Source organism: Coregonus clupeaformis, unplaced genomic scaffold, assembly GCF_020615455.1.
Source record: "Coregonus clupeaformis isolate EN_2021a unplaced genomic scaffold, ASM2061545v1 scaf0043, whole genome shotgun sequence".
Classification (NCBI taxonomy): Eukaryota; Metazoa; Chordata; class Actinopteri; order Salmoniformes; family Salmonidae; genus Coregonus; species Coregonus clupeaformis.
This window is the reverse complement of record NW_025533498.1, coordinates 160,894-220,466: the sequence shown is the minus strand read 5'-3', so window position 1 is coordinate 220,466 and position 59,573 is coordinate 160,894. Positions and strand designations below refer to the sequence as shown.

General features: G+C 41.4%; 3 protein-coding genes, 1 long non-coding RNA gene and 1 pseudogene across 9 annotated transcripts; 1 reads left to right on the top strand and 4 right to left on the bottom strand.

The window, feature by feature from the left end:
- Positions 1–10,828: 10,828 nt before the first annotated feature.
- Positions 10,829–20,871, bottom strand: LOC121578797 (annotated as a pseudogene).
- LOC121578573 (diacylglycerol kinase alpha-like) lies at positions 14,348–17,127 on the bottom strand. 2 transcript variants are annotated; one of them, XM_041892941.2, is made up of 6 exons: positions 17,089–17,127; positions 15,856–15,966; positions 15,664–15,762; positions 15,379–15,459; positions 14,848–14,921; positions 14,348–14,740 (listed from the first exon to the last, which is right to left on the bottom strand). In XM_041892941.2, exons 2-6 carry the CDS (start codon positions 15,856–15,858, stop codon positions 14,719–14,721), a joined length of 279 nt encoding a protein of 92 aa, XP_041748875.1. In that variant the 5' UTR covers positions 15,859–15,966; positions 17,089–17,127; the 3' UTR covers positions 14,348–14,718. The 2 variants fall into 2 exon arrangements, 1 of the variants encoding a protein (XP_041748875.1); XR_006002779.2 differs by lacking the exons at positions 15,664–15,762; positions 17,089–17,127 and having other exon boundaries at positions 15,856–16,303.
- Positions 20,872–20,906: 35 nt separating the features above from the next.
- LOC121578574 lies at positions 20,907–24,895 on the bottom strand. Its single transcript, XR_006002780.2, has 3 exons — positions 24,810–24,895; positions 21,934–22,010; positions 20,907–20,979 (listed from the first exon to the last, which is right to left on the bottom strand). It is a non-coding gene; the product is annotated as an uncharacterized LOC121578574 (long non-coding RNA).
- Positions 24,896–29,083: 4,188 nt separating this feature from the next.
- On the bottom strand, positions 29,084–45,138 carry LOC121577801 (E3 ubiquitin-protein ligase NRDP1). Of its 4 annotated transcripts, XM_041891704.2 has the most exons (7): positions 45,010–45,138; positions 44,466–44,504; positions 41,386–41,501; positions 33,919–34,190; positions 33,445–33,580; positions 33,163–33,266; positions 29,084–32,627 (listed from the first exon to the last, which is right to left on the bottom strand). In XM_041891704.2, the coding sequence occupies exons 3-7, from the start codon at positions 41,473–41,475 to the stop codon at positions 32,273–32,275; spliced, it is 957 nt and encodes a 318-aa protein (XP_041747638.1). In that variant the 5' UTR covers positions 41,476–41,501; positions 44,466–44,504; positions 45,010–45,138; the 3' UTR covers positions 29,084–32,272. The 4 variants fall into 4 exon arrangements, with proteins under 4 accessions (XP_041747638.1, XP_041747639.1, XP_041747640.1 ...); XM_041891705.2 differs by lacking the exon at positions 44,466–44,504; XM_041891706.2 differs by lacking the exon at positions 44,466–44,504 and having other exon boundaries at positions 45,053–45,122.
- LOC121577802 (SOSS complex subunit B1-B) lies at positions 44,494–48,185 on the top strand. 2 transcript variants are annotated; one of them, XM_041891708.1, is made up of 7 exons: positions 44,494–44,573; positions 45,804–45,947; positions 46,367–46,505; positions 46,715–46,786; positions 46,922–47,006; positions 47,141–47,198; positions 47,558–48,185. In XM_041891708.1, the coding sequence occupies exons 2-7, from the start codon at positions 45,869–45,871 to the stop codon at positions 47,725–47,727; spliced, it is 603 nt and encodes a 200-aa protein (XP_041747642.1). In that variant the 5' UTR covers positions 44,494–44,573; positions 45,804–45,868; the 3' UTR covers positions 47,728–48,185. The 2 variants fall into 2 exon arrangements, with proteins under 2 accessions (XP_041747642.1, XP_041747641.1); XM_041891707.1 differs by lacking the exon at positions 44,494–44,573 and adding an exon at positions 45,339–45,498.
- The last annotated feature ends 11,388 nt before the right edge of the window (positions 48,186–59,573 follow it).

The following is a 59,573-nucleotide window of genomic DNA, read 5'->3' as shown; positions in this document are numbered from 1 at the left end:
CACAAATAGAGTTCTAAAACTATTCCGCAAGATACCAGTACCCAAAATGATAGCCTAATTGCAATGCCTACAAGTTGAAGGCCTATTTTTTATTTGGATAGGCCTAAATTAATTAAATAAATAAAAACATTTAATTATTAAAGTAATAGCTAAAGAACTTTGGAGAATTTAGATAATTTTGAATACAATTCAATAAACAAATGGATAAGACTGTTCTTTTCTCTTTGATGTAGTTCCTATTGCAACTCAGACAAATGACTTAGATGTTCAAATATGTTGGAATGACAAGTTGCACGCATCATGCATGCTCTGCACTTTATTTGACTAGTAGGCAAATAGGCCTACATTAGGGTATAATGACTCTATGGCTGCATGCCTCCAGAAGGGCATCTCCGAAGGCACATGGTGCTGTGGTGCTGCATGGCGATCACAAGCTCTTCAACTGGGCAGCAGTGTCGCGATGGAGGGAATAGCCTATACGGAGACTACCTAAGACCACTACAACAGAGTTATTGTAAAGTGTGGGAATAAACTTATGCCATATTTAGCCTATGTTTAACAGTATGTTCATGACCCGATTAATATAAATCATTTACAATTATTTTAAATTAATATTAACCCCTCCTACAGAATATGCTTTGGCAAGATTTTGAGTGATGGAAAAAATATTAAAATACTCTATTTCTTTTTTGCGTGGTGAAGACTCCAGTGGCCATACATAATTAATAGATTCACCAAACATCTATTATTATTCTATGTTTCATTATTCCTGGTAGATACTCCTGGTTATGATTGCAGACAGAGCCCAGAGAATGGGATGGTGCAATACTGAATTAGACATATTTTGATAAGTTACATGCATGGGGATGTCCATGTCACCCAGAGACATGCCCATGCTGTATAAATACCCCTAGCAGACTGAAACTTCACTGTTGTCGGCATAATACAGCTAGTGCTATCTAGACTTGCGCTGGCAAACAAATCCATTACATTAGCTACCTAAATGTGAAGTAAACTCAACTCAGGAGTAATAGAGAATGGAGACTTTTAACTTGAAAACATGTAGGATACCTCTTTCTGGTTTCCCGGACTTCCGTTTTTTTAATACTATGTTATGCTTGTTCGCGTAGCACTCCTCACAGGCCGTTTGGTGTACGTTTTTTTTTGTTGGTGAGATGAAACTGTCAAAACTCTGAAACGTATTATTGTACGTCAGAATTGCAACACAAGATTTGTTCAAGCCTAAAATGTTAGTCCGTAATCGTAACATGGTGTTTGTATGTTCACAGATGAAATTTCACGTTTACGTTTCATGTTTCACGGATGGCTTTTCTTACGATCATAACTATTTACGTATGAATTTTCTTACGATCCTAACGATACGTACGTTCAACCTTTTGGCAGGTATCTTGCTCCATAACAGGCTCCTGCTCCAATGAGCTTGCCTGACGACTCAAACTGAATTCTTTCCTCTGCTCATGTTCGTGGGCGTGGCGTAGCATTTGGTCGGAGCAAGGGTCATCAGTAGTTACCACAGCCACAAAGTCATAAACCCCGCCCATTTCTAAAAAATTATCTTCATAAAATATGATTTTAAACCTAACCTTAACCTTATGCTTAACCCTAACCTTAATTTAAGACCAAAAAGCAGATTTTTGTTGTAATAAAGTTTTATGATATAGCCAATTTAGACTTTGTGGGTGTGATAACTAGTGGAAAGCAGGAGCAAGGAGTTTGGATAGCTAGGCAACCTAAACTCAGCAAAAAAAGAAACGTCCTCTCACTGTCAACTGCGTTTATTTTCAGCAAACTTAACATGTGTAAATATTTGTATGAACATAACAAGATTCAACAACTGAGACATAAACTGAACAAGTTCCACAGACATGTGACTAACAGAAATGGAATAATGTGTCCATGAACAAAGGGGAGTTCAAAATCAGAAGTAACAGTCAGTATCTGGTGTGGCCACCAGGTGCATTAAGTACTGCAGTGCATCTCCTCCTCATGGACTGCACCAGATTTGCCTGTTCTTGCTGTGAGATGTTACCCCACTCTTCCACCAAGGCACCTGCAAGTTCACAGACATTTCTGGGGGGCATGGCCCTAGCCCTCACCCTCCGATCCAACAGGTCCCAGACGTGCTCAATGGGATTGAGATCCGGGCTCTTTGCTGGCCATGGCAGAACACTGACATTCCTGTCTTGCAGGAAATCACGCACAGAACAAGCAGTATGGCTGTTGGCATTGTCATGCTGGAGGGTCATGTCAGGATGAGCCTGCAAGAAGGGAACCATATGAGGGTGGAGGATGTCTTCCCAGTAATGCACAGCGTTGAGATTGCCTGCAATGACAACAAGCTCAATCCGATGATGTTGTGACACACCGCCCCAGACCATGACGGACCCTCCACCTCCAAATCGATCCCGCTCCAGAGTACAGGCCTCAATGTAACGCTCATTCCTTTGACGATAAACGCGAATCCGACCATCAAGTCTGGTGAGACAAAACCGCAACTCGTCAGTGAAGAGCACTTTTTGCCAGTCCTGTCTGGTCCAGTGACGGTGGGTTTGTGCCCATAGGCGACGTTGTTGCCGATAATGTCTGGTGAGGACCTGCCTTACAACAGGCCTACAATACCTCATTCCAGCCTCTCTCAGCCTATTGCGGACAGTCTGAGCACTGATGGAGGGATTGTGCATTCCTGGTGTACCTCGGGCAGTTGTTGTTGCCATCCTGTCCCTGTCCCGCAGGTGTGATGTTCGGATGTACCGATCCTGTGCAGGTGTTGTTACACATGGTCTGCCACTGCGAGGACGATCAGCTGTCCGTCCTGTCTCCCTGTAGCGCTGTCTTAGGCGTCTCACAGTACGGACATTGCAATTTATTGCCCTGGCCACATCTGCAGTCCTCATGCCTCCTTGCAGCATGCCTAAGGCACGTTCACGCAGATGAGCAGGGACCCTGGGCATCTTTCTTTTGGTGTTTTTCAGAGTCAGTAGAAAGGCCCCTGTAGTGTCCTAAGTTTTCATAACTGTGACCTTAATTGCCTACCGTCTGTAAGCTGTTAGTGTCTTAACGACCGTTCCACAGGTGCATGTTCATTAATTGTTTATGGTTCATTGAACAAGCATAGGAAACAGTGTTTAAACCCTTTACAATGAAGATCTGTGAAGTTATTCGGATTTTCACGAATGATCTTTGAAAGACAGGGTCCTGAAAAAGGGACGTTTCTTTTTTTGCTGAGTTTATATGAGCCATTCCAGCTCAATTATGTATATTGCCACGTTCACGTGGCAACTAGGAACTAGTCAGAACTAGGAAACTCGGAAATGTCAGACTTTCTAACTGGTTGTAGTTACAGTGGGGAAAAAAAGTATTTAGTCAGCCACCAATTGTGCAAGTTCTCCCACTTAAAAAGATGAGAGAGGCCTGTAATTTTCATCATAGGTACACGTCAACTATGACAGACAAAATGAGGAAAAAAAATCCAGAAAATCACATTGTAGGATTTTTAATGATTTTATTAGCAAATTATGGTGGAAAATAAGTATTTGGTCAATAACAAAAGTTTCTCAATACTTTGTTATATACCCTTTGTTGGCAATGACACAGGTCAAACGTTTTCTGTAAGTCTTCAAAAGGTTTTCACACACTGTTGCTGGTATTTTGGCCCATTCCTCCATGCAGATCTCCTCTAGAGCAGTGATGTTTTGGGGCTGTCGCTGGGCAACACGGACTTTCAACTCCCCTCCAAAGATTTTCTATGGGGTTGAGATCTGGAGACTGGCTAGGCCACTCCAGGACCTTGAAATGCTTCTTACGAAGCCACTGCTTCGTTGCCCGGCGGTGTGTTTGGGATCATTGTCATGCTGAAAGACCCAGCCACGCTTCATCTTCAATGCCCTTGCTGATGGAAGGAGGTTTTCACTCAAAATCTCACGATACATGGCCCCATTCATTCTTTCCTTTACACGGATCAGTCGTCCTGGTCCCTTTGCAGAAAAAACAGCCCCAAAGCATGATGTTTCCACCCCCATGCTTCACAGTAGGTATGGTGTTCTTTGGATGCAACTCAGCATTCTTTGTCCTCCAAACACGACGAGTTGAGTTTTTACCAAAAAGTTCTATTTTGGTTTCATCTGACCATATGACATTCTCCCAATCCTCTTCTGGATCATCCAAATGCACTCTATCAAACTTCAGACGGGCCTGGACATGTACTGGCTTAAGCAGGGGGACACGTCTGTCACTGCAGGATTTGAGTCCCTGGCGGCGTAGTGTGTTACTGATGGTAGGCTTCGTTACTTTGGTTCCAGCTCTCTGCAGGTCATTCACTAGGTCCCCCCGTGTGGTTCTGGGATTTTTGCTCACCGTTCTTGTGATCATTTTGACCCCACAGGGTGAGATCTTGCGTGGAGCCCCAGATCGAGGGAGATTATCAGTGGTCTTGTATGTCTTCCATTTCCTAATAATTGCTCCCACAGTTGATTTCTTCAAACCAAGCTGCTTACCTATTGCAGATTCAGTCTTCCCAGCCTGGTGAAGGTCTACAATTTTGTTTCTGGTGTCCTTTGACAGCTCTTTGGTCTTGGCCATAGTGGAGTTTGGAGTGTGACTGTTTGAGGTTGTGGACAGGTGTCTTTTATACTGATAACAAGTTCAAACAGGTGCCATTAATACAGGTAACGAGTGGAGGACAGAGGAGCCTCTTAAAGAAGAAGTTACAGGTCTGTGAGAGCCAGAAATCTTGCTTGTTTGTAGGTGACCAAATACTTATTTTCCACCATAATTTGCAAATAAATTCATAAAAAAATCCTACAATGTGATTTTCTGGAATTGTTTTTCTCAATTTGTCTGTCATAGTTGACGTGTACCTATGATGAAAATTACAGGCCTCTCTCATCTTTTTAAGTGGGAGAACTTGCACAATTGGTGGCTGACTGAATACTTTTTTTCCCCACTGTATACACGTTCCGTGTTCAACAAATCAGCAAGTCGGACATTTCTGAGTTTCCTAGTTCCGACTAGCATGTGAACGCAGCATATACACCCTGGATTGCTGATGCTACATGTATTGGCCATAGAGTACCACAGTACGAGTCATAATACCCATAAAACCTAGTGGTCAAACAGGGAAATGGTTCCAATCGTTTTTCCACCATTCATTTTTCCCATAGGGGATTTTAGAAACACATAAAATAAGGGCTGTGTTTCATGTAGGCTTATCCTGGCGTAACGTTTTGATAACCATGTAAATCTCTCTAGGACAAGGGGACTTTTATCAATATATTCGCCTGTATTTACCCCCACAAAATGAAACGCTAATTAGCTGCTAATGTGGTTATCGTAAAGAACTACAAATGCCATGATGATCTGGACGAGACTGCCGAATCGAGGCGAAGGTAAGAATCTCTGGATTAGCTAAATGTAGTAATGAATAAGTTGGCAACATTTCTTTAAATTGACAATTCTGTGAACTGTCTTGTGCAAGTTTTAAATTGACACAATACCTGTTAGCAAAGGTATCAGCTAGAGATGACGGCAGGAGCTTGCAGGGATTTCTAGTTTTGCATGATGTCTGCTTTGATGCTTATTAGCATTTTTGAATCTGAGAGTTAAGAGAGACTAATATATTAATAAAAGTCACCTTGTTCGACAGAGATTTACATGGTTATCAAAACATCACGCCAGGGTAATCCTACATGAAACACAGCCCTTATTTTAAGTGTTTCTGAAATGGTGAATGGTGGAAAAAACGACTGGGACCATTACCCTGTTTGACTGCTAGGTTTTATGGGTATTATTATGACACCGCCACTGTGGGGCTCTATTGAGAGGCTTTGAAGCCACCAGACGGCCATATTGGCACTCCTTAGTAGGAGCAGCCCTCCATAGGAATTAATGGAATTCTACAGTATTTCAATTAAATGTTAGGGTTAGCAGTGTGGTTAAGGTTAGGGTTAGGCTTAGGTTTAAAATCAGATTATAAATTGTAGAAATATACGGGGTTTATGACTTTGTGGCTGTGGTGGTGCTCATGCTTCCTATCACTCAGAAGTTGTATAGCAAGCTAAGGTGACAATGCCTGCCATGGACGTTTCCCAGTTGCTTTAAATGTTCAAAATCATAGCGTAAGAACACTTTTAAAGTCTCGAAGGATAAGATGATCCAACTTTCAAAACTAGCTAGGTATCTTTTTAGTTTTCTAGCACAATCATTAATTTGTTTGTAAACAATTAACAAGCTAGCTAGTTAGCTACCACATATTCTTGTCAAACTGTCAACAGACTAGCAAGCAACAAGATATGCCAAATACCGCGTCTAAAAACCACTTGAGGGCAAATAAATCAGATTTGACCATTCAGACACAAGTCGCATGGCCAGGAATTAGATTTGTACAAAGCCCGGGGAAGTAGGGGCGCTGAAAAATCAGAATAAAAAAACAATAAATAAATCACAAAAGTAGTGCACTTGGCCTGTATTAGCAGACCCCCCCACCTACGAAGGTGCTTTCAAATGTGGCTTGAAATATCAAATTACATGTGCTTTTTGGCTGTTCAGACTGCAGGAAAAAGAACAGATTCGTATTGGATATGCAAGAAAATAGGATCGAGTCACTTCAAACTGCCAATTTTTGACTACAGCTGGGACAAAGGTCTAAATGTGCTGAGTGGATGTTTTGCCCCTCCCTCATAATGTGTATGGGGTTTACTTCGATATCGGCGCATGGTTAACAACTGGTGCTCAACAGTCATGGCTGTATATCAGTCTGATTAGTCAACAAGTGGGGGAGTCCAACAAGTGCAGCATGTGATTGATGAGTGTGCCTGAACTCTGTGCCATTTGGGCACTACATAAAATACCTGGCCAGTCATGTCTGATGGCCAGACAGTATTCACACACTTTGATATGATATTTGCATTAAAGAGGGCATGAATCTAATGTGATAAATTATCGAAAATTAGATATATTTTCTGTATTAAGTGTTCCAAATGCAGGGGTAGCATGAATCGCTATACTGTAACTCATGTGTCTGAGTGTTTGAACATGTTCTTCACCTTGAGACATAGACGGGTTGTGTGTCTGGCCAACAACACCAAGGGGCCATATCAGTGTGTCTGTGGCTGTGAGTGGACATGTGAGATGAGGGACTTGAGTTACGGGGGCATTTCCCCTGTCTCTAGGCACCACTATGGGCAGAGAGGGAGAGAGAAAGAGAGATAGAGTGTGAGAGGGGGAGAGAAAGTCAGAGTGTGGGAGAAAGACAGAGAGACAGATAGAGAGAGAGAGAGATGGGGAAAGAGGGGGTGGGGGGACAGAAAGAATGAGAGAGATGGGGAAGGGGTGGGTCATGTTTCTAGTAGAAAACTTCTCTATAGGTTCCCATAAAAAAAGGCAGAGTAACATAAGCCTCGCCCCACCCCCTCACCCCACCCCAACGCCTCCTGTAAACCCCTACCATGCCCACCCCCCACCTGCCCCCTAGACTATATCAGCTTAACATAGGGTGTGAAGAGTTTCACTTATTTCAGTAAGTTGGGCAGATGTTAAAGAACTGATAGTGTTGTTGTTTATTCTGCAGGAACCTTTGAGAGAGCTCAATTCAGCCTTCCACCACCATCGCTATTCTGCCCCCTCGTGTGAAAAGCATTACTGCCTGGGTTATGGCAAGGTTAAAATCAGGGCTCTGCAATGAGTAATGGTATATTTGGATAAATAATTAATTACATTTAGTAAAAACAACAATTAACTATTGTTCCTTGACTAGAGCAATTAATCTGTATTTTAATCTGTAGAGCATTCACAAATGCCCTTAGAAAATCCTTTGTACACAATAAACTCATACAGTGTATCAATAAGTGAAGCTGACCAGGTGGGTACAGTAAATCAGCTTTAATACAACTGAATAGTATCCATTCCCCTTTAACTGTGACAGTAGATTACATTTTTTTGTAGTATTTTCTGACTGGATGTTTCTCTCACCTGTAGCGTTATTACATGCACCACCAGATGTCATCATAGGCAAATGAGAGATGGCTGTTCCATCTTGCTGTTCCATTGACTACCATCAGCAAATATTGCTTCCAAACAATATCATGGATAAGTGAGGGGAAAAAGCGTATTTGACCCATACCAATTAACTTGTATCCAATTATTTTACAGTTATTAGGTTCTATGATCTCTCTTGAGTCGTGACATATACTTGGCATTGAGGGAAATATTTTTGCTAGGACTTGACATGTTCTGCAGTATTTGTCTTGTCTTTGAAGAAGGAGCCCTCCAAACCATGACTTTTGAAGAGAAGCTTGTAGCAAGCCATGCACTTACACATAGAGAGAATCCCACAAATTGTCGTAGAAAGAGTTCTTCCCAAGATTACACAACATGATAATCCCAAGTGCCCAACACAAATCATGCTCCATCGGTATGATTGTAAAAATTCAGTGAGAGTTTGAGGAGTCAAGAGGCCCCAAAAGTGAGCTGAGGACCTTCATGTACAGATCACGTTACTCATCACATACTTCTCTTTTGATAAAGTATACCATGTAATGTACTGTATACATGTAGTCAGACACACATATAGGTACCCTACGCTACATATGGAGAGCATCCCCATTTCATGTGACCTTTAGAAGGGTGGAGTGTATATTTCTAGATTAATGGCCCAGGCTACATCAGGGATATCAGACTCCAGCTGGTTCTCGTTACAGCATCCCTCCGCCTCTAATGACTCAATTAGCACTCTCATTTGCTCGTTATGACTAAACAGTGTTGTGACTAAACAGTGCAACGTAAAGACGGGAAATCTCCAATTGGCGAGGCTATTTGGGTGACATGGGTAATAGAACTGTTCTATTTCAACCTATTTTGGCCTCTCACATGCAGCGTTACATTGGAACACTAACGTCTCCTAGCTAGTTCTAGTGTTGCTGTCATTTTAAAGGAACCCTATTCCCTATATAGTGAACTACTTTTGGGGAATAGGGTGCCACCTTGCCCTCCCGAACCTGGAATAGCAGGCCCTGCCCTTCATCCATGCTGACTCTGTGGAAAGACTCCCATGGTAAAGCCAACCCATGGCCAACAAACACCTTCCAGGATGACACAACACCTCTATGACAGCTGCTCAAACGCCATAGACACCCTTTATAAAACTACATTCAGTCACGTACAGCGATATCCCTCTGGTAAGTGACCTTGAGAAAGGCGGAGATAAAATTGCTGTCTGTTTTTCAATTACTTTTTTAAAAGATCTCTTACCATGGTGGATACATGAATACACATACTATTCTTCTTTTTTTTAATGAGAAAAGCCATGTCTCTTTTTCATGAGGACAGCATCTCAATAGTTGTGGTTTGGAAGCAGCCCACTAAGCAGAGAAAGATAAGGTCAGCGATAAAGAGGAAGTGAGCTTCTGAATGTCGGGCAATGCGAATGATACCCTCAGCTCTCTGATCTGTCGACTCTACAGGAAACTTGCTGAGGAAGTGAAACGTACTTAATTAGATTTATGACAGTGAACAACATTATACTGACACACAGACTATTGGCCTATTGCATTAATCAATATGGATACAAAAACATTTGTTCTGAAAATGCTATAGAAAGATGGTAAACATAAAGGAGGTCTATTACTGTACTGAGACAAAACAATAAGGCATAATAGTAATCAAACACATGGTATGGAATGATAAATTATAACTACTAACACAATTAGCAGATACACAATGTAATAACAATGTAATATCAATCTTAACATAAGGGACCTACTCAAATCACCAGGTCACAGTTGTAAATGAGAACTTGTTCTCAACTGGCTTACCTGGTTAAATAAAGGTGAAATAAAAAATAAAAAATATCAACACAAGCCTGGGTTAGTTAGAGTTCTTTGTCACTGAAATGAGTTGAGCTTCAATGTTAATCAATGGCTACTAGTGTTTCTGGAATCAATTCAGACATGAACATGATTCAGAATGTTTCCACTCAAATGTCTGTTTCTTTATGGCAATGGACCTTGAGCAGAGTCAGTGGACCTCTGTTCCTGGGTGAAGTTTCCCCTAGGTACAGATCTAGGATCAGCTTCCCCTCCCCCAATCCTAATCTTAACCATTAATGCAAAACTGACCCAAGACCCGCATCTAGGGGCAATTAACGCTACACCTGGACCTTTATTTGAGGTGGAAGAAGCCTGATGGTTTGGCAGGAGCAGACATCAGCATGTTAGCTTGGTTCTTGTGTGTGATGTGGATCTAAACACAGGGTGTAAAATAAAGAGGTTTTACGAAGTCATCACAGTCTACAACAGTGTTTCCCTTATCCCTTTACCCTCTGGTGGTAGGGAAACATTTTTGTCCTATCCCTGCACTGACACACCTGATTCAAGTAATGAAGTAATCACCAAGCCCTTGATTAGTTGTGTCTGGTGTCAGTGCATGGCTAGAACAAAAATGTGGTCTGTCTGGTGAGGGTTGGGAAACGCTGATCTCCAGTAAATCAAATTGTGTTTCTGAAACAATCTTGAGTCATGAGACTGGGCCTAATTGGGGCCACTGCTAAACCGAACAAGCCAACATCAACAATGTTTCTTAAGAATAAATGTGCCTTGAGTTTTGTCACACTCTGTCTAATTCTATTTGTCATAGAAATCCCAAGGCCAACCCAAAGCCAAACTCACTTAATATATTACATGTATTATATCAAGTATAAAAGTATATTAATATTAGCACTTAGAGTGCAAGGAGGCTGCATCTAGGGCTCACCATCAATCTGCATAGGCAATGCTTTATGTGTCCTGAGAAAGGCAACGAGACAGAGAGACAGGTCCATTTTAATTAACAAAAGGTAATATAAAGGCATAAAACCTTTAAGACTTGTGTATAGAGCCTGCATTAAAGTCTACCTGATAGTGATCTGTGAGGTTTGAGCCAGTCTGTGTCCAGCACTCTTCAGCCCAGAATAGATCTGACCCATTTCGATAGCCCCCTCCAACCCCACCACCTCAATCCGCTTGTCACTCAGGTCTGTGGGAGAGAACAGAACACATGAAAATACTGTACATTGTCATACGCTTGCTCGATAAGCAGACATTCATTCTCATACATAGTGACTTAATAACCAAGACAAATTCAGACCATATGGTCTGTGTAAGGAGAAAAGTGACAATATTACATATAATGCTACAGTACACATTCATATCATTAGTCAACAAAATAAACCTCCAACACTGTATGTGTGAGATAAGCAAACCCCACAGTACCTTGTGAGCTCATTTTGAAAACGTTGTGGTCAGTGACGACCTCAGGTGGCTCCTCCTCTGACATGATGTCTCTGTCTGCCTTCTTAGCCTCGCCCCACAGGTTGGATCCGCCGTGCATGCTGGGTATCTTGATGATGGCAAGACCCTCCAGAGAGTGACCACTCAGGTCCAGGGGTGTCCCACAACACTAAGAGACAGACGGACGGACAGAAGGATGGAGACGGAGGGACAGACAGACAGTCAGGGCCACAAACAGGTAAAGAGACATTTTCCTTTTTGCTAAGACTGTGTGTACACTTGAAAACTGTGGTAAAATCCATTAAACCACTGAACTGGAATATCTGGAATGTAAAACTCTTTAGTATTCACCTCAATGCTGAGACACTCATTCAGCTTCTTGCGCGAGGCAGAGATGGTCTCAGAGGTGGCAAACTCAAAATACCCCAGTTTGTTCTTCATCCTTGCAGACAACATAAAAACACATTGTTTTGGATCAGTGCTCAGAGAGATAAAATGAAAACACACCCAGCCATAACAGATTTTTCACTCAACACTCTTTGATCCTCAACCTTTATTCACTCTCACCTGCTGTTGAACTTCTGAGGGTGCTTCTCCCTCATGGAGTGAAAGCAGTGAGCAATGGATGCATCCTGTCAGTAGACACACTGTAGAATTTGCATGTATTCAATTCATTCAATGAATATATGATAAGGCTGTTAAAAGAGAAACACAGGTAATTGGATATTGTACAGACTCCAACAGCCACACAGCCAATCAGCCAAAGCAGGCCCTATGACCCTGAGGTCATCACTCACCACGCCTATAGAGAAGTTGTTGTTGATCATTTCATAGGGCACAGGGTCTCCTATCTCCTGGGTGTCCTCTGGAATCACCTGCCCATGCCAGCGGTCCATAGAAACCAATGAGCTCTCCTCAACCTCCTTCAGAATCTCTCCGAGATCCGTGCCCTCGTAACCTACAGGGGTTTCCATAGACACAGAGGGTTTATACAAGAGAAACACATGACGAGCGTTGATTTTGGGGTGCTTTCCTTTGAACCAAAGCACTGTATTCCCTATGGGCCTTGGTCAAAAGTAGTGCACTATATAGGGATTAGGGTGCAATTTGGGATGCACCCCATAATATTAAACAGGGCCCTTACCTCCTCGACAGCGGAGGCAGCGAGCCAGGTCGTTCCCTGTTCCGAGGGTCAGGACCACCACTGGGGGGCGCACCGGCAGGACAGCTCTGTCTGAGAACACACAAAGGCAGCCATTGTTCAGCTTTAGAGATACACAGAGACCTTAACTACTGGTCATGAACCTCTTTGAGGGGAGAAGAAGTAACTTGCACCTATAGCATCTAGAATCCAGCCGACCGTGCCTTCTCCGCCACACACCAGGATCCTGTAGTCATGGAGGTTCCGGAAGAAGTGGAGTCTGATGGGGATACACATACAGTGGCTTGCGAAAGTATTCACCCCCCTTTTTCCTATTTTGTTGCCTTACAACCTGGAATTAAAATAGATTTTTGGGGGGGTTTGTATAATTTGATTTACACAACATGCCTACCACTTTGAAGATGCAAAATATTTTTTGGGGTGAAACAAACAAGAAATAAGACAAAAAAACTGAAAACTTCAGCGTGCATAACTATTCCCCCCCCCCAAAGTCATACTTTGTAGAGCCACCTTTTGCAGCAATTACAGCTGCAAGTATCTTGGCGTATGTCTCTATAAGCTTGGCACATCTAGCCACTGGGATTTTTGCCCATTCTTCAAGGCAAAACTGCTCTAGCTCTTTCAAGTTGGATGGGTTCCGCTGGTGTACAGCAATCTTTAAGTCATACCACAGATTTTCAATTGGATTGAGGTCTGTGCTTTGACTTGGCCATTCCAAGACATTTAAATGTTTCCCCTTAAACCACTCAAGTGTTGTTTTAGCAGTATGCTTAGGGTTATTGTCCTGCTGGAAGGTGAACCTCCGTCCCAGTCTCAAATCTCTGGTAGACTGAAACAGGTTTCCCTCAAGAATTTCCCTGTATTTAGCGCCATCCATCATTCCTTCAATTCTGACCAGTTTCCCAGTCCCTGCCAATGAAAAACATCCCCACAGCATGATGCTGCCACCACCATGCTTCACTGTGGGGATGGTGTTCTCGGGGTGATGAGAGGTGTTGGGTTTGCGCCAAACATAGCATTTTCCTTGATGGCCAAAAAGCTCAATTTTAGTCTCATCTGACCAGAGTACCTTCTTCCATATGTTTGGGGAGTCTCCCACATGGCTTTTGGCAAACAGCAAACGTGTTTGCTTATTTGTTTCTTTAAGCAATGGCTTTTTTCTGGCCACTCTTCCGTAAAGCCCAGCTCTGTGGAGTGTACGGCTTAAAATGGTCCTATGGACAGATACTCAGGGTTATCTTTGGTGTCTTTGTTGCCTCTCTGATTAATGCCCTGCTTGCCTGGTCCGTGAGTTTTGGTGGGCGGCCCTCTCTTGGCAGGTTTGTTGTGGTGCCATATTCTTTCAATTTTTTAATAATGGATTTAATGGTTCTCCGTGGGATGTTCAACGTTTCTGATATTTTTTTATAACCCAATCCTGATATGTACTTCTCCACAACTTTGTCCCTGACCTGTTTGGAGAGCTCCTTGGTCTTCATGGTGCCGCTTGCTTGGTGGTGCCCCTTGCTTAGTGGTGTTGTAGACTCTGGGGCCTTTCAGAACAGGTGTATATATACTAAGATCATGTGACACTTATATTGCACACAGGTGGACTTTATTTAACTAATTATGTGACTTCTGGAGGTAATTGGTTGCACCAGACCTTATTTAGGGGCTTCATAGCAAAGTGGGTGAATACATATGCACGCACCACTTTTCTGTTATGTATTTTTTTGAATTTTATGAAACAAGTTCTTTTTTCCATTTCACTTCACCAACTTGGACTATTTTGTGTATGTCCATTACATGAAATCCAAATAAAAATCTATTTTAATTACAGGTTGTAATGCAACAAAATAGGAAAAACGCCAAGGGGAATGAATATTTTTGCAAGGCACTGTACACATCAATCAGTCAATCACATTTATTTATAAAGCCCCTTTTACATCAGCAGTTGTCACTAAGTGTTTTTACAGTCACCCGGCCCAAACTCCAAAGAGCAAGCCGAAGCAAGAGCACACAATGATACACATTCATAGTGGAAATAACAGATAATAAGAATTAAGATATAATTTAACTATGTCACACCGATCCCCAAATTGGAAATTGATTAAAAAAAGGTAGCACTTTACATTAACCCTTCAACATAAGACATACATAATACTGTCCTAACAATGACATAACATATGTAATAGTACAGTCCACTTCCCTCCCACCCTGATGGTCAAACTGCACTTGAAGTTACCCGGGTCCAGGTCCTCCATTGGAGAGATTGTAGACCTGGCGGGGGTTCAGTAACTACTGGAACTTCCTCAGCACTCTGAAACATATATGGCATGGCATGACATTCCCTCACAGTCACAGGAGTACATGCTACTAGTGCAGGCTAGGATATGTTTTATGATGTCTGTCCTGCTCTGTTCTTACCCCTCCCCTTGCTTCCCTTCGCTCTTTGGGTTCACAAACACCAGGAGAGGGTGGGTGTCTGGAATTGGAGCAATCTGCAAAGGGAGATGGGGAATAGAAAAGATTGATGTGTAAATTCCCCAAACAATGGCATGCATGCCATGCAGCAACCAGCACAATACAATTGCAGTAAATACGACTGACATTAGCAGATCCATATTAAATTAAAATGCAGTACTGGCACACATTGGTGCCCATGCTAATGGATAGGACTATTATTGTGTGTGAGGTTGATATGGTACGGTGTGTCCCTGTCATTGATAGTTAGGGAACCCTACACTGTTAGAAAAACGTGTTCCAAAAGGGTTATTTGGCTGTCTCTGTGGAAAAGGTTCCACAAGGTACCAAAAAGGGTTCTACCTGGAACCAAAAGGGTTCTACCTGGAACCAAAAAGAGTTTTACCTGGAACCAAAAAGGGTTCCTCAAAGGGTTTTCCTATGGGGACAGCCAAATAACCCTTTTAGGTAGCACCTTTTTTTCTAAGAGTGTACCTGCAGAATGTGCCCGTCTGGGGTGATGTCCTCTAGGCTAGTGTCCTCCATGGAATTCCTCCTTCCCTCTTCATCCTTCTCCTGAAACACAGGGACGGAGAGAGTTAGGAGCATGGCAAGGAATAAACACATTTGACACATACTGTAGTATTATTGGGTGACAAAATCTGCCTGCATTTATTGTTTTTAGCGGAAGAATAGTCTGTATGGCTATAAACAATGTGACTTCATTTGCAAACTGTTGTGGAACGGAGTCATGGGCTTGTCATGGGTTTAATGGCTGACCTTGGAGACTGAGTATATGGCCCACGGTGGCAGAATGTGGTCTCTTAGAGACCCGCAGTCGCACGATGATGACCCAAAGTTCACACAGTCGTCATGGCGCTAATACAAGACAGTCATTGTAAAGACTAGCGGCAGCCTGTGTGTACACATACATTCAAGCAAGCAAATATGCACGCACAAACACACACTCACCATCTGTTAGCACCACAAGCAATGCTTCCCTGCCAGGGTCTTGATCTTCTTGTTGCAGAAGTGACACTTACTGGAGTCACAGTCAGCAATGACCCAGCCGTGATCTGGCACCTGGAGCAGACAGACAGAGGGACAACATCCACAAACACCTATCAACACTATAGCCACCAGTGCAAGATGTGAAGACTTTTATGTTTTCAATTTTGCTGATTGAAAACACATTCTTGAAATTGACATAATACTGATCAGGTGTGCAGATGAATCACAATTAAATATGGAACTGACTCTTATCAGGTCTAAATCATAATTGAGCCTCACCCCAATCTGATTTTTGGATTTAACGAATGTGTGGGCGCATGGATCAGGGTTCTTGTTGGCACAGCGACCATTACATTTTACATTTTAGTCATTTAGCAGACGCTCTTATCCAGAGCGACTTACAGTTAGTGAGTGCATACATTTTCATACTTTTTTTCATACTGTCCCCCCGTGGGAAACGAACCCACAACCCTGGCATTGCAAGCGCCATTCTCTACCAACTGAGCTACGCGGGGCCATGGACGGTGTACTTGCATACTGATGGGGAGAGAAGAAAAAATTGTCCGGGTAGCCATGATTAGCTGTTCAGGAGTCTTATGGCTTGGGGTTAGAAGCTGTTGAGAAGCCTTTTGGATCTAGACTTACCCGCACTACCACTTGCCTTGCGGTAGCAGAGAGAACAGTCTATGACTAGGGTGGCTGGAGTCTTTGACAATTTTGAGGGCCTTCCTCTGACACCGCCTGGTATAGAGGTCCTGGATGGCAGGAAGCTTGGCCCCAGTGATGTACTGGGCCGTACGCACTACCCTCTGTAGTGCCTTGCAGTCGGAAGCCGAGCAGTTGCCATACCAGGCGGTGATGCAACCAGTCAAGATGCTCTCGATGGTGCAGCTGTAGAAAGTTTTGAGGATCTGAGGACCCATGCCAAATGTTTTCAGTCTCCTGAGGGGGAATAGGCTTTGTCATGCCCTCTTCACGACTGTCTTGGTGTGTTTGGACCATGATAGTTCGTTGGTGATGTGGACACCAAGGAACTTGAAGCTCTGTTGTGTCGTCAGTAAACTTAATGATGGTGTTGGAGTCGTGCCTGGCCATGCAGTCATGGGTGAACAGGGAGTACAGGAGGGGACTGAGCACGCACCCCTGAGGGGCCCCCGTGTTGAGGATCAGAGTGGCAGATGTGTTGTTACCTACCCTTACCACCTGGGGGCGGTCCGTCAGGAAGTCCAGGATCCAGTTGCAGAGGGAGGTGTTTAGTCCCAGGATCCTTAGCTTAGTGATGAGCTTTGAGGGCACTATGGTGTTGAACGCTGAGCTGTAGTCAATGAATAGCATTCTCACGTAGGTGTTCCTCTTGTCCAGGTGGGAAAGGGCAGTGTGGAGTGCAATAGAGATTGCATCATCTGTGGATCTGTTGGGGCGGTATGCAAATTGGAGTGGGTCTAGGGTTTCTGGGATAATGCTGTTGATGTGAGCCATGACCAGCCTTTCAAAGCACTTCATGGCTACAGACGTGAGTGCTACGGGTCGGTAGTCATTTAGGCAGGTTATCTTAGTGTCCTTGGGCACAGGGACTATGGTGGTCTGCTTAAAACATGTTGGTATTACAGACTCAGTCAGGGACATGTTGAAAATGTCAGTGAAGACACTTGCCAGTTGGTCAGCACATGCTCGGAGTACACGTCCTGGTAATCTGTCTGGCCCTGCGGCCTTGTGAATGTTGACCTGCTTAAAAACCCCAGCACTAGCACAGAACTTAGTTAGTTAAATCAGTCAGTTGCTGGGCTGGGACAAAACGTGCATGCCCTTAGGCCTGTACACTGGACCAGAGGTCAGTTAGTGACCACAGATCTACAGTCTACCAGGACACACAGAACTCCGGTCTATGAAAATGAGACACATAGAGATCGCCCCCTGGTGACGGGATAGAGCTCTTACAGATGCAGGAAAGGCCCTGTTTCTTGAGGCCCAGTAGCATGCTCCTACACATGCTGCAGAGAGAGAGAGAGAGAGAGAGAGAGAGAGAGAGAGAGAGAGAGAGAGAGAGAGAGAGAGAGAGAGAGAAAGAAAGGCAAGGTCTTTGTTAAAAACAGTCAAGTAAACAGCAGGGTAGTCTCGTTGCATGGTAGACTCATAGCGAAGGAGACACTGTGGCTGTGTGAAGAGACTAACAGCATGGTAAAGTAAACAGCACGTCAATCCAAACAAGTATCATTTGTATGTGTGCAGACTTATTTCTGATACAGTATTGTCAACAACGTATGAGGGCCATGAATAGATCGATTTTGGATAAGACAGGGACAAGATAAGACATAACTGGATAAGACATAACTTTGGGGTGACATTTAAAAGTATAATCTAAAACAGAATTGAATAAAGCTTTATCGAGATGTACAGTAGTTGAACCATACAGCACGTAGCAAATGTTATACGACATAAGGAGTCTATTGTCATATGCTGAATCATGTATACTGATTGAGTTAACCAGAGGAGCCAGAGACTGACTGTCAGTGCTTCTTGCCTTGAGTCCTAGCAGCACCAGTAGGGGCACATTGGATCCACTCCTGCAGGGTGACTGCTCCACTGCTGTCAGCATCGATGGCCTTCATCATGTCCTTCAGCACCTTAGGGACCAATCAGAGTAGTTAGGCTTCCACTGTTCCTGTTTCCTGACCAATCAGAGTAGTTAGACTTCCACCGTTCCTGGTTCCTGACCAATCACAATACATGCTAAGTCTCACTGCGCTGCTGCTGGGTGTTAGCCCTATACACCCAAAGAGTCTATTACCAGAATGTGCACAGCACACTTATTAGTTAACTTTGTACTATTGCTATACTATTGTGCTGCTGGTAATGTTGATCATTATATATTTACATTGATGGCTGTCAGCCCATGGCTGATATACTAGCCCACTGTATTCAGGATCATTGTGTTTTATTTTGATCCATGTGGATGTTTTTTTTATGTCTCATGCTCACCTGCTGCTAAGCAAATTGCCCTCTGGGATGAATAAAGTTCAACCTTGAAACTTCAACTTCAACCCATAACCCGTAAACCCTATTACAGTATATCTAATTTAGGATCCACTTAACTTAATTCATTGGGAGCTTCTTTCCCATGTATGGACATCACTTCAAATTTCATTTTGTAAATTAATTTATTGGAATTGAACTGGAATTAAACCCAACCCTGCTAAATACTGTTAACATTAGTCACTCATCGCTATTCATTACAACTCTCTAACCAGGAACTTGCACAAGGACTGTATAATTGAGTGCTGCTGGGTGGAGACTTTGTGCCCAATTCAATCAAGACCACTAACTAGATTACTGGGATGAAACAAAACAATTTGAGAAAGTGTATATTTAGATTAATGTGGTCAAATTCTTTCCATGAAAATAATTTCCCCCCCCGTCGATCAAAAAGAAAGGCATAATAACACTTACTTACTTGTCCCTGATCCCTGGGTAAACTACAAAGCAGAGTGATTAGATGTACTACGAATCTAGCGAGATGTACTCAGGCTTTTCTGAAGTTAGCTAGCTTCAGTTAGCTTCACATTTCAGCTCAGGCTTCATCCGTATTACGAAGGTGGATATTGAGTCTGCCTTCGCCGCTAACTCCAGCCAGGCTTGTAACTGCGTGTGCATGTCGTAATCAAAATGAAAGAAAAGTTATCCTGCAAATTCTACAGGCTATGGTGGAAAATAGGCTTTTAAAAGTGCCGTCTTTTTTAAATTACGTATCGTTAATGCCATCTTTGGTGTGCTTATCAATCAATGTACGAGCACCTTTGTTACTACTCCTATCCTTAAAATAATGTTATAAAGTCATACAAAAGTTTTACTGTGCAGGAAGTTTCAAATGCATCGAGTCATTAAACATGTGTAATGTAATACTTTTAACACAAATAAACAATTTGATTAATACAATATTTCATCAGTGGTGTTCCTCAAACGAAAGGGATGCTGACGCAATCTTTGCCAGAAGGAGGGAATCTGATTTCATTGGTCCTCAACTTGCGGCTGAGACACTTCATTCAAGATAAATGGAGTTAGCCCTGAGTTAGCCTGCCCCGGAGCAGGTTAGTTCTGAAGAAAATCGATGCCATAGAAATGTACCTGGCTAAAAGGTGAGCCCCTTTCCTGTCACCGGTTATCCCAAGTTGAACTCAGAGTTGAACAAAGTTAGCTCACTAATTCCTCTATCTCATGTCGTAGTACACCACTCAGGATCTATGAGTTAGCCAGCTAACTTTGATAAACAACCACAAGTAACTGTTGATTTTCTGATTCATTAAGAAAGCTAAACATAGATATGTGTTTTTGGTTGTTCAGCCAACTATGCCCATTTCAAGCTTATCTTTCTAAAACATTTAAAGTGATTTCAGAATATTTAAGCAAGTTATCCAGCTAACTCTTTGATCCTGCTTTGTAGAATACCCCTCAGGTGAAATGTTTTGATTGAATTTAGGACCCAGAGAGTATTCCCATAGGGATAGTTGACAGGTATGCAAGTGGATGTCTTACCAGTCTGAGTTCTGTCACGTCCCAACCCAGATAGTCTGCTGCACGCATCATCTGGGTGATGATCCGATCCATTTCCTGATTGAGAGTAAAAGCACGTATTATCATGGAGGCGTGTATTCTTTCACAACTCCTACTGTTCACTACAACACTGTACAGTGTACACTACATCCCTTTCATTTGATGTGAGAGTAGAATATATTCATAATACATCATATAGAAAGCACATTTCAGTCAATTTGCAGTCACTTACTGAGCTGTCCAGGAGTCCGTTGCCATCTTTGTCGTAAAGTTTGAAAGTAACTGAAAGCACAACAGGTCATGAAATGAGTAAATCAATAACAAATACTTTGTTTCCACTCTCTCCCCCTTGTCTCTCCTCACTGGTTCAATGAAAGCAGCTAAAATATAAACTTATCAGGGAATACAAACTATCACACAGAATTCCATTGGTGAAAAGACAGTAGGCTACTCAGTCCTCACATTCCAGTTTGTCTCGCGGCTGTCCCTCCTCCAACACAGATAAGTAACACGACACATCTTTGAGGTAGACTCCACCTGAAAGACAAAACCAGGAGTTTATTCAGATGTTAAGCAATTGGAATCTTATCCACTTCCTGCCCATACCAAGAAGGGAGCCATTTACAATACTCATCAAAGTATAACATATTGCTGGGCTATCGTAAACTCATGAATGTTCACATCAATGCTGTCACTTTTTAAGAGCAATTGATGGGCATTGACGGTATAAGTAAGACACAGTGCCTAGTGAAAGTCTACACACCCTAGAGTTAATACTTGGTGGAAGCACCTTTGGCAGCCATTACAGCTGTGAATAATTTTGAATAAGATTCTACCAACTTTGCACAACTTTTAGGGCATGCAACAATATCCATTGTTTTTGTCAAAATTGCTCAAGCTCAGCAAATTTAGTTGGGAATCATTGATGGACAGCAATATTCAAGGACTGAGACTGGACCACTTAGGAACACTCAACACCTCTTGGAAAGCCATTCTGATGTGTTTTTCCATTAAAATTGTCCCGCTGAAGAATAAAGCTCTATCCCAGGGTTAGTTATTCAGAAGACTGAGGCAGGTTTTCCTCTAACTTTGTACCTGGATTTTGCTCCACATGTTTTTATTGATCCTGACAAACTCCCCAGTCCCTGCTGGTGCCAAGCATACCCATAACATGATGCTGCTACCACAAAACTTGAAAACACAGAGGGTTTCATTCTGTGTTGTTCTATTGGATTTGACCCAAACCTTTAGATTTAAATTTAGGCCAAAAAGTGATTTTTTACAGTATTACTTAACGGCCTTGTTGCAAACAGAATGGATGATTTGGAGTGGCTTTTTTAACACAGGCTTCCTGCTTTTCACTTTCTCATAAAGGCCAGAAATGTGGAGTGAATGCAATGTTGTTGATCCTCTGTATTTTCAAGTATTGCAGTGAGAGCTTCATGCTGGGAGAAGGATGGGATGGAAGGAAAAGGCCCTCTTGAAGCTCACCTCTCCGAATCTGTGCTGGACCAACCGCCCGCCTGCATGAAACTCCTTCATCACATCTTTCACTCTCAGACTGCTATCTGCATAGAGGACAATACTGAAGGTCAACACAGCAAATGCAGGCATATAAAGAGAAGCCAGATATGGGACTGGTTAGAACAATCTTAATGATAAATACACATTTTGGCAGACAAACAACATAATGCCTTTGAAAATCAAATTTCAACGGGGCAAAAGATGCAGTTAGTAATCCACCAGCAGAAGATGTAAAATAAATCGAACAAATATACAGGACGTCTGACAGGTGAAATACATGCCCCTCAAAGAGTTAAAAACCTCTGCCTGTTGGGTTCTATTCCAGTGATACTGTTTGGGGTTTAGGCTGGGTATACTCCTGAATGGCATTGAGGAGTATACCACCTCAGTCACCGGCTTCATCAATAAGTGCATCGACGACGTTGTCCCCACAGTGACCGTACATACATATCCCAACCAGAAGCCATGGATTACAGGCAACATCCGCACCGAGCTAAAGGCTAGAGCTGCTGCTTTCAAGGAGCGGGACACAAATTCGGACGCTTATAAGAAATCCCGCTATGCCCTCAGACGAACCATCAAACAGGCAAAGCAGGACTAAGAATGAATCCTACTACACCGGCTCTGATGCTCGTCGGATGTGGCAGGGCTTGCAAACTATTACGGACTACAAAAGGAAACCCAGCCGCGAGCTGCCCAGTGACGCGAGCCTACCAGACGAGCTAAATGCCTTTTATGCTCGCTTCGAGGCAAGCAACACTGAAGCATGCATGAGAGCACTAGCTTTTCCGGATGACTGTGTGATCACACTCTCTGTAGCCGATGTGAGCAAGACCTTTAAACAGGTCAGCATTCACAAGGCTGCGGCGCCAGAAGGATTACCAGGACGTGTACTCAGAGCATGCACGGACCAACTGGCAAGTGTCTTCACTCACATTTTCAAACTCTCCCTGACCGAGTCTTTAATACCTACATGTTTCAAGCAGACCACCATAGTCCCTGTGCCCAAGAAAACAAAGGTAACCTGCCTAAATGACTACCACCTCGTAGCACTCACGTCTGTAGCCATGAAGTGCTTTGAAAAGCTGGTCAAGGATCACATCAACACCATCATCCCGGAAACCCTAGATCCACTCCAATTCGCAAACCGCCCCAACAGATCCACAGATGACGGAATCTCAATCGCACTACACACTGCCCTTTCCCACCTGGACAAAAGGAACACCTATGTGAGAATGCTGTTCATTGACTACAGCTCAGCGTTCAACACCATAGTGCCCACAAAGCTCATCACTAAGCTAAGGACCCTGGGACTAAACACCTCTGCAACTGGATCCTGGACTTCCTGACGGGCCGCCCCCAGGTGGTATGGGTAGGCAACAACACATCTGCCACGCTGATCCTCAACACTGGGGCCCCTCAGGGGTGCGTGCTTAGTCCCCTCCTGTACTCCCTGTTTACCCACGACTGCGTGGCCAAGCACGACTCCAACACCATTATTAAGTTTGCTGACGACACAGTGGTGGTAGGCCTGATCACCGACAACGATGAGACAGCCTATAGGGAAGAGGTCAGAGACCTGGCAGTGTGGTGCCAGGACAACAACCTCTCCCTCAATGTGAGCAAGACAAAGGAGCTGATCGTGGACTACAGGAAAAGGAGGGCCAAACAGGCCCCCATTAACATCGACGGTGCTGTAGTGGAGCGGGTCGAGAGTTTCATGTTCCTTGGTGTCCACATCACCAACAAACTATCATGGTCCAAACACACCAAGACAGTCGTGAAGAGGGCACGACAACACCTTTTCCCCCTCAGGAGACTGAAAAGATTTGGCATGGGTCCCCAGATCCTCAAAAGGTTCTACAACTGCACCATCGAGAACATCCTGACCGGTTGCATCACCGCCTGGTATGGCAACTGCTCGGCATCCGACCATAAGGTACTACAGAGTCATAGACTGTTCTCTCTGCTACCGCACGGCAAGTCTAGGTCCAAAAGGCTCCTTAACAGCTTCTACCCCCAAGCCATAAGACTGCTGAACAATTAATCAAATGGCCACCCGGACTATTTACATTGACCCCCCTTTGTTTTTACACTGCTGCTACTCGCTGTTTATTATCTATGCATAGTCACTTTACCCCTATCCCCTGTACATAGCCTCGTTATTGTTATTTTATTGTGTTACTTTTTAGTTTATTTTTTACTTTTGTTTATTTAGTGAATATTTTCTTAACTCTATTTCTTGAACTGCATTGTTGGTTAAGGGCATGTAAGTAAGCATTTCACGGTAAGGTCTACAGCTGTTGTATTCGGCACATGTGACAAATACAATTTGATTTGATTTGAGTGGTAACCTTTCATGCGGTCTCCCTGTTCACTCTCTGGGAACATTACCCCTAGATTTAGTTGAGTAGTATGAGAACATACATAAAAACACTGGTTCCAGATGCGCGCTGAAGAGGATAATGAGAGGATAATGTAGAACAAAAAGTACATCCACACACTGTCTGGTATAATGCTCCCCAAGTACTCAATAGGAGATCATTTTGACCCCAAACTGGGTCTTTGTCAAGTCCATTACGCCTAGAGGCACAGATGGACTGCAGAAGTTAATTCTAGAAGTACTGTATGTGTAACACACAAACACTACACGTTAATGTTTTTAAATGTATGTCAATTTTTAAGTATTTTGTCTTTAATGTATTTTTCGTTATGTGTCGGACCCCAGTAAGACTAGCTGTCGCCATTTGTGTCGGCTAATGAGGATCCTAATCAATCAAATCAAACCGTATTTGAATTGTATCTGACCCCACTCTCCTTTTAATAAAGAAAATGTCACTAACATTCCATGTACTGCTGCAGCTGGATGAAGTCCACAGGGCTCAAATCCCTCCCATCTGGGTCTGTAGCTGTGTCTGTAGTTAGGTCTGGAGCTGTATCTGTAGCTAGTTCTGGAGCTGTGTCTGGAGCCGCCATGGTCGCAAGTTTATTTCACACTAGCCAGAGGGGAGAGACAGACGTGTGGGAGAGAAAGTGAGAAAAATAGAGGACACAAAGGAGGAAGAAGGAGAGTTGAATACATCAGAGTGCTATTTCACCAAGTCGCACAAAATAGGTTTTTCCCCATTCCTTGTGCAGCATCACACATCCCAGTGGTTCCAGCTCCAGACTATTCACCTGTATGTCATTAGTTATCTCCTCTTACCCTAAATCTACCTTCAAAACCATGTTCAGATAAAATAGTTCCCCAGAGGGACACTTTCTAGTCTCAGATTATACAAGTCTGGCACAGTGTCATGGTTCAGCTCCAGCTAGCCCAGCCAGTGGAATCCTTCCTGTTTGGGGCACCCTTGAGCATGACTCTCATCATCACCCAAGGAAAGGGAGTATTTTCATTCTATGTCAGTACTTTGATCCAGTGCCTTGAAACCAGTTGTAGTCATGGATACTTTAGAGGAAAATCTAATTACTGTACTTAGAGGAGAATCAACAACAGACTAGACTGCACACTGCTGCTCATTTCATAGCTAGATTTGATCAATAACGAGGTAAATAAGGCTGTGTTTACACAGGCAGCCCAATTCTGATATTTTGCCAATAATTGTAAACACAGTTTTAGTGAATAGAAGTACCTATTTTTGGACGCATGTGATACCCAATAGATTAGATTACCCGAAGATGAGAAAGATAGAAAATACCAAGTATGAGAGAGGTATGTTCTTTAGGACATTGTTCAAAAGCTGCTCAGAGGCTTCAACAGATCTTTGATAACAATTTGCCTCATCAAAAATTATGATGAATTATTATTACATTTAGTGAGACAGGGTACATCCTGTAATAACCTGTACAGATTAAATATTTCAGAAGCCCTGGTTGAGAAAAGCTGCTGACATACAGCAGTAGGCTACAGTACACTGACATCATCTTGATGTCTGCTTTGATCTAGTCTGACAAGATGAAGGTGTGGCATTTATAATGCATGACTGACTCAAGGATCAAATACAATGAGTACTCAACCAGTCACCAACACACCTGACAGTCTACAATTGTGACATAAAGTAGGATCTCATGAGGAAATAGTGGGAAGGGAAACTGGTCTGCAGAAGGCATGAAAAGGACAAGCAGACCTTTTCCTCAAAATTGCTTTAAGATAGAACATATTATTTTAGATCCAAACTCTATTGTGTACTGTGTATGTACACAAATCCAACCAATATTTATAGAAACTTGAGTTGAGAAAATGACAATGGATGCATTCTTCAACTGAATTATAAGTGCATTGTATATACATTTAAATAAGCATAACACAGTAATTATAAAGGAACATTACTTACATAAGTGTATAAATCTGTTTACACTAGCCTTGGATGTGGTGTGGCCAAGCCACATTTCTGCTTCATGTGAGTGCAGTTAGCATACCGTAAATGCAATAGTATATAGACAAACAAAATAAGGATAGCAATTCAAACTAGATGGTAACTTTACAAGTAAAGATGTGGGGCTTGCTTTAGCTTTTTAAAAGTATTTTTTGTGGTAATGTTGTGGTTGTGGTCAGTAGTTGTGGTCAGTAGTTGTGTGGTTGTGGTAAGTAGTTGTGGTCAATATTTGTGGTCAGGAGTTGTGTTCAGTAGCTGTGTGGTTAGTAGTTGTGTGGTTGCGGTCAGTAATTGTGGTCAGTAGTTGGGGTCAGTGATTGTGGTCAGTAGTTGTGTGGTTGTGGTCAGTAGTTATGGTCAGTAGTTGTGTGGTCAGAAGTTGTGTGGCTGTGGTCAGTAGTTCTGTGGTTGTGGTCACTAGATATGGTCAGCAGTTGTGTGGTTCTGGTCAAAACGTGTGGTTGTGGTCAGTAGTTGTGTGGTCAGAAGTTGTGTGGTTGTGGTCACTAGTTGTGTGGTTGTGGTCAGAAGTTGTGTGGTTGTGGTCAGTAGTTGTGTGGTCAGTAGCTCTGTGGTTGTGGTCAGAAGTTGTGTGGTTGTGGTCAGTAGTTGTGGTCAGTAGTTGTGGTGGTCAGTAGTTGTGGTCAGTAGGTATGTCCATTAAATGTGTGGTCTGTAGTTGTGTGGTCAGAAGTTGTGTGGTTGTGGTCAGTAGTAGTGTGGTTGAGGGCAGTAGTTGTGTTCAGTAATTGAGTGGTCAGTAGTTGTGTGGTCAGTAATTGTGGTCAGTAGTTGTGGTTAGCAGTTGTGGTCAGTAGTCGTGGTCAGTAGTTGTGTCGTGGTCAGTAGTTGTGTCGTGGTCAGTCGTTTTGGTCAGTAGTCGAGTGGTTGTGGTCAGTGGTTTTGGTCAATAGTTGTGCTCAGTAGTTGTGGTCAGTAGTTGTGTCGTGGTCAGTAGTTTTGGGCAGTAGTTGAGTGGTTGTGGTCAATAGTTTTGGTCAGTAGTTCTGGTCAGTAGTTGTGCTCAGAATTTGTGTGGTTGTGGTCAGTAGTTGTGGCCAGTAGTTGTGGTCAGTCGTTTTGGTAAGTAGTTATGATCAGTAGCTTTGTGGTTGTGGTCAATAGTTGTGGTCTGTACTTTTGTTGTGGTCAGTAGTTGTGTGGTTGTGGTCAGTAATTGTGGTCATTAGTTGAATGTTGTCCCACTCCTCTTCAATGGCTGTGTGAAGTTGCTGGATATTGGCGGGAACTGGAACATGCGGTCGTACACGTCGATCCAGAGCATCCCAAACATGGTCAATGGGTGACATGTCTGGTGAGTATGCAGGCCATGGAAGAACTGGGACATTTTCAGATTTCAGGAATTGTGTACAGATGATGGCGGCGGATGAATGGCACAAAAATGGGCCTCTGGATCTCATCACAATATCTCTGTGCATTCAAATTGCCAACATTTGAGAGGAATAAGCTTTTTGTGCGTATGGAAACATTTATGGGATCTTTTATTTCAGCTCATGAAACATGAGATCAACACTTTACATGTTGTGTTTACACTTCTGTTCAGTGTAGATCCGTCTCTTTACACTACCATAAGTATCTCTCCTGGACCTAGTTTATGTCGTCAAAGTAGTGTAAAGAGGCCCTTAGATTCAGACTCTATTGTGTTCTATGTAAGCCATTCCATATGCACACAAATCCAACAAATATTCATACAAACTGAAGTTGAGAAAATGAATTATAGGTGAATTGTATATACATTTAAATAGGCATAACACAGTAATTGTAAGGGCATAATACTTATATAAGTGTATTAATAACAGATAACCTACCCATCACCATTATTAACTCGTTTTGGGACATCAAATTACACTGTAGGCTAAAGTGGCCAAAATCGGTTCCAACCTTGTTAGTCAAACAAGTCCAAGGCGTCGTGTTGGATAGGCGTAGAAAAATATTTTTACCTTTCAGGTGCCATAGTCTACACATTGCGTGTTATCGGCAGGTGGTCATAGCTCTTTCACTAGGCTACATTTGCTTACAGGTGGAGACGAAACAATTGTAAGGGAATGTAAGAACAGCTTACCTTGCATCAATACCTTGAAGTGTGTCCTAATAGATGGCTATGGTGATGAGGGACAAGTGGACCTGAAAGAAACCCGCTGTCCACAGCAGAATTCAGTCTAACATGGGTGAAGTTAGGCGACCATAGAAGTAGTGTAGCCGTCCTAAGTGAGTAGATGTTGTTAGTGTATTAGGGCATTACATAAAGGGATTTAGTGGGCGGGGAGGGGCTTGCCGCCAGCTTGCAACAAGTTACACTAGCACCACCTTGGTGACAATATAGGACAGCTCCTACTTAGATTTGTATGCGATAAGGGGTTAAAGTAATCCATTGGGACAGGAGGAGGCCCTTGCAGTTGAATTTGTCTTTTGACAATGGATAACTGACAGAATACTCCAGATTCAATATACAAGAGCCACAGAATCACTGTCATCAAGAAGTGGATAGGTGAGGAAGGATACAATGTAGCTTCTCAGTCTCAACTTTGTTACAATATGGGGACAATCAGTGCACAGCAGGTGGAATATTTCCTCATCAATATGACTTCAATACATGAACAAGTTGAGACATGGTTTAGGCCATTACAATGGAATGTTTTTCATGGGGGAAGATTTCCCCTTGTATTTGGAAATAAATAAAGTGAGTTTTTGTTGTTGCAATAAAACAAATTAACACAATACAACATTCCAAACCACCAGGAATTCTTATGTTTTTAATGAAACCATACATCTCACCAAATAAAAATATTGATATGGATAGATACTGAAATGGAAGTGCGTCGGTATGTGTATATTGATATATGATAGTGAACTATTTACAATCAATCTTAAATGTACAATAAATGTGTAATTCATCCCCAGTTCTGTGGTATTATTATCATCAAGTCAGTATGACATCATCACAGTAACACACAACCATTCACACTAGTGCACATGAATAAGCAAAAAAGGCAGAGACAGGTGCAGCCCAAAGCCAATTGAAAATATCAGGGGTACATTCAGTTCGATTAAACATTTGCTACGGTGCGTGACGGTTTGTACTGAACGACACGTTTCTCGAAAACATTCTTCAACGTTCTTGAACCGACTTGCTCCATTTGGTAGGGTGTGGCGTGAAGCAATGAGTGACATATTTAAAGGGCAGAGGACATGCTGACAGCGTTCCCCAACCCCTCCCCTTTTTTTCAACTGGTCGTTCAGAACAGCACCGTTTCCATTTAATTGAATGTTGCACACCATTCCCCCCCCCCCATACTGAACGCAGCCCAGTTCCTGACTACAGGGGTGTATTCATTAGTGCACACCATCGCAAACTGTAGCAAAACATTTTGCAACGAAAACAAGCATTTCTTATTGGACAAGTTCAGGTTAGTCCCTTCCGTTTGGTTCCTAGCGAATACATCCTAGATTGCAGTTTAACATCAAAATACATATTTGTCCTGTCTCTCAATGCCCTATACATTTCTGAATAGTAAAATTGAGGGTCTAGCCATTAATCCTTCATCAATTATTTGGAAGCTTCAACAACATTGACCTTTTTGTTTCAAGTACAGTATTGTAAATCCTCCATCACAACAGAACCCCTCTTTTCAAACTGAAGCTGCATAGACGACAAAGTCACACTATAAAGAACAAAAGCAAGAATCTGAAAATCAAGTCTTGGAATGCTGTGTTTGTACCTCTGCTCTTGACAAGCTACTTAGTGAGCTTATCTCACAAACCCCATTGCTTCAAATCACTTCACTAGCCTTTGATTTAGGTACCCAAAAGAAGTAAGAGTTCAATATATCTCTTAACCAATGAAGGAAATGGTTTGAGATTTATACTTGGTGCGACACAGCCTTTCAGGATGTGAGTTTAAGTCCCATACATGGAAGTATCATATCAAGGCACCTAACTGACAGAGCAATGAGAGACAGCCATACAGAAAGAGGCAGCAGATTAAGGCTAGGTTCCAGCTTCACCGCAGCTCTTAAGAGAATGTCTAGACATTGGTTTAGCTTCAACCGCTTCCTCTGAGTTAAATACAAGTGTATTCATGTTTGTGTGTGTGTGTGTGTGTGTCCATTTTGATTCAGTCACCCCAGGAATTGAATTAATTGAATTTAAACTAATTTAATGAATCAGCGGAGATAACATGTGTGTGAACTTGTTCATTATTTGGTGGATGGAAGTAAAACCAAACAATAGTTTTGTTCTCAAACTAACAAGTTACACAATAATCAATAAAAATGCTGAAATGAAAGAATGCCAGTAGACTATCACTATGCGGAAGATCTAAACCAGAATAGTCCAAATTGTTAGGAAAATAGTATCAGTAAAAGCTTTGCCAATTGTGGTGATGGATTCAGCAAAGCACTTAATGTATGACTGAACACAGAATATTAGGATAAGCTACATGATATACAATGATGTGTTAGTGATATGCTATTTGACAATGACTGAAATAAACAAAATCTAAATAAATTAACAAAAAACAGAACAGACTTCTGGTTGATGTTATTTTGTACACAATTTCTGTGGATAAATGCTTTGGTAGCCTCTGAGAAGTAGTATTTATTTTCACACAATTGGACCCACTTCTAACCAACTATATACACATAACATCATCAAAGAAAAAAAGTTCAACACAGGACTCTCAATAACTCAGACAAATCATACACACAACAATAACATTATAAAAAAACAAGGTGTGAAACTCAAACCAAAAGAAAGTTCCAAGTCCACAGTCTTCACCAGGGCTCTGTCCATCTACTACTCCTTTTATCAGAAGTGGCATTCCTGATTTGCTCTGCATCCCGAGGAGGAACAAGGTCTGTTGTTGACAAAGGGGAAGGTGATACCATGATATTAAATGTGATACTGTAATGATGGAAAATGTAATTGGTCCTTGCAAAAAAATGGCGATCCACGTGCTCTGTATTTACGTTCAGCGGTGAAATCACACACAGCTGGAGGCCATGGGGGGGTATGAGCTAGCTCATTACACATCTGAGCCAATGGGATATTTTGAGGGGGCAGGGAGAAGGCAGATTAGGCTACAATCTTGTTTCTCTTTTGAAATTAACATTTTAAATCTTCCTTCCTATGCACTTTATTGATAAATCCTTGTTAGTTTTCATTTCTCTAAATAATTGTTGTTTAAGGCAGAGAGCGGAGGAATGCTGACTGTGTCTCCTTCGGGATGTTTTCCTTCACTTCTATTTCCTCTACCCTCTTAGTTGGAGACCCCTGTTATATTTTTCCCTGTCCCTCCAACCCTCTTGATTTGTCATGGTATAGGCAACTAGATTCCGATTTTTGTCAGAGCGGATGGTCGGGGGGGCCAGAACATAATGATCATTTGTACACTGCAAATTGACCACAACTAAGCCCAAAAAGAGATTGCATTTGATCACTTGATTACAGTGAGACACGATCACAGCTCTCTTTATTTATTAGTGGGAATACTTTAACAGATTTCCTAAATTCAACAGATTTTTTGCTGAATTCCTGCTGATTTTAGTATTTTTTTGGACCCAAAAACTAAAATCCTAAAGAAATTGCTAAAAGCTTTAGGAGGCCAAAAATAAAAATCACTTGCGGCCTGGTTTTGGCTCGCGGGCCGCCTGTTGCCGACCCCCTGCCCTATACCCTTCTACTGGTGTCATATCTCCCCAATCCCTGCTTTGTCATTGGATCTTCCCCTACTCTTACTGTGTTATAGGCACCCTATTCCCTATATAGTGCACTACTTTTGACCAGGGCCCTTGGGGAACAAGGTACCATTTGGGATGCAGCCATAGTGTTATAGCATCCCCTGCCCCCTCTTCTCCTCAGTTCAGGTCAGTCAGAAGTCTCCCCTCTGCTCTCCACCACCATCAGCCGGGTCATAGTATCTCCTCCACCCCGTGGGCGAAGATCATGACCAGGCCTGGCTCCAGGATCATGTCCTCCCCCATATGCTGGTTCTCACAGGACATCACCACCACTGCCTGTTTCCCCGGGATACGCTTGGCCACGTAATTCTCATAGTAGCGCCGGTTCATCTGCCGCGTCTCCAGTGTGGCCAGGCCGGCGGGCCAGTTCCTCTCGTGGGCGTTCTCGATCAGGTCGTTGACGATGGAAGGCGGGCAGCCACTGTCGATGAGCGAGCGCTTAATGACCGCCTGGAGGACAGCGTCCGGTGTCGAGATCATGCCGCCCCAGCGCGTGACGCGCGCCGGCTGGAGGGAGTTCACCCACCTAGGAGGGGAGGTAGAGGGGAGGATGACAGGAGAGAGAGGATTGGGATATTAGGATGGATATTTTAAATCATGTAATAACAACTAGATGTGTCCTAACACAATCATATAGAAATGGGACGATAAACCGGAAATTATCGACACCGACCATACAGAACACTTATCACAGGCACTTTGCTGATATCGTTCATTACAATAAGTATCCTACACTTGAGAAATGTGAAGTTTGAAATGAAATAAGTTGATGGCTACAACAACCATCAAACTACTAGTGGTAATTTAAAGGGAAAAAATTGCTAAAACTGGTGCACATTAATGTTATAAACGTATCGTTCTATTTATCATTATCACATCAATTCTAGCAATTTATCACGATATGGATTTTTGTCCATAACGGCCAGCTCTATAATTATCACTTAAATTAATTAATATGCCTAAAAGGTGGAAAGTGACGCAGCGTAGTAAGTTAAACTGTCTGACTGTGAAGTGTTCTGTGCAATTGAGTATTGCACCACAGTGCTTGATAATCCACTCACTCTAGAATCTCATTGTACTCAATGGTCTCCTCCAGGTTCTGCAGGTTGGGGTTGGCACTGCGGATGGCCCTCATGTATGCCTTCAACAGCTGGATGTCCCGTTTCTGGAGGCAGAAAGGAGACATCACAGTGTGCTTGCAGACCATGCTGCCGCAACATCACACAGACAAACACTCAGATGTACAAGCACTGACACATACACACACGTGAATGCATAAATACACTTACTCAAGCACACCCTGACGCACACACACACGTATAACTGCAGACACACACACAGACCTGCTCTGCTAGCTGGTGCTTGTGTTCAGCAGCAGTCTTGTCCAGGTCGGTGATCTTGCCCTGCTGTTGCTGCACCACGCTGCGCAGGTGTTTGATGCAGTTGTGGCTGGACACCTCGTCTTTAGGCATCTCCAGTCTGAAGGGGCAGAGGGAGGACAAAACAGCTGATCAACAGCCTTATAGCTCAGCCAACTCACCTACAGCCCCAGTAAACTACAACCTTTAGTCGATACCCTACGCCCACAGCCCTGTTGACCCACTAACCCAGAGCTAGTAGCACCACTCGCCTATACCCGACAGCAGAGTTTCCCAATCAGATTCTTGCCCCACTCTTGTGGTTGTGCTCATGCTCCCTCATTTAGCTGAATTTTACAGTTTCACAGCTTTTCCTATATAATTTATATAAATGATTAACAAAACATGCTCTAAAATAGAGCCTTGAGGAACCCCTTTGTTGGAGCCAACCCCACTCACCCGCAGCCCTGCCTGCACTGGACGGGCCTCTTGGGGTTGTGCTGGCAGTCCCTGAGGTGCGACTGCAGCTGGTCGAGGCGCAGCACGGTGGTGCAGCCGAAGCCGGCATTGTCGCAGTTGATCTGCAGCTTGGACAGCATGTTGCGCATGATGCGGGGCACGGGGCGCAGGTGGGCCAGTGTCACCACACTGCGGTCCACGGGGCAGATCTGCTGCTGGGAGAACCACTGGGTGATGCAGGCATTGCAGAAGGCGTGCTCGCAGTGAGGGGCCTAAGGGTGGAAGAAGGGGGACACACACAGGAAGAAAGTGACAGCAAACAAAGATCGCTCCGGCGAAAAAGCATTCTATTGTTAAAAAAATATTTTTCAGTCGATAATATAAAACGTACAGTGGGGAGAACAAGTATTTGATACACTGCCGATTTTGCAGGTTTTCCTACTTACAAAGCATGTAGAGGTCTGTAATTTTTATCATAGGTACACTTCAACTGTGAGAGACGGACTCTAAAACAAAAATCCAGAAAATCACATTGTATGATTTGTAAGTAATTAATTTGCATTTTATTGCTTGACATAAGTATTTGATACATCAGAAAAGCAGAACTTAATATTTGGTACAGAAACCTTTGTTTGCAATTACAGAGATCATACGTTTCCTGTAGGTCTTGACCAGGTTTGCACACACTGCAGCAGGGATTTTGGCTCACTCCTCCATACAGACCTCCAGATCCTTCAGGTTTCGGGGCTGTCGCTGGGCAATACGGACTTTCAGCTCCCTCCAAAGATTTTCTATTGGGTTCAGGTCTGGAGACTGGCTAGGCCACTCCAGGACCTTGAGATGCTTCTTACGGAGCCACTCCATAGTTGCCCTGGCTGTGTGTTTCGGGTCGTTGTCATGCTGGAAGACCCAGCCACGACCCATCTTCAATGCTCTTACTGAGGGAAGGAGGTTGTTGGCCAAGATCTCGCGATACATGGCCCCATCCATCCTCCCCTCAATACGGTGCAGTCGTCCTGTCCCCTTTGCAGAAAAGCAGCCCCAAAGAATGATGTTTCCACCTCCATGCTTCACGGTTGGGATGGTGTTCTTGGGGTTGTACTCATCCTTCTTCCTCCAAACACAGCGAGTGGAGTTTAGACCAAAAAGCTCTATTTTTCTCTCATCAGACCACATGACCTTCTCCCATTCCTCCTCTGGATCATCCAGATGGTCATTGGCAAACTTCAGACGGGCCTGGCTTGAGCAGGGGGACATTGCGTGCGCTGCAGGATTTTAATCCATGACGGCGTAGTGTGTTACTAATGGTTTTCTTTGAGACTGTGGTCACAGCTCTCTTCAGGTCATTGACCAGGTCCTGCCGTGTAGTTCTGGGCTGATCCATCACCTTCCTCATGATCATTGATGCCCCACGAGGTGAGATCTTGCATGGAGCCCCAGACCGAGGGTGATTGACCGTCATCTTGAACTTCTTCCATTTTCTAATAATTGCGCCAACAGTTGTTGCCTTCTCACCAAGCTGCTTGCCTATTGTCCTGTAGCCCATCCTAGCCTTGTGCAGGTCTACAATTTTATCCCTGATGTCCTTACACAGCTCTCTGGTCTTGGCCATTGTGGAGAGGTTGGAGTCTGTTTGATTGAGTGTGTGGACAGGTGTCTTTTATACAGGTAACGAGTTCAAACGGGTGCTGTTAATACAGGTAATGAGTGGAGAACAGGAGGGCTTCTTAAAGAAAAACTAACAGGTTTGTGAGAGCCGGAATTCTTACTGGTTGGTAGGTGATCAAATACTTATGTCATGCAATAAAATGCAAATTAATTACTTACAAATCATACAATGTGATTTTCTGGATTGTTGTTTTAGATTCCGTCTCTCACAGTTGAAGTGTACCTATGATAAAAATTACAGACCTCTACATGCTTTGTAAGTAGGAAAACCTGCAAAATCGGCAGTGTATCAAATACTTGTTCTCCCCACTGTATAATATATGACCATTTTGTTGTTAAAAACATGTTGACAGCAAGAGACATTCGAATTCAAATATCAAATTATTGGAATGACTAGAGGTAGGGCTGGGCGATATGACCTAAAAATCATATCTCAATTTTTTCAATCTTATGGGCGATTCCGGATATACACTGAGTGTACAAAACATTTGGAACACCTATCGTTCCATGACAGACTGACCAGATGAATCAAGATAAAAGCTATGATCCCTTATTGATGTCACTTGTTAAATCCACTTCAATCAGTGTAGATGAAGGAGAGGAGACAGGTTAAAGGAGGATTTCTAAGCCTTGAGACAATTGAGACATGGATATTGAGACATGGATTGTGTATGTGTGCCATTCAGAGGGTGAATGGGCAAGACAAAAGATGTAAGTGTCTTTGCACGGGGTACAGTAGTAGGAGCCAGGCTCTCCGGTTTGTGTGTGTCAAGAACTGCAACGCTGCTGGGTTTTTCACACTCAACAGTTTCCCGTGTGGACTAAGAATGGTCCACCACCCAAAGGACATCCCGCCAACTTGACACAACTGTGGGAAGCATTGGAGTCAACATGGGCCAGCATCCCTGCAGAACGCTTTCGACACCTTGTAGAGTCCATGCCCCAATGAATTGTGGCTGTTCTGAGGGCAAAAGGGGGTGCAATTCAATATTAGGAAGGTGTTCCTAATGTTTTATACACTCAGTACAAGCTTTGTTGTACAATTAAAGGTAAAATACACTGCATTTAAAACAGTCAACAATAATTAATGAATTCAGGGCTTGTGAAATTATACCTTACGATTGTGGAAGGCTAAATGTAAGCCTTCCACAACCGTAAGACCCACATTTTATCCAAATAATTTAACCTGCTTTTTTGCAATAATCACTGATCTAAAAAGAATGCCCTTTTTGTTACAAATTTAACCAGAACCATGCATAATGCACATTCACCAATAATGTCTAACTTCTTGTAGTAGGCATTATATAAAATTAACACAGGTCTCATAAACAATCTCTCAAGCACAAGCCCATGTGCTAGTGAGTAGCCAGCTAATCTTTATATTTCAAGTTTAGCCAACTTGGATCTATTTTCTAGCTAACAAGGTAGAACAGTTGAATTGTTATGAACACACCCGCCTGTCCGTCTCCAACTGTTTGAACAGCATGCTAGCCTGTCCACTTTGTTCAGATGTTGAAATCAAGTGGCCTACCTTATTTCTCAGAATGAGAACGAGTTAAAATGCTGCTAGTGGTAAGTGGTACCGCAATGCACGCGCAACAAACTAAGCATTCCTTTTCCAGAATCAATGTTCATTGATACTCCTGTTTTAGTAGTGTCTGCGCTGGGTGCAATTTAAGGAGTTTAAACATAAAAAGGGTATCGGTAGAAAGGATAACTTCTCCTTTATTACAGTAAAATAATGTCTCAATGTGTTTCGGTGTCCATATGACCGATTCTGTTGGACCAAACCTCAAATGCAAATAGTGAGTTGAAACCGCTTGTCACAGAGGAAGAAGTGATCGCTCATCTTTGTTGTTGTAAGTGGCAGGGTGAGGGGCTTGGTGTGTGTGTGTAAATGGGAAGGTGCACACAGCACAGAAAGAGCGAAGGATACGAGACCAAAAAGGCCTTTGGAATATCGTGCAAAAACATACATTTGATATATTGCCCAGCCCTAACTAGAGGCAGAGATCATGATTAAAAAAAGCTAAAGCCATTAGCAGTGAAAGTGGGAGTTCAGGTTACATTGGTGTATAGCAGTTCTGCTGTGGGTGAAGTGCTCATCAACGCAGGGGTGACGGTACTGATGACATCAGTGTGTGATGCTAAGCTAGCGACGGGCCGGCTAGCTTCTGTTGGCTACAATTGCTGTTCCCACTACAGTTCCTGGGTGTGTCAGGAAGAAAGCTTTGAAGGCTACAGCTGCTACTGGTAGCAGTGAATCCCCCAGATATGGAACCTTATTGCCCCCTGTTCCCCATGCAGTCCCTGGGGGAGCTCGAAATGGCACCCTATTCCCTATATAGCGCGCTACTTTTGACCAAGGCCCTGGTCAAAAGTAGTGCATTATAGGGAATAGGGTGCCATTCCAGACACAGTCCTAGTTCCAATTCTTCCCACCCCAGTGGGGTTCTGTGCTGCAATGCTGCTGATTCACACTGGGGCCCCCACCCAGCCCAGCCCAGGGACACGTCACACAGCAGCACTGACTCCAGGAAGGTCGGGCAGAGCACACTGACTGGGACTAACACACTAATATGCACACCTAACCTCTTTTTCCTCCTCTCCCTCCCCTTCTCTCAGTCTGGAAAAGGTCACATACTCCTAGCAGGCTATTGGAATACAGCCTTCCCTCAGGTCCGTGATATCTATAGGCGATATGCTGCTACATCTGCATTGCTTGCTGTTTGGGGTTTTAGGCTGGGTTTCTGTATAAGTACTTTGTGACATGTGCTGATATAAAAGGGCTTGCGAAAGTATTCACCCCCCCTTAACATTTTTCCTATTTTGTTGCCTTACAACCTGGAATTAAAATTGATTTTTGGGGGGTTTGTATCATTTGATTTAAACAACATGCCTACCACTTTGAAGATGCAAAATATTTTTTGGTGTGAAACAAACAAGTAATAAGACAAAAAAACAGAAAACTTGAGCGTGCATAACTATTCACCCCCCCCAAAAGTCAATACTTTATAGAGCCACCTTTTGCAGCAATTGCAGCTGCAAGTATCTTGGGGTATGTCTCTATAAGCTTGGCACATCTAGCCACTGGGATTTTTGCCCATTCGTCAAGGCAAAACTGCTCCAGCTCCTTCAAGTTGGATGGGTTCCGCTGGTGTACAGCAATCTTTAAGTCATACCACAGATTCTCAATTGGATTGAGGTCTGGGCTTTGACTAGGCCATTCCAAGACATTTAAATGTTTCCCCTTAAACCACTAGGTGTTGCTTTAGCAGTATGCTTAGGGTCATTGTCCTGCTGGAAGCTGAACCTCCGTCCCAGACTCAAATCTCTGGAAGACTGAAACAGGTTTCCCTCAAGAATTTCCCTGTATTTAGCGACATCCATCATTCCTTCAATGCTGACCAGTTTCCCAGTTCCTGCCGATGAAAAACATCCCCACAGCATGATGCTGCCACCACCATGCTTCACTGTGGTGATGGAGTTCTCGGGGTGATGAGAGGTGTTGGGTTTGCGCCAGACATAGCGTTTTCCTTCATGGCCAAAAAGCTCAATTTTAGTCTCATCTGACCAGAGTACCTTCTTTCATATGTTTGGGGAGTCTCCCACATGGCTTTTGGCAAACACCAAACGTGTTTGCTTAAGCAATGGCTTTTTTCTGGCCACTCTTCCGTAAAGCCCAGCTCTGTGGAGTGTACTGCTTAAAGTGGTCCTATGGACAGATACTTCAATCTCCGCTGTGGAGCTTTGCAGCTCCTTCAGGGTTATCTTTGGTGTCTTTGTTGCCTCTCTGATTAATGCCCTCCTTGCCTGGTCCGTGAGTTTTGGTGGGCGGCCCTCTCTTGGCAGGTTTGTTGTGGTGCCATATTCTTTAAAAAATGTTATAATGGATTTAATGGTTCTCCGTGGGATGTTCAACGTTTCTGATATTTTTTTATAACCCAACCCTGATTTGTACTTCTCCACAACTTTGTCCCTGACCTGTTTGGAGATCTCCTTGGTCTTCATGGTGCCGCTTGCTTGGTGGTGCCCCTTGCTTAGTGGTGTTGCAGACTCTGGGGCCTTTCAGAACAGGTGTATATATACACTGAGATCATGTGATAGATCATGTGACACTTAGATTGCACACAGGTGGAGTTTATTTAACTAATTATGTGACCTGAAGCTCATTGGTTGCACCAGATCTTATTTAGGGGCTTCATAGCAAAGGGGCTGAATACATATGCACGCACAACTTTTCCGTTATTTACATTTTTAGAATTTTTTTCATTTCACTTCACCAATTTGGACTATTTTGTGTATGTCCATTACATTAAATCCAAATAAAAAACCATTTAAATTACAGGTTGTAAAGCAACAAAATAGGAAAAACGCCAAGGGGGATGAATACTTTTGCAAGGCACTGTAAATACATTTGATTTAGATTTGATACTGCTCTGGATATAATAGTGTACATACTATTTGTCCTGCCGATGCTGGGGAATGGGGATGCAAAGTAAGCGGCATCAGTAGTCACACAGCTGAGTGCAGATGCAAGCAAACTGAATTCCAATTCTTCCCTCTCTCTCGCTTTGTCCCCTCTCGCTCAGTAACTTTATTTCCACAGAAAACCCTACGCCAGTTATGTCCACATTCCTGTACTGCTGCCAGCATTCTCCTTGCTGAATTGACCCACCAATGAACACACGTGCCCACAGACACAGATGCAATCACACTCTCATAAAGACACTGCAAAACAAAGAACACTAGTAACACCAATTGACCAATCCCTAGGCTGGAAAAAGTGTTTTGTACTATATAAAGCACAATCCAGCAACCATTTGCTCCAAGGGCAAACATGTAGGAAAACAATGCCATCCTCTGCAGGTTGGTAGAATCAAAAGTGTGTCTATTTAAAGCTACTCACCTCATGGTTGGTCTCGGTTTGGGAGATCGGTTTGTTATGTTAGCATCCCTATGCTTTATTTACATTAACAGGACTAAGCATCCCCACTCACTTCTCCTATCCTGATTCCCTAAACCTCTGCCCCATCTTTATGTATCACTACAAACATTAGGCTCTTCTCATTCATCTAGAACAAGAACGGACAGACCTTCCTGCAGAGCTCATCTCTACATATTTCCTTCTTCCCTCTACCCTTGCTGTCATTGCATCCCTCTGAAAGTCGATCGTCCTGTAAGCTCTCCTCCCTCTCTCTGCCCATATCCTTCCGTGGTCCTCTGTAGCTCAATTGGTAGAGCATGGCGCTTGTAACGCCAGGGTAGAGGTTCGATCCCCGGGACCACCCATACACAAAAATGTATGTGCACATGACTGTAAGTCACTTTGGATAAAAGCGTCTGCTAAATGGCGTATTATTATTATTTAAGATGCGATAGGGCCATTCTCCTTATGTCCGTTATCGCTCTCACCCCCCATACAAGCTTCATCATAGAGAATTAAATTACAAGTCTAGTGATATAATGTATATAGAAATGCAAGAACACGATATCGGCAAGAGCACTGCGGACAAGATGATAATCACCTTTTTAGCATGACAAAATAAATGGCCTGCACAAGGCCTACAGGACTGAAATGTCTGCGTTTTTTCTCCTTTCTCTACAACAAATGGAACAGCAGGTGTGGCCAATGCGTTGACAAGAACTGGATCCTATTTGACTGAAACAGAACTGAATTTACAACACACTGACAATTCCTTCTTTTTCAGTGATTGAAGCAGCACTGATTTTTCAGAACACTGAAATGCACTGCTTCTCCAATGGCTGAAATGGTACAGAGATGTGTACGTCACTGACCTGCACGGGCTCCTCTAGGACTCCACTGCAGATGGGGCACAGCAGGTCCTCATCCACTTCCCCCTGGAACCGGGTGATGTCGTAGCCCATGGCACATCACCGGATCCAACTACAACCTGCAACACAGGTAGGGAAATGGTAAGCCTACAGTCCAGACAAACACGACAACCTATATATCATTCATGTGCAGGATTATAAATCGACATGGAACACCCTAACAGAAAAATATATAGTCCTCAATTTGCTAGAACATACCTACCCTACCGTTACGCTTGTTTACACTGAGCTGCACTGGGGTCAGAATGCAATCAAGGTTACATTAAGACACTGTGGAGCCGGCGTGAGATATGGGTCGGAAAACGTACGTCAGTGCAGGGATGTGATATGCCACTGTACTCCAAATGTTACCTTTATCCACACTGCTCCATCGAGAAGGTGTCTTAACATACCAATGATTGCCTTCCGACCTCAGTGCAGCTCAGTGTAAACAAGCGAAACGGTAGGGTCGGTATCTTCTCGCTTAGTTCTCAATCATGTTCAAAATAAACAACCTATATATACAGTGCATTGACTTATTCCACATTTTGTTGTGTTACAGCCTGAATTCAAAATAGAAGAAATAGGCTGTTTACCTGTGTTTTTGTGATGGTAGAGTTTGCTAAACAAATACCCACTGGATTGATGAAAATAATAATGATATCATTCTGCCAGGTAATCATAGTTTACTTAGTAGTTAACATTTAATTGAGAAAGTTTCCATCTACCAGAAGATTAGCATCATCCTTAATGGCTACACAACGTGGTAGACGCGCATCGCACACACACAGACAGGATACATTCTCGTTGCCTCTTCAGAAAGTTGAAGGAAATACTAATCACTGATGCCTTCTGTTAATGGCTTATGATACATTTGGACAGATTAATTCATTTTCAATACATTTAGTTGATTCCCTACTAAGGTCAATACATTTTTGAATATTGTTTAATTCCATTTTAATGCCTTGATTCCGTGAGGTCCCTAATTATCATATTTGGACCAGAATTAGGCTCTCCACTACCTATTGTCCCTGCATTGATGATTCACAATCTTCATCTAATGTTTTCATAATTTATCTGCAGATAAACGCCCAAAATTCCTAGGCCTACCAGTAGCCTATGCAAACTAGGGAGCCAAATGAACAGCTCTCTCACCAATGCGATTCGGTAGGCTACACTGACTGACAAGAGGAGAGTCAGTGACTTAAGCATCAAGCCCGACAAACTAGGAAAGGAAATCTAGGAAATCCTTTGGTTTAGAGACCATGGACATACAGTATAACCAGGTTGCATGATTTAGGAATGGCAAAGGGATTAGGGCTGTCCCCTACTAAAACATGTATTTTTCCATATATAGACACACCCTATGTTTAAATAAAATCAACTATATGTAGGCTACTGAGCTTGTCTGATGCTTTAAGCGCTGCGATTAAAAATGAAGACTCAAATTACTAAAGAGGGAGCCAGAGATCAATATAGCCTAACCAGAAGAAAAAAACCTGTTCCCGACCCGACCCTCCACCTCCCGCTGGCCTTCACAGATTCTGCCCGTTAAGATCCTGAAGTTGCCGGTAATAGGCTACACCAACGGTCGGCAACCTTTTCCATTTGGTGTGCCAAGTTATCGTACCATTTCTACCGATCTGCGCACCAGTTATGATTTTCATATGTACATTCTCGTGGAACAGTTTAATTTATAATAAAGTCTTCATCTCAAAATCAATGTCATGTTGTTAATCAAAATTCTATCTAAATGAAAATTATACAAATCTAAAAGTAACTTTATTGCCATTGCCAATATGTAAAAATAGCCTACATAAAGCTAACAAACAAAAACATTGCAAATCGCAGGTAGAAAATATCCTGATTAAAATAAATATCCTATAAATCACATTGGCTACACATGGCCTGTCTGCAAGGAACTTGAAACATTGTATCAACTATTAACTTGGTCTGAAGCTCTAGCTAACAAACTTGCAACATTGTATAAAATCTTCTGGGCCCTCAGAGTTTCCTGCCCCAGTGAGCTCCGGACAGACAGACACATTCACTCTCGGACCCTGCTCGGCGATGCAAATGACGACTTCCAAATCAGAACAGTCTATCGATTACGGATATAGGCTTGGACGTAGGAAAAGTTCCACTAGGATCTAGAAAATCTGGGCTAGACACTGAGATGAGAAGTCTTTCAGAATTAAAAGCAAAGGGCTTGTCATTAATTAACAGAATCTACTGCACACCAGAATGAGATGATTTCATTTTGAGATAGCCACTTGTTTACCAAGAGTCAAGACTAACTATAAAGACACTTACCCACTACAGTGCAAGTGGGTTTTATTTTTGTCTAAGACCAGGGGTAGTATGAACATTTATGGTGTGGATACTTCTTGGGTATCAGTGCACTTTGAAATAACTACCTGGAACTGTCAAATTGATTAAATCAACAAGTATAAAGCCCAACATTCTCAATGAATATGGATGTAATACAACTAAAACACTGACTTCATAGTAATCAATGATCAAAAGGTCAAATTAGGGGGTACTTATATTTGTGTGTAACCTGTACAAGTGTGTGGTTTGAAATGTAAATGTTTTTTTTTTTTGCATTTCCCACCCTCGGAGAGTGGGGTCACGCCCAGGGATCAGCCATTATTGACGGCGACCCTGGAGCAATCAGGATTAACATTTACATTTTACATTTATGTCATTTAGCAGACGCTCTTATCCAGAGCGACTTACATGAGCAATTAGGGTTAAGTGCCTTGCTCAAGGGCACATCGGCAGATTTTTCACCTAGTCGGCTCGGGGATTAGAACCAGTGACCTTTCGATTACTGGCACAACGCTTAGCCACTAAGCTACCTGCCGCCCCCTTAATGACAGGGATTCCTGTCATTAAGTGGATTGCTCAAGGGCAGATCGACAGATTTTTCACCTAGTCGGCTCGGGGATTCTAACTAGCAACCTTTCGATTATGGGCAATCAGGATTAACCTCTAGGCTACCAGCCGCCCCCAGTACCTATGCATGTTCAATGTCCACTCACCAGTGTCTTTCCTTCCTTGGGCCAGAATCCTCAGCCCTCCTATTCATTGAAAATATGGACCACAGGGGCAGAGTTTTGGGAAGGATAGAGGAGCAACCTGGGGCCTAGGTAAGGATGTCCTGGGAAAATGCGTCTGGGATAAAATAATAACGTTATGCAACGTTGTTGGGATGAATAACTTTATTGTCCCTTTAAATTTACTTTATAGCCAGTTTACGATATGATTAGCGCTATGTTTGCTACTCAAACACGGAAATCATCATTACTGTTCCAAATGGAATACCGTAACGTTAGCTATGTGGCTAACTAAATAGTAAACAGTAGCCAGCTGCAAACAGATGAAAGATTAGTGATGGATACCAATTAGAAAATCTGACGAGCCAGTGTGCACGCAAGTTAGCCACAGCTGACTAACGTTACGTGAGCTAACGTTAACTAGTTAGCTAGCTAACTTACAGCTTAGCTGGCGGTGGTGGAATCATACAGGAAAACAAACAGATAGCGCGCAACGCTAGTGATATTTCGTCGAATTGAGTAACGTTACCTGTTGATATAACAATAAATGGTTAGATGGTCTTTTAAATTACGTTTGCGTCAGTATTTGGGTTAGCATGCCAGCACGATATCCATTTTTTTTCTTGATTCCTGTCACATTTCGACGTCCAGCCCTCACTCCTGCCGCTAAGCAACCAAATTGTCAAATCATTGATTGACAGTTGACTCCACCTATCTTCGGTACGATCAGCGTCCCTTCTCAGATAAAGGGCCTATCACATGATTCTTTCTAAAGCACATCCCATATAGGCCATTGCCATTGGACACAATTTCGATTGACATTACATTTGACCAACATAATGCAGCAGGGGACAAGTCTCCGCCACTACTGTAGTGACATACTGATGCTCACGAAAAACAACTTGCTAGCCCTTTTACACACAGGAAAACAATACTTATATTTAAACTAACTTGTCCCATGGCTTAAAATCCCTTATATCGGACAACGCAGCTGTGAACGAAAATACACACCGTTGAGGTAACGTTAACGTCATTTGTAGCTAACGACCTGGCACCCAGTTAGCTAGCTATAACTATCGTCAGCTAGATTTCTGCTATAATGCTAATAGGTTATGGCAGTGAGTAACGTTACTGCAGCTTGGTAAGATAGCTACACCAGTTGCCAGACTGGTCCTTCTAGCTACTTTACTAGTCATTAGTCAACCTGGGTTGCATACTTGCATTGATCTGATCGTGCATTGCTGTGTACAAATGTAACGTTATGTATCATCATCAAGGCCATGTATTCCTGTAAGCTTGCTCACACTCACGTCAACGTTTCAGTGCTGCTTAGGACGGTCCAGAGTTGACTTAGCTACAGTTGTGGATGCATGACGAGAATCTGAAAGATGACGACTGAGACCCACGTCAAGGACATCAAGCCAGGACTCAAGAATCTCAACGTTATCTTCATCGTACTGGAAACAGGTGAGGGGGGCTGTTTCAATAGCTAACTAACGCCTCATAACAGTATTATTATGAATCATCAATTAATGAACAGAATCAAATGTTAATAATTATCTTGTAATGCACTGGAGTGGAAAAAAAGTAATGTGAAATCTTACACACAATATAATGTCACAAGAGGTTCAATAGTCAGAAACATCCTTCTTATATGCCACCATGTAGTCCTAATGAGAACAGTTCATGTTGGGTTTATTTGAATCATGCCAGCCATCAAATAACTTACCTGTGTTGGACCTTCCCTCTTCTTTTTTCCACAAGTGGATGTTTATTCTCCTCTCACAATGAGATATGACACTTTCCTTGTTCAACTAGCTTGCTCTCGTCTTTGTAAAACAATCAAAAGCCACTGATTTATTTGTCCCTCAACCCCTCTCACACAGGACGAGTGACAAAGACAAAGGATGGGCATGAGGTGCGGACCTGTAAGGTGGCCGACAAGACAGGCAGCATCAGCATCTCTGTTTGGGATGAGGTGGGGGGACTGATCCAAACCGGTGACATCATCAGACTCACTAAGGGGTGAGTTATTGAGTCACGTCACAGTCAAGTCAACACCTCACTGTATGGACAAAGCGCCAAACCTACTGCTGAGTATAAAATCGATACAGAAATAAGACCATCCAGTCATATCTACTGTACCTAATCACCAGAAGTTATTCGGATGAATACGTGCCATACGTTATTAGTAGTCTGCAATCTTGTATTGAAATTGCTGCCTTTTTCTCTAGATATGCATCTGTGTTCAAAGGTTGCCTGACTCTGTACACGGGCAGAGGTGGAGAGCTGTTGAAGATTGGAGAGTAAGTCCTGTAGTTTCTCTGTGCTTAATTACATTTCTTGCTACATAAATAAAAAGGAGCAGCCATGTAAATGTTGCTGAGAGATGCATGTAAGTTACTGGTCTAAACTAATGCCCACTTAAATGTTTTGTTCAGGTTCTGCATGGTGTACTCCGAGGTGCCAAACTTCAGTGAGCCTAACCCAGAGTACTCTAACATGGATCAGATGAAAAACAAGACGGTGAGGGGTGTTTTGAACATAGGGATGTCAGTGTGTAAGCATGTCTTACTACAGGATGCTTTACGGAAGGATAGGGAAAAAATATTAAGTACCTTTTTCTTGTACTGTATTTGAACAGATTATTTAATTCCCAGGTACTCAGTGACCAAGGAAACATACTGAACAATAACATCTCATCTGGAGGCTCAGCTGGTAAGTCCACTATCAAAGACCAACAAAAAAAGATTGACGTCAAATGGAAGTGTTTTGGCAAATGCCTTTGTTAGCGTTTTTCGACAAAAGTAATTTTGACCTCTGCTGCTTAAGGTACTATATGCAACAATTCAACCTGCATGTCTCCCTAAATGTCAATGGCATGTCAGTAGCAGTAAACTAAATAGCTGCTTGAAGCTGTAAAGTTGCTTATTTTACCAGTGAGTGGCAGGTTCAGTCACCTTCAGTGTATAAACAGCAGTCTTCATTTTAATTGTGAACACTATAACACTACTTCACTTTTCCCTTCTATCACTTTATGAAGATTCTAATTTGAGCATTACAATTTCTTATTGTAGGAAATGACACTACCAATGGGAACGGTGTAAATTCACAAGGTTCCGGGAGCTCGACTAACCCTCAGCAGGGAGGGCGGGCTGGAAGTGGTGTCAGCAGCAGAGCAACCAATCCAGGAGCAGGAGGGACCACTGTCAATGGAAAGGAGACCAGACGTTCTGCCAAAAGATGATAAGAGCAGAGGGAAGCAAAGTCCATCCCACGCCAGCAATTTCTAACTGAGACTACCACTGAAGACTCATGTTTCTTTTACAACAAACTGTGTAATCAGTCTTTATATTTTTATATTTGTGTATTTAGTTTTTTGTTGTTGAAATTACCATGACCATTACATTTCATTTACTTGTCTTTGTAAAGTGGGTTAAGAAATAGTATCTTAATTAGGTTTGTTTAAGGAACACTGTTCACAAAAGATTATGTAACAAGTTTCCCTTTAACAATTTTACAATTAAGCTGTTTAATGGGAAGCCATGTGTTTTTCAAAGTTAGACAGGCAGGGATGTTACCTTCCCTTTGTTTAAAATGTGATACTCTTTTTTTAAATAAATCAAATGTGTTTTGCTTTCATTTTGTGCACGCAATGTTAATGTTTTCCCATGAGATGTCTAAAATATAAAATTACTCAACTAATGTGCTGTGTAGGCTCTGTGTGCAAAATGTATCCCAAGGCTGATCATATAAAGTGAACAAAACACACAAAGTAGATATATTAAGCAATAGCACTTTATTTAAACAAAACCAATCCTAAGCCACAACACTGAATGACAAGACTCATAGGCTGCAGCATACATTGTATAAAATCGATCAGGTTTCAATGCCTTGGTTTGTTAAGTTTCTCCTGTAATGTCAGAAAGGTCAATGCAGATTACGTTCTTTGATTCACTCAAATCAGTCTTTTATACAAATTCTTGTAACAAATAACCATTCACTAGCACACTTAATGATATAACAAGGCAAAGTGCTTTCAAGGATTGCATTGTCACAAATTCATGAAAGAGTTGGATATTTGTTCAGGAGTGGGGTTTGTGTCTCTCTTTTAGGGCATCTCACATTCCTCTGCTTCAGTCAAAATGTCAGTTTGGGGGGTGGTGATGGTAGTATGACAATTATTCTTTTTTTTCTTTTGAATGCTTAAGGCTGGATACGATTAGATTTCCCTTCACACGTAAACACCACATGCATCATATATCCATCATCAGACTTCAGTAAGAGCCTTAGTTATTTGTTGCTTTTGTAATGAAGTTAGATGCACACATTCTCCCAATCTCTCGTAGTTGTACACATGGTTACAACTGTAAACTTGATGTTTAGACGTATGGCTCAACTTACACACGTACAGTAAAAACCCACCATACTATGAAAAAGTGGATGATTACTGGTGGATAAAGGATACTTTCAGAGGGTTAATAGAAAGCAATCATAAAGTACCTTGTTGCAACAAGTATCTGAAGGATAGCAAACATGTACCACAGACGAGGTTCACGTGTATGCTACAACAGACCTTAAAGAGATTTCATTCTGATCATAATACAGTTTGGCTTCACATTCCAGTGGCTGTTGTGATATATTATTTTTTCTTTCATTTTACATGCTCATACACACAAAATCAATCAAGATCACATTAGATTTGTCTTTTAGATTAAAAGTGATGAATATGCTTTCATATTTTTCAGACACTAGTATAGGTGGTTATGTGCTAAGATGACGACGATGAGCTGTGCATCAAGGAGGTAGGCAAAACATGATCATAGCAATTGCATTAGTAGCAAAAGTACCGGTAATGTTAACTTTCAAAATAGCATGGACTTTGTATCTTACCAATGAGTTTCCATTTTGGATGCGAGACCTTTTTTCTCTCATTTTAATTAATTAATTGTAACTGATATATTTCTGAGGTAATATGGATTTAATATCGCACAATCTATTTGACCACTATCTCATGCTAGTAAAACCTATATACGATTTTTTTTTTGCTGTAAGCAACTGAAGGCTCTAGAAAATACACAATACTGAACGCAGGCATGCTCAAACTCTCCACCAGGCAGCAGTTGCTGTAACTTACTTCAAAACAGAGCCTAAGGTGCAAGAGAAAAATAGTGAAAAGTTGACAAAAGGCCTGAAAAAGCATTTTATGCATTTTCACTTGCTCACATTGCACCACCTGAATTTATAATTAGGCCTAAATGAAGCACAATAACACTTTCATGATCACCTACAGTTCACACTGAAGTGACATGGGAGGTCAACATGCTGTCCTAAACATTGGCTTGGCATATCCTATCCATTCTAAGGACCACAACCAGATATACAATTTTTTAACCACTTGTCCCTAAAATGAAATTCTTGACCAACTCCTAACTTTAACCCGCAACTTCCAAGATGGTGAAAAAAATAGCAGCGAAACAAGGAGCCAATGAAATTATAGCAGAAGCAATATGGACAGGAGACTGCTAGCCAATCAAAGCACATAATTCAAGGTCATAGACATGACCTGTGTTATATTTCACCTGGCTGGTCTATGCAGTCAGTAAACAAAGCCTAGCATCATACAAAGCAATGTCCAATGCCTGAATCAAACCAAGATGCCTCTGCCCTCCTGAATAAGAGCTTAATATATCCAGAACCAAAATAAAAAGGAGGGCTGTTAAGAAAAAGGAAACGACCAACCTCAAGCTTTCAATTACACTAGTGTTTTACATTTTATTCAAAAGGTCAGTTAATGCATATTAGGCTACCACACATACTACGTAGGATACTGTACCAGAAACCAGTAGGCCTAACCTTACATATTATCATTTTCAAATATGCTCAAATTAAAATAATCAAATTTAAGGACTCAGCCAAAAACTATTACAGACCATAGCACCAGAATCTTCCAAACATCACTTGTGTTTCAAAGGGAATGTATTTTGCGTTACCAATTAGAAATAAAACCAATATTCTTTACGGTATTTGTAAACCAGGAAAGTATGTAAAGTAGTACAATAGACATGAACGAACACACTTTTTCTTTGCCCTTTTGCTGATAGCAGTTCATATTGCCATCGCACACTCACATTCTTGACATCATACTCACTAATGAAGACATGACAGCTAACTGGCCAAATCATCACACACAAACACACACGTAAATCACAGAACTCTATGCCTACTCACTGTACTATAAAAGTAATCACAACATCCTGAAGTTCTATGGCATAGCAATCCATTGTCTTTGTCCACAAAATACAATCTTCTACCACCACCTCAATAGAACCCAGTGCCTTGATGTTACCTTGAAGATTACATATATTATACTTAGAACATATCGCAATACAGAGAACAATTTATATAAAACACACAAACACATACTAGATGCCCAATTAAAGGGGTTGCATACAAACTAGCTATTAAAATGTTTAAGCTACATCTTTTCATTCTTGATTATCTTAAGTCTGTTCTTTTTGCCTTCAAATACGGTTAGAAGGGGTTGTACAGACACCAACTAAAACTACATCCCGATCAAATCAACATATATACTGCTAAAATGGTACTACAAATGTCACAAATATTAGTCTTTCTCACTCAGCTTTATAATAATTCACCATGTTGATTTCAATACCATTTAGTTGAGTAAGTAAATCAACAATCTCTACACACTACTGTCTGCAGTGCATTTTTTGTGATGTTGTGCTTAGGACACCCAACAAAGTGCACTTGCCAATATTGCTTTTGTTATGAATTCACACTAAAACTTCAGTATTATCACTACTGTGATCCAAAACTATTTCACTGTGTGGTTTTTCAGGTCCCTTAAGAGAGGCTGTTCCTTTAAAAATATGGCAAGCCAAGCAAGACTAAGGCAAGAATCAAACAAGAGCTAAATAAACGACAGTCAAGTTGTACATCCAGAAGGTGTTTGGATTTATGACAACAGCACGAGTGTTTCTTTGGATTTGTGCTTTGAAAAATGTCTCCAGCCAATTAACAATTGCTCCAGGAGTCAAGCCACAGTGCACCACATGGATGATGAGACTGGGAAGCATTCTAGCATCAGCATTATGTTTTGTATTCTGAATGAACAACAATGGCTCACTGACTTCACCCAGTCTGATTGTGAGTAGTTGTGCTCCTGGGAGGTGCAACCTAAACTTTTATCAACAATAAGGCTTTCAATTGGCATGAATGGAAGACCAATTTGCTGATGCATAAAATAAAAATCTGACTTTACTATTTGCTCAATGGTTTTCTAACGACACAGTTTAGTATACCTGTTTATATCAAGTGTCAGTCAGGATTGTATTGGGTAGTAATAGAGGATCTGAGTTTTGCAGTTTACAAGCTAAAATAATATTCTTTAACCATCTTCAATTTTCTACGAGATCAAGAGACTCCAACCCCATAATTTTGAGCAGCCATGTGACATACAGTATATATAAAAATGCACACAACTCTCAGAAATAAGGTACTTTATGATGTGGATCTAAAACAACTTCCGTTCCGAGACATCTCTCTCTTTTGGTTGCCTACTAAGGCATTTCTTTAATGGAAATATCATGATTTAATATCCTTATTCACCTATTTGCATTGTCCATCCTATGGGTAGTTGTCAAGAAGCAGTCAAGTCATGAAGAAACCATCAAATCAAAGAGAAAAAAAAGTTACAAAAAGGTTTTCATGTTGCATAATATGTATCACATAACATTTACTCTCCAATGAGGTTCAATATATTAACAAAATGCACTGGCATGGATAAAAATCATTGCGAGATATAACATCTTGAGGTAAGCTGTTCGATGTCTGATTACGGCTAATCAAGTAATACATGAAGTCACACAATAGAAATTGTCGACATTACTCTCCACTAAGACAACACCATTGCATCCCTTTAAAGAGTACTCTTAGATAGTATTTTTGGAGTGAGAGGTCAACTTAGTAACTGCCCTTGAAGAGGAAGAGAAAACAGACAAAATAAAAGCAATTGGTGTCGACATTTTGTCCCTGAAGTGTTTCAAAGCAGCCAACTACTTGGGTGAATAAAGTGAATCCAAACATCAGTTTGCTTTGTTTTGAACATTGCTATATGTTGCTAAGCCTTAACTAACTACAGAGGCACAAGAGACAAACGTTTTCAAACAGTTCACTCTAGTTAATTCAGGACCAAACAAACTTCGGACAGTACAACAGGCCACACCACCTATTACATTTGACCTATGAGGGCTGTATTGCAGAAAAGAGCACTAGCTACACGCGTGCAAACAAACAAATTACAGTCTCTGAAGAAGAAAAGGCTAGTCAATATATAATTGTTAAATTCTATAACCAGTTAGTTTTTTTTATTTTCTCCATGAGCTAAAGTATATGCGCCGCCAGGGATATGGGTAATCCCACGTGAAAATGGAACAAATGTCAATTACATTTGATAATTAATTGTTACTCAATAATAATGTTAGACACATGCCAAATTCTGCAAAATTACATTTGAATAAGCATGGAAGTGTAGTTGTACAATATTGACAAATTAATAATGAAGGCATAAACATACTAACTATGCAATCAAAGAATCTGAACATCTTCTCAAATAAATAGAGATAGGACAGACATGCAGCAGTTAGAATCATGGAAGAATGTAAAGGGATACTTCGGGACTTGGCAATGAGGCCCTTCTTCTACTTCCCCAGTCAGATGAACTCGTGGATACCATTTTTAAGTCTGTGTCCAGTATGAATAAAGTTAGAGGTAGTTCCGTGAGCCAATGCTAACTAGCGTTAGCGCAATGACTGGAAGTCTATGGGTATCTGCTAGCATGCAGAAGGGCCTCATTGCCAAAATCCCGAAGTATCCCTTTAATATTGTGGTTCATTCATGGATCTATCCACTTAATATTACATAATTCCGTCCATATCAAGAGGTGTTTGTTTTGGTGATCAAATGTAATTTATGACTGACTATAACATTAGATTTTCATGATTTTAAACTTCTTGTTAAATCCACTTAAAGATAATGTACCGCATCTTACATGTTTATTTATTAGCTATTTTTGTAAATTGTAGCCATTTTGAAGAATTGGTTGATAACAGTACACACCAATGACAAATAAAGATCTAATTCAGCATCTTAAATTATGCTTGGAGAAGAGGAAATGTTTATGGTGTACTTATCCAATGAGTTTTCAAGTAATGAAGGACACCGATATCCCAGAGGTACAGTAAGTGGCAGATATCCCACAGGACTACGCTATGGACAGCATCACCATTGGGATCACTGGCATAACCAAAAGAAACCAACAGCCTCTTTGTTTCAAACTTTATCCCTTCCACACCTAATTTAGAGGTTATTTAAAATCAGCATGATGTAAATGTTCAATCCCATATGAATGCTTTCTCACTAGAAGGACCATTGTGTCTATATCAATAGTGTGTTTTTCCTATTCTCCAATTTCAACATGACCCTACTTAGTCTCTTTCATTCCAGTCACATATCTGATGGCAACATTTTATTATGTTGCCCAAAATCCATAAGTACCCTGATTTTTCCTCAAAAGAAAAATGGAAGGAAACAAATGTGTTGCATCTGCTTCCTTCCAATAGTTCTTCCCAACTTATCCTGTAACTCAGTTTACAGTACTCTGACTCAACTAGTTATGCAATTTTACCATCTTCTACCCTACTAGCCATCCTGCCATATTGCATTTTCGATCACGCTCCCAATTTTTTGGGGGACTTGATCAGTTTTGCATCATGCACATTTACAATTACCTAATGCTATGCATTTCACTCCTCCCCTTGCCCAAAGCGCCCATGTCACTTATTCCTACAATCTGATGCATTTTGAAATTTGAGCCATTGTAAGGTATTATTGCCATTTGTCAATGTTGACCTTCACTTTTTTAACCTCCATAATTTTTCTAAGCGGATACATTTAATTCCATACTGATTTTACATCTCAGATATTTTTTCTGAGGAATTATGAAGCAAAATATAATCCCCTTTTTAAAAAACAGATGTTCCTCTCTTTGTGCTGAGAATCACATTGGACATAAAAAAAACATCTCCACTGAGATTCAAAGACACTTCCTTTATCCATAGACAGACAAACAGGGATTTCTATGGCACTTGTGGGTTTAGGTAACAGCATGGTGTGTTAATAAGGACGACTGTTTTGATATGGTATTGATATAAGACAAAAAGGGACACATTCCCAAATGCAAATCGGATACGGGCTACAAAAAAAATATTGAGTAACAAAACTATACATTATTTTTACGAGGTATTGTAAGGCAATCTTGATAGAAAAAATGGCGAGTCCATGATTAACAGGAGGGATAGCTCAGCTATTAGCCCGAGTGCCAATTGTTGACAAAATAAATCTAGAGAGGAAATAAAATAATCAAATGATTATAAGAGTCACAATGATTATATTGGAGTGAGGCTTGTACAGCAAGACATCAGGCAGTACCTTCAGAAAGTATTCACACCCCTCAACGTTTTCCACATTTTGTTGTGTTACAGCCTGAATTTAAAATGGATTACATTGATATTTGTTGTCACTGGCCTACACACAATACCCCATAATATCAAAGTGGAATTATGTTTTTAGATTATTTTAAATAAATAAATTTAAAACGAAAAGCTGAAATGTCTCGAGTCAATAAGTATTCAACCCCTTTGTTATGGCAAGCCTAAATAAGTACAGGAGTAAAAATGTGCTTAGCAAGTCACATAAGTGGACTCACTCTGTATGCAATAAGTGTGTTAAACATTATTTCCAATGACTAGCAGTGAATTTCAAAACAAAGATTCAACCAATGACCAGGGAGGTTTTCCAATGTCTCACAAAGGGCAACTATTGAAGAAAAAAAAAGAAGCTGAAAGACTATTCCTTTGAGTATGGTGAGGATATTAATTACAATTTCGATGCTGTATCAATACACCCAGTCACTACAAAAGATACAGGTGTCCTTCCTAACTCCGTTGCCAGAGAGGAAGGAAAACGCTCAGGGCTTTCACCATGAGACCAACAGCGACTTTAAAACAGTTCAAGTTTAATGGCTGTGATGGGAGAAAACTGAGTTACTCCACAATACTAACCTAATTGACAGAGTGAAAAGGAAGCCTGTGCATAATACAAATATTCCAAAACATGCATCCTGTTCGCAACAAGGCACTAAAGTAATACCGCAAAAAATGTGGCAAAGCAATTCATTTTTGATCCTGAATACAAACTGTTATGTTTGGGACAAATGACTGAGTATCACTCTCCATATTTTCAAGCATAGTGGTGGCTGCATCATGTTATGGGTATGCTTGTAATCGTTAAGGACTGGGGAGTTTCAGGATAAAAAATAAGCTGAATGGAGCTAAGCATTCAAGCAAAATCCTAGAGGAAAACCTGGTTCCGTCTGGGAGATGAATTCACCTTTCAGCAGGACAAAGACCTAAAACACAAGGCCAAATCCACACTGGAGTTGTTTATCAAGAATACAGTGAATGTTCCTGAGTGGCTGGGTTACAGTTGACTTGATTCGGCTTGAAAATCTATGGCAAGACCTGAAAATGGTTGTCTAGCAATGATCAACAACCAATTTGAAAGAGCTTGAAGAATTTTAGAAAATAATAAACGGGCAAACCTCTTAGAGAGAGGTTTGCCCGTTTATTATTTATACTTTTTACGCTGCTGCTACTCTGTTAAGTATTTATGCATAGTCACTTTAACTCTACCCACATGTACATATTACCTCAACTACCTCAACTAGCCGGTGCCCCCGCACATTGACTATGCAACGGTACCCCCCTGTATATATAGCCTCCCTACTGTCACTTTATTCTATTGTATATATAGCCTCCCTACTGTCACTTTATTTTTACTTCTGCTCTTTTTTTCTCAACACTTTTTTGTTGTTGTTTTATTCTTACTTTTTTTGTTTAAAATAAATGCACTGTTGGTTAAGGGCTGTAAGTAAGCATTTCACTGTAATGTCTGCACCTGTTGTATTCGGCGCATGTGACCAATAAAATTTGATTTGATTTGATTTGACTTAACCAGAAAGACTCACAGCTGTAATCGCTGCCAAAGTATTGACTCAGGGTTGTGAATACTTATGTAAATGAGATATTTCTGCATTTTATTTTCAATATATTTGCTAACATTTCAAAAAACAGGTTTTCACTTTGTCATTATGGGGTATTGTGTGTAGATGGGTGAGAAAAAACTAATATTTAATCAATTTTGAATTCAGGCTGTAACACCAAAATGTGGAATAAGTCAAGGGTATAAATACTTTCTGAAGACACTGTATGCTGGATGTACCACATTGTTAGGCAATAGACTAACCCATCCGCTGAATGCAATAATACCCTTCAATGGCTCAAATGATGAAGACAAAACCATCTCTTCATACCAAAGATAAAACACAATCCTTCTACATCTATGCATGAGGAGAAAGCAGAGGTAAAGATGTTGCATTAGTTCATTTTTCATTATGTTCCCATAATTTCTATTACTATTTTCTTAGTTAAACAGTGCAGCAAAAATGTCAGTTAGTCAACAACCAAAACCCCTGCTTTAATTTAGACCATACGTTCACTTTTCTTCAGCAATTGACTAATATGGCTCAGTTGAGATGTCTGCAAATGTACGTAATATCTTACATTTCTGTACTTAATCAAAAGTGTTTTTCAGTTTCATCCCCTGCTTTTTGGCACCTCAATGAAAGGCAGTGCAAGTATACTTTTCAGTTTGAAATGTCATTTTGGGCTGCGCACACCAAGGTGTGACCTTCAATCAATTTTTCACTACTCTCTTATGCTAATCCCAAAGAGAAACATGACCCTCCAATTAAACAGTGTCTCTCATACATGCAAGCACACATGATCGTGAAGATAAGTCACAGTTCATCTACTCTCATCTCTCCACTGAAGGTATTGTCTTCCCTAAATATAAGTTAATATCTACATAGGTAACATATGTAAATACACACATATAGAGATATTAAATATACAAAAGTGCTTATTCTTGAAATAAGTGCTTTGGGTCAGGACTGAGTGAAAATAAAGTTGTTTGTTGTTGCATTACTGAAAATCGTAAATGCTTTCCGCTGTTCTATTGCCCTAAAAATCACAATACTAGGGTAATCCTTGTCCACAGTGTAAACGGAATGGTTAAATAGGGAGAGGGAGGAAATCCATTTTTTTTAAGGGGCTTGGCAGTATATCATGAATGTAATGCTTTTTAGGCCTCTAGCCTCCCCACACTCTTTACTTATGCTTTTTTGGCATCCAATTGAACAATAAGGGATTCAGTCCCACATGAAACTTGTTCCAAAAGGGGATTTATGTTTTCAATGTTGTATCTAACCAGCCTAACAAAACCGTAAACTACACCAAATCTATGGTCAATGAAATGTCACACGTTACACAATATAGGAGAAACAATGGATGGGATCTAGTTGTGGGAAGTTCATATTTTAACCAACCCAAAAATTATAACATAGCAAGTCACTCTTGAACTTAATAAGAACATTATTGAATGGCTTACTATTCGATGTGATCTCACGTCATTGAACTAAACCTTCTCTGACATCATATATAAAGGCTTATGTAAAATGCCACAAAAAGTTCATGTAGCTTTAATACAATCATTTTTTCAGCATATTAGTATAAATATGAGGAACAAAGACGACTGGTTTTGGCATTTGCTATTCCTACATGTAAAGGATATTGACTGTCACCTTATTTTTTTCTTAAAGGCTTTGACATTAAATACCTTGTGGAATACCAGTACTGGCCACGGAACAGTTGCAAGATGAGCAGTTTTTTCTCTGTTTCTCTTCCCCCCCCTCCTTTTTTTGTTTGTTTTTTGTTTGTTTTAAACAGTTCCTTCCCAGCCATATGATTGAATGCACCAGGAACTGACAATGAATCTCAGTCTGCAAAATGATTTCTTATATAATTAATAGTATGTATATCTAAAGAGATGTGCTAAATGGTTTTGATATTCCATTCAAAGAGAACAATTCTAGGGGTATCATTAGGTTACACAAGTGATGATCGGACTGAGGCATTTCGAGAGTAAAACAACAATTCAACTGAGAAAGGGGGTTAAGGTTGTCAGTGTATCACACGATAGAGGTATTGGTACCAGACATGCCTACATGGTGTTCTTGTTGACGCAAAAGAGAAATGGGAGCACACATACTTGAAAATGGGTGTAAAGAAATCATCAATCACTTTTGGGATTCTTTGAAATTCAAATAAATAAAATACTGAAAGACACTTCTTAAACAACTTCCGGGATGCATTTACTTATAAATAAAAAGCCCTTGTAATGCTGATTGTCATTTTAAATTAAAAAAAAAAAAAGTAGCTGTCCATACATAACCATAGCAACGTAATGCAGATATTTTAGTTTTCAGTGTCAGCCACATGTTGTGTTATTAAGAGAAAAGGTACCGGTACATTACCACTACTTTCACAATTTCGCAATCTAAGCCTAACTACGTTTATGTAATATTGAAAATACAGAAACAAAATAGGATAATGCGTAATATTACAGTACACCATGGATTTAAAAAGCTTTGAAATTCTAATTTGTTTATGGATGTGTGAGTAGGGTCAAATACTGATAGATAGATTTGGTAATCTGAATTTTTTCAAATCGCTACAACCACAAGAAAACACAATTACAACAGAGTGAACATAATTGGAATTATGTTCTAATTAACAGAACTAACAATCTTCATAAATAGCTTAATCAAGTGAAACACAAAACTAAACTGATTCAACTAATGTGCAAAAGAAGAGAGAAGCAAACAAGTATGGCTGTTTGAAAATAATAGAAAAACAACAAAAACCCATTCTACCTATTCCCTTAGAATGAAACGAGATTATCAAAATACAACTTTTTGTACATTTTTGATAACATGTATGCATTCCAATTGAAAAATAATACTTTAACTTTGGAGGTACAGTGCAAATCATTTCCTTCAAACCTTTTAAGTCATCCTCAATGTTGAGGTAAAAACGACATTAACCTTTCCAC

Coding starts and splice junctions, on each gene's coding strand:
- LOC121577801 (XM_041891704.2), bottom strand. CDS start 41,475: ATGGGCTACGACATCACCCGGTTCCAGGGGGAAGTGGATGAGGACCTG. Junction 33,581..33,918: donor CAGTGCAGGCAGGGCTGCGG/GTGAGTGGGGTT, acceptor CTGCCCCTTCAG/ACTGGAGATGCCTAAAGACG. Junction 32,628..33,162: donor GAGTACAATGAGATTCTAGA/GTGAGTGGATTA, acceptor CTCCCCTCCTAG/GTGGGTGAACTCCCTCCAGC.
- LOC121578573 (XM_041892941.2), bottom strand. Junction 15,460..15,663: donor CCATATACTCAGTCTCCAAG/GTCAGCCATTAA, acceptor CCTGTGTTTCAG/GAGAAGGATGAAGAGGGAAG. Junction 14,922..15,378: donor CAGACGGGCACATTCTGCAG/GTACACTCTTAG, acceptor CTCCCTTTGCAG/ATTGCTCCAATTCCAGACAC.
- LOC121577802 (XM_041891708.1), top strand. CDS start 45,869: ATGACGACTGAGACCCACGTCAAGGACATCAAGCCAGGACTCAAGAAT. Junction 46,787..46,921: donor GAGCTGTTGAAGATTGGAGA/GTAAGTCCTGTA, acceptor TGTTTTGTTCAG/GTTCTGCATGGTGTACTCCG. Junction 47,007..47,140: donor ATCAGATGAAAAACAAGACG/GTGAGGGGTGTT, acceptor TTTAATTCCCAG/GTACTCAGTGACCAAGGAAA.